Below are 72089 nucleotides of genomic sequence, written 5' to 3' on the forward strand. Positions count from 1 at the left end.
GGTAAGATTGATTTGCTTTATTATACTTGGCCTGATTATTTGTATAAAGTGCAGCAAGAATACTTCTTATTTTTACATAGGCTCTTTTTAAATTGGCTTTTAAAGGAACTCTGTTCCATAGAAGGAATTTCAAATAAGACTTTTTTTTAAAGCTGAGCCCAGCCAAGGTTTTGTACCCTCGAACACCTATGAGTTGGGTAAATTTCTTTCTTCTTGAGGTCCCAAGATAACTTGGGGCTCCTGGACCTGATAGAAAGTGACATTCATTACTTACCCCAGGTCAGAAACCCTTTACAGGGACTGTGTAGACAAGGTATGAGGCCAGTTTCCCAAGTGATTTTTATTGGCTTTAAAAGTTAAGTTTAATTCCTTAAAGAAAAACGCAGGATTCCTGTCAGAGCCTTGGTAAAATAACCAATTTCTTCAATTGTGTCCTGTTAAAAAAGAAAACAGATTCTTATTGCACTTATGCAAATAACTATATTGCCATAAGTTAAGAATAGTCACAACTAGCTTCCAAAACCTGGAGAAATCAAGTAGAGAGAAACAAATATGTTCCAAATTTTGTTCACAGCAGTATACTTTACTCAATTGCTACAAGCTGTAAATAGCTCAAAAGGAAAGTTTCCTTGACTCTGAAAAACAAAACAAAGAATCAGCAACATTTTAAGAAAAGCTAAAAAGATTACTTCAGTTTTCTTTTGGTTCAGCTAATACAGTTAAGTCCTGTTCTATTTGATATTCATGAACATTCCAGCTCTTCATGAGAGTTTTGAAAGTTGTTTTCTCTATTCTAATGTTACAATTTTCAAAGTTATTGGAAAAATCTGCATTTAAGAACACGTATTAGAGATCTACAGTTGATTATAAACCACCTTCTAAAGAGAATTAAAACAAAACAATTGTCTGTGGGTAATAAAAAGTTTTAGGACAGCCACTATTAAAGCCACAGTTGATAAGGAAATTTGGTTACTTCTGCAGTACACAAAATTTTACATAACAATTATAATTATTAATAAAATACATAAAGTCATGTAAGAATTATAGGAGTTTCCCATAACTTTAGATCATATACCAAGACACAATTATGCAAACATAGTCCAAAGAAAGCAAAACAGCATTTCACATTTGATAATGCTTCCCGTATGATTTTTATGCCAAATAAATCAAGTTTCACCTTTACATTAATGTACTATTAATGTCAAACCCAATTTTTAATAAAAGCTTATAGACATATTTACCCAATTTTAATGTTTAACCATAAGGTAAGATTCTCATAAATCTTTTATAGCCCTTTACATTTTTTTGTGAAAGAGCAGATCAGTGTTCTAAGGAAAACCTGTTGTGCTTGTATTCCAATGTTTAATTTATGGAAAAACTGAATAATACCCTTTCAACTTTAGGCAATATGTTCATGCACAAAATCTCTTACAATTAATTTTTATAAATCTTCCACACCTTGTTTAAACCTTTAGATTCTTTCATACTAAAAACAATTATTTAACACTTTAAGCAAAAAAAAAAAAAAAAAAAAAATCCGCATTCCCATGCTTTCTTATAATCTTTTACCAAAAGTACTTTCTACTTTCCATACACAGCCTACATATAAAACTGTTGTTTTAATAGTCTTAATTACATGTTACAATGTTAACTTTTAGCGACTTTTACTTTTGGTAAAAACCCTGGTTAGTAAGCAATTTTAATTGTGTCCTAGGTGTGGAGCCTAGCCTAGGACACACCAGGCAGAAGTGCAGATAATGGCTGACTCAAGCATAGCTAGGGGGCGTGGTTAACTCCACATGTCCCCAGGCCTTATCTAGAATCCAGTGTCTCCAAGGTAGGTAAATTAACAATTTTCAAAAGTCAAAGAAACAGTTTGACCTTAAGGCATTTAGAAAATCTGATGTCTGACCTTAATTTAGACTAGATGTTTACATTTTCAAAACATTTTATTTTGCCAGTGATCTTTAAAACTGTCTTTATTTCCAAAAGAGTACTAAAGTCATGTGAACAAAAAGGCATTAAAGTTTCTATTTATCTGACAAAATATTTGATTTAAGCATTTATTTTTCTAAGTCAATTAATTAAAGCTCTTTTGTATATAAACATACAAAATATATAAATACACAGACAGGCAGAAGATTCAGCACTTATAAGATTTTTCATTTGCCAGTTTCTTAATTGGATTACTGGCTTCAGGGTGGAGCATTCAGAGGAACAGGGCCAGGAAAGCCTGTGTTTCTAGGGTGAAATAAGCAGCTGAAGGCAAAGACAGATCCCCATTTATACTAGATCCTGGATCTCCAAAAGGAAGGAAATACTTCGGGAGAAGACAGTGCAGTGCTTTTACCAGCTGTGCATTTCACCGCAAGGCAACCCAAAGCCAATCAGTCCATTTTGTAATCAGGCCATCCCTCATGTAAGTCTCATCTCCCAGTGAGGGGTAAGGATGTTCCCTTATCTTTCAGGTGGCCAAGAGCATGCTTCTCTGATCCAAGTGTGCGAAGAGTCAAGTACCCCTCCCTAACTACTATTAGTCATCCCTTAAAGTATATTTCCTACCTACTTATTACACCCCAAAGCTCTCTCATACTGCAAAGTAATTTCTGATACCCCTCAAACTCAAAACCATCAGATAACACAATGCAAAACAGAACAGAGCCTTTGATTTTGAAAGGGATCTGTCTGCCTTTAATTCCTGGGGTTTTATGAGGAAAACAGAGATTTGTTTTTCTTTTTTTCCCAAAACGTGATCTATGGCACCTCCTCTGTTTTTCCCAAGGAGTCCCATGCTACCAGAAGTTATCTTAAGGCCTCTCATGTGTGCACTAAGAGTGGCAAGACAAAAAAAAAAAAAAAAAAAAAGAATAATTCAGTTAACTGAGAAGAAAAAACCTTTCTCCAGAAAAACATGTTCCAAGAAGAGAAAAGCATAAAGGACTTTTAAATATATCTATAGCTTGCTTATCCAGTTTTAATTAAGCTGACTTCTAACCATAGTGCTCTTTAAAAAGCAAATCCTAGGAGATCTCTTATTACCCAACTTTAGCCATGCCAAGCAGCCAACATTTCTAGCTTCTGAACTTTACCAAAGGTAACCTCCTAGGTGCGTAGAGAAAGGAAAATTTAAGACAGTCCATGGAGAAAAGAATAGACAAGGTCACGTAGATATTAAACCAGAAATGACTTACTTCCTAGGTGGGGAATAGAATCCAGACTGCCACTACAAAAGCACAAAATGTTAGCTACTGAGCTACATCACAGGGCAGCCTCTGTTTTTTTTTCCCCCAGAAGAAGTTTAGAGTAGTTAATTTTGAGCTTGCAAAGGCTTTTAACTATTTAATATGATTTTTAGAGCTAACTATGACATGAACCCTAAAATTCCTGTTCCCTGGAAGGCAGAGACCAAAAGTACTGCCACGTGGTTACAAGGTCAAGCTCCCAAGGGCATCAAACAAGGTGAAGAGTTCATGCAGATTTTTTGCTTGTTTCAGGGACCTGCAGCCAAGTTTGTTGCTGACCAGCTTGCTGGGTCATCTTGAAAATCAGGCTTACAGGTGTTCTAAGCCCATGTTTTATCCTAAAGTACCCCTCGACATAGAAAAACAAATTAATAGCACAAAATACACCAGCTTAAGACTAGACTTAGAATTCTTCTTCACATTAATCAAAACTTTACAGAGGAAATAAACAATGTTTTTGTTTGTTTGTTTGCTGGTTTTTTCCCATTCATTCAACTGTTTACACAGAGAGAGAGAAAAGCCAGAAATCTGACTGGTAAGAAATTGTTACACTTTGGCTGGCATGCCTGGCTTCCGGGTTCCCTTTCCCTGGGTGGCCCTGGTGATCTGACTCGCAGCACCATCACCCTGGGGACCAAGCCATATCAAAAAGGAAAATTGTTGTTGTTGTTTCATTCTGGCCAGAGTAAAATGCATGTGATAAAACATAGACATTGGTCACTTTGCTTAGCACCTAATATCAAATTGGCAAAGCTTAAATTTGCCCCCAGATGGGCTCTGTCATCTTTAATCCAACCTCTGACTTGGAGTGTCAACACGTGGTCTCTGGGCAAGATGGTCACCCTGAGTAATAGAAAAGATAAGAAAGGGAAAGGAGAGACAAAAAAGCATTGCCTGTGGCAGGGTAGGGGAAGGCAAAATGATTAGGGAAGCCAGAGAAAGATCCTCCCATTGAAGCGACACTGAAAAGTTCAGGCAGCTGCTTCTTGGTAACAAAGGGATCTCTTCCAGCAATCCTATTAGCTCTCAAGTTTCCCCTTTTGGGGAGGAAAAAGCTCCCCATGTCCCACGATCCTGTACATGCCTAACCCTGTCACCCACAGTCATCAACAAAGAGTACAAGGCAGATGAATCCAAAGAGAATAGCAGTTAACATCCCATAGTGTCAAACCTGTGCTTAGTCCAGAGGGACTTTACTGAGAGGGGCCTCTGACCCCCTAAATCTAAGAAGGGACTCTTAACTGTCCTAAGTTGGGCCTCCAACCCAAGGTCAGTCAAGCGTCCTTGCCTTTTATTAAGAGAGGCTTCTAACCCACCCTGTCTTAGGAGAGACTCTAATCCCCCTAAGTTGAGCTTCTAACCCAATCCCATTCTTTACCCAGGTACCCGTCAGTTACCCAAAGTGATGCAATCAGTGCTGCACTCTATTTCCTTTGGGTAGGGAGGTCTCCTCAGTATTGTCCCTTTTATGGTTTGCAAGAAAGATGTTGCAGGACCCCAACACTTACCCAAAGGTAGCCATTGGGTCAGGGTTTCTGCTACAGGAAAGGGATCCCAATCCAGATTCCAAGAGAGTGTTCTTGGATCTTGCACAAGAAAGAATTCAGGGCGAGTCCGCAGTGCAAAGTGAAAGCAAGTTTATTAAGACAGTAAAAGAATAAAAGAATGGCTAATCCATAGACAAAGCAGCCCTAAGTGCTGCTGGTTGCCCATTTTTATGGTTATTTCTTGAGGATATACTAAACAAGGGGTAGATTACACACATCTCCTGTTTTTAGACCATATAGGGTGACTTCCCGACGTTGCCATGGCATTTGTAAACTGTCATGGTGCTGATGGGATTGTAGCAGTGAGGATGACCAGAGGTCACTCTCGTGGCCATTTTGGTTTTGGTAGGATTTAGTTGACTTCTTTACTGCAACCCATTTTATCATCAAGGTCTTTATGACCTGTATCTTGTGCCAGCCTCCTATCTCATCCTGTGTCTTAGAATGCCTTAACTCTCTGGGAATCCAGCGCAGTAGGTTTCAGCCTCTTTTTACCCAGCTCCTATTCAAGAAGGAGTTGTTCTGGTTTACATGCCTCTGACAAGAAGGCATGGCCTTTGCAAAGGTCTTGAGGCACAGACTGGCAAGGCAACTGGTTCAGTGTGTCCTGGGTCACTCTCCCCGATATTCCCTGCCAAACCACATCCCTGCCCTGGAGATGACTGGTAGAAAGGAGTAAGGAAGGAAATGGCAGTATTTATTTACAGAGAAGCCTAACCTTCTCAGGGAAGAAAGGGCCAGGGTATGGGGGCAGGAAACTGGTGCTCAGAGAGATTGAGTTTCCTCTTTCACATCACTTTGGCCAACATTTATGAATTTGAAATTAAATAGAATATTTGGCAGTTCTGACATTTCACAACATTCTAGCTGAACTCCAGTTATAGCTCAAAAGAATAGAAAATCTTATTGTCAAAGTTACATACATACACACACACTCAAAGACACACATGTACATACATACACACATACACATACATATATATACATATATATATATAGAGAGAGAGAGAGAGAAAGTTCCATTTTCTTAATATTGAATGATTTGAAACTCACTGTATATTTACTCAGCTGTGCACAGCAATTACCAAACAGCTAAATGGTCAAGAATTTCCATAAAGTAAAACACAAATACCTGATATTTGTGCTTTAAAGTCTCCCCTTTCAAACCACGATAATTTAACCCTCAGCATGGGGATTCCCTGCTGACACTAGGGTTTGAATGACAGAAGGGATCAAACACTGTATTTTGTTTCCATCAGGATCACATTATCAACCCGTAATTTCTCCATATTGGAAAATAGCACTTAATTTCCAAATAACAAGCAGTTGTAGGATGACTTTGCCCTCTGCCACCTAATGCTACCGTCATTTATACCCCTCTTCTGTGCAAAGGCTGAGACAGGGAGCTGCTCCCTCTAGCCACTCAGAGACAGGACCCTGGGGCCTCTGTGACCTACGGCCAAGCCACCTCTCAGGAATGGTACTTCCCAGAAGACCTGCTTCCCTCTTTCTCTCATCCCTGAGAGCCTAGGGCCTTTGGCCCCTCTCTGAAGGGAAGCATTTGCAGAAATCCTCTGCATTCTGGCATCTTTCCTGAGTGGCAGGTTATTGTCTTCTAGAGGCTTCAGGACACATGGATTACATACAGACATACATTTATAGGAACATGGCTCAAACAAACTGTTTTCAGAGAAGTCCTGTCTCAATATTATAATTTATTTTGAGAGTTTTCAACTGTATTAGTTCTGAGGTATCATGTCTAGAGAAAAGATAGTGACTATTTGTGGTTTCAGAATCCCCAAAAGCAGCTGCATTCCGGAGAGGGTTGCAAAACAGCTACACAAACTGTGGAAAAGGAGAAACACAAAGCCAGAAAGAGGAGTGAGAACTTTCAGGCCTTCAAGTCCAGGAAGCCCGAACTCACAACAAAAGAAAACTGATGGTTATGAAAAAGTTTAAGTCCGTTTCTTGGCACACACCATTTTCTGTCGAGATGGTGTGAGGGATGTAATTCTAAGGGAGCAAGGTATGATTTTAACATTTAAGGGTGCAGATGTGCAGAGCTAGGTTTGTGTCTAAGGATGCACACTTGAGATGCAGTACAGATTGTGAGAGTCAGAAACTTGGCTGGAAAGTTGGGCAGGTTTCCCAGGAAAAGGGAACGACAGGACACAACTTTTCCTGTTTCAAAAAATCAGCCTGGGTCCCCCACTTCCAGATGTAAAGGCCCTAGACTTTGTTGGAGTTGCTTCTTCTGGCTTCAGAAAGGGGTATCTCTGCCACCTGACTAATCCTTGTACCCAGCTAGGAAAGGGCCTTGCTGGGACTGGACACATTGGAAAGAATTTCCAATGACATTTCTTTAGTCTAATGATACCTCTCTGTTCAACAAAGACAACGGTTCTTACCAAATGCTCTGGCTCTGTACTAGGTAGTGAAAGAGAATGAGTTTTATGCCTGGCCTTAGGATGTTGATCTTGCAAAGACTTGAAGGTGGGGAACATCATCAGCTGCATACTGCCCATAAGTGTCCAGGTTTTATTCTGATGACCATAGTCTTTATTGGAAAGCTTTATTTTTAAATCTCAAAATATCCTTCCATAGAACTTACTCCTCCTTTCTTGTGTAATGAACACAATCATACAGAAAACTGCCAGTATGGGAATAAAACTTACTTGAGATAAAATTCAAGTTCTGACATAACTGACTGTGTGACCTTGAGTAAGTCATTGACTTCATCTCCCACTACAGAGAAAGAGAGATATGTTGACCTAAAATTTGAAGTGTTGGGATAAGGAATAAATGATATGTCATATACGAAAAGTCTAGCAAAGTTCTTAATCCAGCATGTCCCAAACTTCTATTTGGCTACAAAACACACACTCTCTCTCCTCTAACTCCTACTAGTATCCCCAGAATACTTAGGAAAACCTCCACTTTCTGCATCTACTGATTCCCATTTTCCAGTTTTCCTTCTCCTGTGAGAGTGAGAAGCAGAACATTTAGGCTGGGACATTGTGGTTCCTTTGCCTCAGGCTAACTGACCTCTTCAGATGTAAAAGTATTGTGGACTCATACTGGGAATCCCCTTTTCTGAAGTGGCCTAACAGGGCTGTGATATTCTGAGAATCTTTGGCATAGTGCCTGTGTTCCACTGTGACCTTCCTGAATTTATCATTTAATCGGACATGTTTAGTTTTTACAATGGATACTTTTCTTCCCAGAACAATGTTGGGATAAATATGTCGTTTAAGAACCTTTCTTTATGTTTTGCTGATATCTCATCAAATTTTATCATGGTCACATAAAGATTGGATTGTCCTTTCTCTATGAGTGTGCAATGACTGGGGAGGTTGAGAGAAGGGGGCTAACAATAACTGAGCTTTTGCTGTGTGCTCCCAGAGGAGGATTTGGCAAGGACACAAGACACAGGACTAGAACTCCGCGGATGCAGCCTTGTCCATTGCAAGAAGGGGCAACCAGCCCTTTTACAGATGGGCAGAGGCCCACATGTTACTCATCTGGTTCATGTTCGCATGATGCTGGATACATGTAGAGCAGATTGTTTGTTTTTTCTGTTGCAGAATGAGGTATTACCATGCTTCCTCTTTAGCTACCCTGAGGGTTTAGCACTGGCCTCTCATGGTTTGCTCTTCCCAGTTCTGTCTATGGATTGTACACAAAGACTTGGCTGGCTTGTCAAGTTGACAATTGATGTTACAGAGGTCCTGAGGACAAAGAATCCCAGAGGATGAACTTCTGCCACTTGACCTGGTGGCCTGGAACATGCCTGAGTGATTGATCTTCCCTCTGGGTCCTGGGAGGACCCAGTTCAGAGGTCAAAGTTAGAGGTCCCTGAGGAGTCATTAGGCTGAGAGAGTGTCCTTCACAGAAAACATGGAGAAAACACCCCTGAATAAAAGGAACAGAATAATTAAATATAACTAGAGGATTAAATTTAAATTGGCACGCAACCCAAATGTTAAATTTGGGTTTTATCCTAATGTCTACCAGGGTTTTAAAATCTTTTTGTTTCATAATATTCACCAGTAAAAATAGAGGTATAGTTTATGTTAGTTCTGTAGCTTAAAATTATCTTTTAAAAAAATTCTCACACTAGATACAATATTAGGTTGTTCTTATTAGTTTTTCTATAAAAACACATTTGCAAGAATAGTCTGGTTTAAAATCTAATGGAATCGTAGTTTGTAAATGCTCAGTTAAAGACTTAGGTGAATATGATTGTCCCATCAATGAGAGCTGCGGAAATTTGTTCATGGAAATTAGATTTTTGATGCTGTTTCATTTCCCAGGTGGCATGTTATCATCTCTTTAGCTACATTTTCCATTGGGTTATTGCTGCAGATGTAGCCTCAATGTCAAAACATTTGGGAAAAACAGTATCATGTTGCAAACAGCCTCAGTGATACCTTGGGGCCTTTTGGGGAACGGGACAGACTAGCCAAGCTTCAACCTCATCATGTCCACACTGACCTTACAGAAGCAAGATTCACAAACCTGTGGGCTGGCTGTCCCCTGCCTGGGCTATGATTGATTTAGAAATCATGTGGGGCTGAGGCTTGAAAGCTGTGAGTTGCTGGGGAGGATGGGGCTGGCAGAGACAGCTCTAAAATTGTCAATGCATAATTGCGTGTCTGCCAGGTTATCATTATTCACTTGGGGCTGCAACAAGGATCACATTAATACACTGACAGCTGACTCCTTAGGAGAACAGCTGAGTAGAATCTCATCTTCACCCAGGAAAGATTCAATACGCAATCAAGGTAGGGGACAAAGCAAATCTCCTCAAAATTTCTCTCCATCCCTCTTCCTCTGTTTGATGCCCCTTTGGAAAGCTCATTTATAATGTAGCCATGGTTGCAGGATGATTGCTATTCTGTACATCTATCCAAGAAGAGACTCTGATATGTTGAACTATGTAAGGCTCTGATATGTTGAGCCACTGAGGATTCTATTTGTGAAAGGGTTTAATAGGCATTTTGGGGAAAGGCCATGGCCCCTGTCACTATGGCGTTAAAACTCATGGTTGGTAAGACTCTGATGTAAACCTTCCACCCTAACAGGGAAGACGTGGGAACCTGGGGCCCCTAGAAGGGTTGACGTTTGATGTGATGCTCTAGGCACAGGTGTTTTCCTCAGATCAGTTCTATAGACAATATCCCTTGAATTTATTGAGAGAGGAGGTAGGATGAACAAGCAGATCAGCAACCCCAACAGGATTGCTTCTATCATAGGACAAAGTGAAGACAGAAGGGCTACAGGTTGGGATATTCATAAAAACTAGGATAAAGTTGTTTATCCTGTTTTTTACCTGGAAAAATCTAGACTGAAAAACGGGGCCATGAGGACCCAGAAGGGAAGGGAGGAGAGCTGCCAGCAAACAGGCTACTTTTAGAGGGAGCACAGGGCCCATCCTGTGCTGGTACAATGGTAAGTGGTGAGAGGGCCACACCAGGGCTTTATAGCAGCAGACACCAGCAGAGCGGTCCTGGTCACCCAGAGAGTCCTAAGTCCTGTTCAGGCAGTGGGTGGGCCACAGAGAGCTCTGTAGAAAAAGGAGGTGGATGTACCTGTAATTTCTCCCTGACAACTCCATGCTAGACACAACTGCAGTAAGCAGTGGATAAGAACGCTGGAGCTGGAATCATACCACCTGGGTTCAAATCCTGTTCCTGCACTTGCTACTATTCATGACAGTGGAAAACTTTACCACCTGTGGCAGACATAGAGATAGGTCACTCAAGTTCCCTTTCAAGAACGGACTTGCTGCTCAGTTGAGAAGAGTGCAGATAGCTGACGGCCTCTAGCTATTAGGCATAGGGTTCATCCACCCTTATAAGCTGAAGTCATATTGCTCTTAGGGCAGCCTTTCCAATGACTAAGCATGGTAGTGAAACAAGAGTCCAGGCATTTCCTTCAAAAGGGGGACTCCTCTAGTGGGCAGTCTTTGCTTTGTTTCTTCTTGGACTGTGCAGAGACCTTGTCAAGTCTGCACGGTGGTCTGATGGCCCCTGATGTTCTGTCACCCAGGCTGGAGTGCAGTGGCATGATCATGGCTCACTGCAGCCTTGACCTCCCAGGCTCAAGAGATCCTTCTTCTCAGCCTCCCAAGTAGCTGGGACTACAGGTGTGCGCTATCACAACCAGCTAAATTTTTATATATTTTGTAGAGATAGGGTCTCCCAGTGTTGCCCAGGCTGTTCTCAAACTGCCAGGATCAAGCAAACCCCCAGCCCCAAGCAAACCCCCAGTCCCAGCCTCCCAAAGTGCTGGGACTACAAGTATGAGCCACTGCATCCCAGGAATTACTCCACAATAAGCTTTTCTATTTCTAACTCCATCTTAGCCACTGCTTTCCAGAGCACCTAACAGTGCCATGGCCCTATGGCTCAGTTTCTTCACCTGCAAGTTGAAGATGGAGATAATCATTTCAGGCAGACAGGAATCAGGCAATGGTGGTGCTAAGCATAAGGAAGTAATTTCACTTCAAAGCAAAGTAAACGGCACATATAGAATCAGAGACTTGTGGGCCGGGCGCAGTGGCTCACGCCTGTAATCCCAGCACTTTGGGAGGCCAAGGCGGGCGGATCACGAGGTCAGGAGATAGAGACCACGGTGAAACCCCGTCTTTACCAAAAATGCAAAAAATTAGCCGGGCAGGGTGGTGGGCGCCTGTAGTCCCAGCCACTCGGGAGGCTGAGACAGGAGAATGGCGTGAACCTGGGAGGCGGAGCTTGCTGTGAGCCTGCTATGAGCTGAGATCGCGCCACTGCACTCCAGCCTGGGTGACAGAGCGAGATTCCATCTCAAAAAAAAAAAAAAAAAAAGAACCAGAGACTTGTGAAACATCATGGCTTTGAAACAGTCTCACCCAATGCAAAACAAGCACTCAGTGACCCAGCAGCGCCTGTGATACTTGCGATACCTACACCATTTCTTGAGGACAGTTGAACAGTTGCCCAGTGGCATGGAATCCATGTCACATCCGGAATTTTGAGAAGAACAAACTATTCACAAACAATACTCTTCATTATTTCAAACAGGGCAGGACTAGAGCCTAGAAACTGCTGGAGTCTTTCCTGGACTCATGAAGCCTGTATTTGCATGTCATGCAAGCCGATTTACATTGGACTTATGAGAGTAATCTCTCTAGAGAGAATGAGGTCCTTCAGACTCAAGTATATTCTCTGTCCTTCTTTCTTATCTGGATATACACATTTGAACCCATGAACAACCAATGATTTGTGTGTATCTCAAGAAAATAACGGAAATGTGACCAAATATGTCAATAATTAGGGGAAACTAGAAAAGAAAAAAGGAAATCTCCAGGAACTGAATTGGTGTAGTCTTTTCCCTTCAAGAATGTACAACTACTGTCATTCATGACATTTCCGGGAACTTGTTTGCTGAACCACGTCTTTGGCAGTGGCGTGTGCTGCCCATGGCTAAATCATTTTCTCACCTTGATTTGCCATGTGCATTGGCCCCAATAAATCACACCCCACTTATCCGTATGCCCCGACCTTATGTTTCACTCCCTCAATTTCTATGTTTTTCAGCCCTTTCAGGTTGAACAAATTTCTAAATTGATATAAAATTTTAAATGATTAGACCACGTTTAGTGGTCTGATGTTTACAGCAAAGTGTTATATTCTTAATTCATGGCTCCTTCCACTGTATTACCACACACACACACACGTACACACAAACACACACACAGGCACAGATCTTTTTCCTTCTGCCTTGACACCATCATGTATCTGCTTTCTGCTGGAGCTTTCATCACTATGCATGCCACTTTACCTGTTTCCAATCTACCAAAGTTACTATGGTGCTGGGTCCTTCTAGCAGAATGGAGAAGTTTCCCATCTCTAATATTCTCACAGAATATTACTCTGTCCCTCCCTTGGTTCAAAGTTTCTGCCCCACCTAGACCCATTGGTAACCACTCAATGAGGTGATCTTTTCAGGGTGGAAATATTTGCTTGAATATTGCTGCTGTAAATGTCAGCATTTGTTGCATTGAGTGACTTCTGGACTCTTCCCCGGACTACTGAAGAAAAAGGAAAGCATCTCTCACCCATATGTAGGCATGTGTTAATACAGGCCTCTTCTCATGTCTTCTATGCATCTCTCTCTCTGTGTCTTTCTTTCTCATACATCCTCACTTTTTTTTCTCTACACATACACACAGAAACACACACCGCTTCCCCCTCCCTCTACATTCACCGTTATGCCTCCCCACTTACAGAGGAAAAAAATCAGGAGTATTTTCCCCCATCAAGCCTCTCTTCTGGACAGAAGAATATATCTGTCTCATTAGATGAGAAGCAAGGATATCTAAGTTTTCTAGGTTTGCTGGAGAGTGAGTCTTGCATTCCCCATTAGATGAGAAGTTCACATGCTTAGCAAACAGACAGGTAGAGTCATTGGGTTTTGTAAAGAAAGTCCACTAAAAGAGGCTGCTGATCAATCCCACCTGGAAGCAGGAAATAGGAAATACTAGACCAGCATCCCTAATGGCCACCACACTAGTAATGTGGTCTTGGGCAAGCTACCTAAATTGTCCCTGAATTTACAAATGGAGATGATAATCATATTTTCTACACAATAGGACCACTATAGAATGAAAAGAAAAAAGACAACCATCCAGCTGTTGCACAGTGCTTGGAATATAGCAAATGTTCCCTAAATGCTAGATATTATTACTTTTGTTTCCTAGCTTGATAAAAAATTGTAAAGTTTACAGTCGCAGGAAAAATAGAATTCTAACATATGTTTCACAATTTATACTGCAGATCTGCTGTTCTTTTGACATTTCTAGAATATTTCCAAGTGTAGCTATGTTTGCCCCTCTGGGCCACTGAGGTATGAGGTTGGCATGGTAAGCGGGACCCATTATTTCGGATTCCCATTTTCCTAACACTCCTCGAATGGCCCAGAGATCATGTTTGGTTTAATGTTTCATGCAACCTGCTTTGTGTTTTACTTTTTCACAAAATGAAATGTTAATGCATGAAAGATCATTTATATATGGCCTACTAGTTATTTAAGAAAACAGCAATTAAACATGTTGAGATAATTAACAGTGTGCATACGACTAACAATGCTTTTTACATGCTAGACATTAATGGAGTAGATGCCAAATAAATGTAATCCCACACTTCAGTTAGGATTTCTTTGTTAATTACACTAATTTACAAATTGAAAACAACAATCAAACAATCACATTCATTCAAACACAATGAATATTTTAAAAGTTGAAATAATCAAGGGGAGTTTCTGCTCTGAGGACAGAATGTAATGGATTAACTATTTTCTGTTCCTACCAGAGGACAGAGTAATTAAAGACAAGAAATATCCTGCTACACTGAAGGCCGTCCAGAATGGACTCATCCAACCCTTTCGTAAGCATAATTTTTTTCAAGCTAATTTGCCTACCAGTATCCAACAAAATGGAATTGTTCTGCAGCTGTGATTCATGTGCCCTTCAGTGGATCTCAGTCCTGTGTGACCTCACAATACAGTACAGATTTTAACTGAGACACATGGAAACATCAGGTGAGCCCCCCTCTCAGAGAAGCCTCTCAGCTCCCTGGGCCTGTGGTCACAGACCTTATAAGTTGGGATGATTCATATCCATCATGTTCATAGCAACATTCACAATCCCAGGACTGCTCCCAGATCATCATAGTCTATTTCTGCAGGTGATGACCCCAATGCCATTGCTATGGGGCAACCGGGAACGTATGTTCCTCCAGCCACTGGCACAAGCAACAGTCCCATTGTAAGGCAGCGGAATCCAGGGTAAATAAATGTTAGACACACCAGCTCCACCACTGACTGGCTGAGCCATCTTGGGTAAGATTACTTGCCTCAATATTTCTAAAAGTGTAAAATGTGGATAGGATATTATTATCTAATTTATGGAGTTATTTCAAGGATTGAAATGAGATAATCCCTTGAATGTTAATTTCTTCCACTTGTTCTGAATGTGTTTAAGCCCTTAGTATTCAGGCAGTTGCAGCAGGGTTCATTTAATTTGGAATAGAGGGAAGGAGAAAGAAGGGAAGAAATAAATCAGGAAAGAAGAAAGACTAAAGGGAGGAAGAAGGAAGGAAGGAGGGAGGGAGAGAGGAAGAAAAGAAGGAAGAAACTGAGAGAGGGAGGGAGGAAGGATAAAGGAAAGGAGGAAGACAGAGGGAGGGAGGCAGAGGAGAAATTCAAATTCTTTAGTTGGCTGTCTCATGGATCTACAGTCAGAAGGAGTGGCTCTGGCTGTACAGATAAAGACTGTAAATATAACTGGCAATAAAAGGGAGGTAAATAGTATAAGTGATAATTGGAATCTGGGTTTGATTCCCAGATTATGGCAGGGAAGGTAATTGGCATTGATTGATCATCTATATCAAATTTGACCCTGTGTTTGACATTTTACTCACACTCTTTTCATACAGTTGGTGAGTTTTTAGGCTCTAATTTGAACCCACATTTCTATCTACATCTCTGATTTCTCAGAGGTCAAGACCTAAGTTCCTTTCCTAGTCTCATTTGGCCTGTTGGGTCTGTTTGTGTCCTGGAGAGATGGACTCTCCACTTGTCTGGTTGTCAGCTTCCTCCCCAGCAAGTTCTTGGGTACCCCCATTTCACAAGGCTCCAGAGAGAAGCTGTCAGATTTTCCACCCTGGGTGAGAAGATGGAGAAAGGCCCTAAACTTTATCTTCATGTGCCAGGACCCACAGGCTCAAGAAGAGCAGTCATTTCTTTGTTAAAAACATAGCTGAGTTTGGGGTCTCTGTCTGCATTGAAAGTATTTCTGGCTTCATGCTCAAAACTAATCATATATCCCTCTCCTGACCTTCCACAAAAGATTACAATTTGAGCTTCTACAGGCAAAGCAATTTTTGTTTACAAACCCTGGTTCTAAAAAAGCATCAAGATATCAAGTATTTTAATGTTTATGGGCCTTTGTCCTACTTATTCCCTCTGCCTGCTTAGTTTTCCCTGGTACTTTCACATCCCATCCCCCTAGCCTGGTAAATTAGTATGGATTTTTCAACATTATCCCAATAATCACCTTCTCCAGGGAGGCTTCCCTGATTATACTCTTCCCTCCAAATTGGATTTGGGTCTGTCTTTCTGGGACTTCCATTATCATCATCATCACTCTGAGGGTTAAGTGCCTCTTTGAGCTTCTGTACTCCTTAGTATACCAAGTTCCTCCAGACATACTCTATGGCTTGATTTCTATTCCCTAATACCTACCTATTCGTGCTGAGATCTAAGGAGGTTCACCCCCCAAAAAAATGGTCACACTCAACTGGATTAATTAATCTGATCAAGATGTTGAGGTCCCATGGAATCCAAACAGCTTTAGCAATTCAAGCAATTGTTGTTAGAAGAATCCCAGCATGTTTGCATTACGATGAGCACAGTTAAAACTCATTAGTATGTCTCATCCGTACTCCCTGGAAAGGGAGTGAGATTTATTTAGAGCAGGCCGTTTAATCCAGCTTCCTTCACTACATTCGTCTATAGCCACAGGGACAAAGAAGAAGGTCAGAAATTATCCCATGATTTAATCAATGCAAGAGCTAATCTCGGCAGTTCAAATGAAAGGAACCACCTGTCCATCAGCAGCCCTTTCTTTGGTTATCATTACAGTTCAGTCTGAAAGTGAAATTTTCCTTTTGTTCCTGTTTTCTTCTCCCTGGCATTATACAGTGCTGTGGGACAACCCTTCTCAAATCCACATGCATCTGAGAATCAACTGAGGATTAATCAACCAGATTCAGTTAAAATACTGAACCTGATTCAGGAAGTTTGGGGACAGGTCTGAGATTCAGAGATAACCACAAGCTCCCAGGCTAAGCACTGCTGCTGCTGGTCCATAGAGAGGGTAGCAAGAGTATAGAGACACAGTTCTCAACCTCAGCTGTAAATTTCAGTCACCTGTGGAATTTGATAAAACGTCCATTCCTGAGCCCTGTCTCAGACCATTTAAATCAAACTGTGGATGAGGCCCAGGCACGGTATTTTGTAAAATCTCTTCTGGAAATTCCAACACATAGCCAAAGTTGAGAACTGTTGGCCTAGACTACAAAGTGTTCCCAAAATGTAATCACCAGAATAGCAGCTTCAGCATCAACTGGAAACTTGTCAGAAATACAAATTCTCAGTAAATAGATACACAAAATGGTGGTCTACACAATAAATGAAATATTATTCAGCAATAAAAAGGAGTGAAATACTGATGTATACTACGACATGAACAGACCTCAAAAATACTATGCTACGTAAAAAGAAGGTCAACGCAAAGGACCATATGTTGTGTAATTCCAGAATAGGCAAATCTATAGACACAGATAGTAAATTAATGGTTTCTGGGTACTAGGAGTGAGAACTGGGAGTGATTTCCTAGGTACAAAGGATCTTCCTGGTGTGATGGAAATGTTACAAAAGTAGGCTGCATTGATGGTTGTACAAATAGGTAAAATTTTTAAAAATTACTGAATCGTACACTTAAAATGGTTGAACTTTTTAATATGTAAAGTCTATCTCAATAAAAACAATGTAAATTTTCTTGCCACACTCAGACATGGTAAATTGGGAGTGAGGCCTATCAATATGTGTTTATCAAGCCCTCCAGGTGACTCTAAGGCACACTCATCTTTAGGAACTTCTGGTCTGGGGTGGGAAGGTCTTCAGAGGTCCCTGCTGCTAGGGTAGGGACATTGGTAGGAGTTTTAGAGTAGAACCACCAGAAAACTGCTCCAGGTCATCGCAAAGTGAAGGCAAAATAGCATTCCAGAAACAGTTAAGAGTGTAGAATACAAGCTTTCTCCTATTACTAAGAGATTTTTACTCCACTGTTTCTGGAATGTTATTTTGTAGTAGTAATTTTCCCAGGCTGCCTTCTCTTAGCCTCGGTAGCCTAATCTGTAATGCGAATAAAAACAAATGCCTTTCAGGCTTATTGTGCAGATAAAAATTAGAGGACAAACATGAAAGCTCCTAACAGTAATAGACTCATATTGGGCACTTACACAGCATACAGTGAGGAGAATAACAGATATGGGTCTATTTTCCTTCACATAAACTGCCATGATTTAGCCTCTTCTGAAAAGCTCATTCTGGAGCTTTCTGTGGTACTGGGGAAGTTTTCTGCTGCTTCATTTAGAATACTTCCCTTTCCCCCGCCCCCAGCAAATCCATATTATTCTAGATCTTTTCTCGCCTTTCAGATCTTGCTTAAGGCTGCTTATTTTCTAAGACATGCATACGTATTTGCTAAGTTAAAGAAAGCTTTAGGAGAATGCCCCTGATTCAGTTCTATCCTCCTCTTTGTTACTGCCAGAGAAGAAACAGCATTTTTACCACAGAAATTGCCACCCCTGAAAGACTCCTGCTCTTATCTTGGGGAGGAGAAATTGCTGTTTGCACTCCTTAATCTAATGGGTAGACTAAACATCACAGGAGAAGAATAAGTTCATGTTCCCAAAGCCATCCACAATATGTACTAAGACAGGCTGAGTTCAGCTCCAATGCAGCAACAAGAAGTAGATAGAATTTGCTTCCAGTAGAATATATTTTAGGGTGACATATAGCACTTTATAGCAATTGAAGCTTACGTCAAGATGTAATCAACTAATCATTGGTAATCATTGGTAATTCAGATGTGAATCAAGCTAATTTTCAGACAAACAGCCCTTCAGAAGGCCGCACTGAATTTCAGGCACAGGTGTTTATGATGAGCAGCAACATTTGGACCAGGGAGAAAGCCCTAGAGCTGTACGGTGGGGCAGTGAGACAACGAAGCCATGGCTAAATTGCTAAGCTCTCAGTCATCTTTTTATGCCTCTGCCCACCCTTAGCAAGCCCATGAAGAGACAGAGCCATTTTCTTCTTCCCTGAAGCTCTCTTATGCCCTTGAAAGGCATTCATTTCAATTGGCTTGGTCTTCCAGTTGCTCAGTTAATGTACCATGATTCAAATGGAAAAAGCTTCATCCCAGCCAGTATAATTTGTCTGCCGTCTATGTCCCATTATAAACTTCTCTAAGGAAGTGTCTGTGTCTTGTCCACTGATGTGTCCTACACCGAGAACCCCGCACATTGCAGCAGAGCACTATGCACTTAACATGCTCTATTAACAGTTAATATTCACACTGCTCCTGTGAGGACAGCATTATTATCTATAATTTATCAAGAAGTACACAGTAGACCTGGGGCATGAATCCATGCATCTCAGACATCAAAGTCCATATTCTTCATTTGTTCCCCCTTTATTTCATTCCCTATTTGTATATAGAAATAAGCAGCAAGTTTGCTGTCCTGGAACTTGATCCTCCAGTTTATCCCCTAGTTTCTGAGTTACCTGGGACAATAGAGGTTTATAAGCCTTACGTGTCCATGCAGTGACAAGAGAGCAAGTCTATGCTTCCTGCTTGCTGTTTTCTAAGGCAGCCCCAATTGTTTGAGCCAAATCCATCTCTGCTGAGACCTCTGAGTCTAGTTCTGCCCATAAGCTCTTTAAACAGCTTGTTCATCCAGTCTATAACAGTAAAAATCCCTGGAACGACAAGCCAGGAATTGCTTGAAATTCCAATTAAGCCAAGTGTTACCAAAGCCTTTTCCATTATCTCAGTAAGCCGCTTTCTACATTAAAAGGCTCCTCTTAATTAATTCTTTGTGCAGGTCTGTGGACATGCAATGCTTTATTATGACCTGTGAATTCAAAAGCAAGGAAATAAAGTGTAGATAAGCAGTACATTGAGCTCTTGCTATCAAGTCAAAGCAGCATCATGGTGCCCTGTCTCTGGTCGTGGCTAATTGCTTTTCACATCAAAAAAGAAAGCACCCCTCAACAGACGGCTGCAGAAGACAGTAAAGGGCTCTTTCTGGTCTTTGGTATGAATAATGGCCTTTCCTAGGGGTTTGCTTATATAACTGTGTCACATCCTCCTCTAGACAGAAAACAGAGGCAGCAGAAAGATGACCCTCTATTTCCATATTTCTAGCCCAGTAGTGAATGCCTGTGAGGGGATTGTTGCATGAATAAATGCATGTGATGAGAATTTTTGCATGATGCTAACGGATTGCTGGCTTCTGACATCTTATCACCAGATGACTTCCTGTTGAGAGTTCCATCATAGAGCACCCATCCTACTGAGACTGACTGCTATTCTTGTGTCTACTGTGCTCTGCCAGTCTCCCAGGTATTAAAAGGCACTGGTTTCAGAGGCCTGATCTCCCTCCAATGCAATCCTATGTAGAGACATTGAAGTAGTAGACCCCCTGTTTAGCTTAACCCAGACTTTTTTTTTTTTTTTTGAGACGGACTCTCACTCTGCTGCCCAGGCTGAAGTGCAGTGGCGTGATCTCGGCTCACTGCAAGCTCCACTTCCTGGGTTCACACCATTCTCCTACCTCAGCCTCTCCAGTAGCTGGGACTACAGGCGCCCACTACCACATCTGGCTAATTTTTTTGTATTTTTTAATAGAGACAGGGTTTCAGCGTGTTAGTCAAGATGATCTCGATCTCCTGACCTCGTGATCCACCCAACTCCACCTCCCAAAGTGCTGGGATTACAGGCGTAAGCCACCGTGCCCAGCCAGCTTAACCTAGTCTTGTTCAATGCCAAGTTAGAGGCTAAAAAAGTGGAATTGCTTCTACTGGGTATATAGGCCTGACCTGGTCCTCTGTGGACTTTGTGTTTCTCTGATCTGTGATATTTGTTTATTTTCCCTTTTCACTCCTGAGTTCACCTTAACACAGACTTTTTTTTGTTTTGTTTTGTGTTAAATCACATTCCCCAGGATCTACTACCACCCAGCCCCCTGCAAAAAAAAAAAAAAACAATAAAACAAAAATCCCTCTTACACTTTGCAATATTTCTCTTTCGTGTAGTTGTTGCTCCAATGTTAGATTTGCCCAGACTTGAATTCTCTATGTAAAAGTCAAGGTCTCGCTGACTTAGACAGTTTCTCTGGGCAGATAAGTCAAGGCAGGAAGTCCTGAATTTGGAGTTAAACAGGATCCTTGGGAACCAGGGATCTGGCTGCATGTGGTACTAGCAGGGTGAAAAAATGATGATGAGGGGGAGAAAGGGGAGTTTCAATTCAGTCTGACAGCAGGTTTAGATTTTAACAATGCTGGGATAAAGCTTTAACAAAATTGATACCATGCCCACAAATGAGTGCTATGATGAAATATGTTCAAAGTATCTATTTCTTTCTCTGTGGCTCAGGGTACTGAGCTATAAGAGGCTGGGTCTTTACTTGTAGTTTTGTTACTCATTGTGCAGTATGAGCTGGCAACTGAATAAAGGGTTGAGAGTTGTCAGAGTCACATCTATTCTCCGGAATGTGCAGAATGACAACCTTGGTTTTCATGAAGAAGACATTCTTAAAGTATTTCTAATTGCTTTCATTGGAAACTGTAAAAAGAAATGACTGTAGCAGATAAAGTGAGATGGCTTCTGGGAATCATATCTGCCTCTCAAGATTATGCTTGATTTATGGTTTTGCATTACTGAATTCTAGGGTTCTTCCTTCTACCTCTCTCTAAAAGCCATTTCTTTATCTCCATCCACACTGATAGATGGTTTAAGTTCAAGCAAGAGCCTTTTCTCACAGGGAATATTACAGCAGCCTCCTATTTCACCCATTGCCCTACCAACTCCATGAAATGCTTGGAGCTATCCTTATAAAATACAAAACTGACCATGTGGAACCCCTAAAGAAACCCTACCATAGTCCCCCATATCCCCCTCTGGGGTGAAGACCACATGCCCCCATCATAGAGCTGAGAAAGTTGATGAGACACCACTCAGCACAAGGCAAGGCAGGCATTCATGGGAGGCAACACCAGGCCCCGCTGCTCCCCCGCCTTCCCTCTCACTTGTCTGTCTCCTCCTCTGGTCTACGACTTTTTCCTTAATGTGTGTTGGCTTCCTTAGCATCTCTGTGGTTTGTTACCCCTAAAATGCTTTCAATGAGCTCATTTATGTCACCACCATTTATAAACAATTGCTTTATGTCAGGTAATGCTGGAGGCACTGAAGATACAGCCATGAACCAGTGCAGCCACTGCCCTCATGGGGCTCACCTAGACAAGGAAGTTGGGTGTTTTCATGGAAGGCAGCCAAGAAGGCTTTCCTGTTAAGCAGAGATCTGAAAAAGGGGAGGGCATGGGTCTTAAGGGAACAGCGTGGCTGGAGGAGGGAGTTTTGGGGAGAGAGGAATATGGTAAACTCAGAGAGAGAGGTATAGGAGACATGTGACCAAATATAAGGAGTTTTAATTTTACTCTCAGTAAAACAAACAATTACTGGAGGACTGTAAACAAAGAGGTAACATTGCTTGGGTTTTCCAAGGATTGTGTAGGCTGCTACATGGAGAGCAAGTAGACTGAAGGGGATAAGGTAGAAAAAGGAAGGACAATGGGGAGACTATGAGATGACAGTGGTTATGATATAGGTGGTAAGCAGTTGAATTCTGCATACATTTAACTGGGTTTGTCTGTAGATTGGATGAGTGGTATAGAGAAAGAGAAGAATTAGGAAAAAAGGAAGAATTGTTCTAACATTCTTGGCCTGGATAATTCCAATAACCTAAATGGTAAATACTCAGGGAATAGCAAGGGGGAGGAAATATGCATCTTTTCACACTGCTATCAAATGGCCAATTCCCTTCCTTACCTGCCTGCCATCTCCGCCACTTTCACCCCTCTGAGCTACTCTAACTAGAAGTTGTTCATTATCTACAGCTCAAATCTGGGTTCCTGAAGCTTCCACCCACTCATCCCAATTCCATTCCAGGCACAGAATTCATCTAAGTCACAGTCCATTGTCAGTGGTGATGTCCCTTGTGGAACTTCCCTAAAGGCCATGCCTGACATCCTCAGCCTAGTCATCCCTTCATACTTTGTCCATCTCAGACATTTCCCTCTGAGTACTTCTAGTTTTTCTATATTCCCATTAAAACTGGTATTCAGGAGGAACAAAAATTGCCAGGTGGAGTTGAAAAAACAATTCTAGAAAGACACCTCTCATTCTAGAATAATTACTTTTTTTCTAGAATATTTACTTTTTTTTTTTTCTTAAAGAAGGATCACACCTTGTCTCCATTGCTGCCTAACCCTGTTCACGGTCTTGAGCAATCATACCACGTCCTCACTTCCATACCCTTCCAGCCAACACAGGCCCTCTTATATACTCCAGGGCAAATCAGGTCCTGTATGACTCCCAGAGGCTTCCCATCAATTCTGTCCTGGCCTAAGTCTCTACTACACTGTGAACTCCCTGGCCATTCTTGCCTCCTTTCTGTTCTCATCACACACCTAACCATTGCTTTCCCAAGACCTGACACCTATCATTTCCGTGGCCTCAAAGCTTTTCCACCAACACCATCCATGATTGGTTTAGTCTCATCTTCCGAGTTTCATCTCTGCTATTGCCTCTTCAGAGAAGCACATCTATACTGACTACTTTATCTTAAGCAGTACCCGGTTACTTCCCACCTGTACCTTCATAGAACCTATACCTATTTGTAATTGCCTTACTGACTTATTAAGTTATTTGTTCATTGGCTACCACTCCACCATAATGTAAGCCCACTAGGACAAAGGAGCGTGTTTGTCTTGCTAAGTGCTGTATCATCAGCGTCCCTAGGGCCTAGTGCCTAGTAGGGTTGCCATGCTCTACAGGATGAATGGAGGATTCTGAGGCATGTTAAAGTGTAATTGTAAAGGCCAAAGGCACAGAAAGAAGCTGAAAATTCACTTATTTCCAAATAAATTGCTGATAAAATTTTGTGCAAATCCATCTGAAACTTTTTTTTACAAAGCTGCTTTTCTTAAAAGATGAAAATGTACCAAATATGATTGTGAGTATTACTCCTTAAGAACAATATACTAGTAACCATATAATGGTAATCATATTTTCCTATTAATATATGAATCATTTGTTTATAATATATGATATTTAACATGTGATGATATGCTTAATGGTTGCCTTTTATTATATCATATTCATGTATCATAATTTAAATACAGTTTATTTTCAGATGCTTAATCTCCCCTCTCCCAATTTGGGAGTCCATAAATAATATTTCATGGAATAAATTTTAACAAATTTATCTAAGCACCTATTTCTAATTATTTACCTATCATATATACATAAAAGTAGATTCGCTTGGTTATTTTTTATTCTTTTACTTATTAATTTATGAATTTTTAAAATTTTAAGATTAATGACTGCATTAGTCCATTCTCATACTGCTATAAAGAACTACCAGAGACTGGGTAATTAGTAAAGAAAAGAGATTTAAATGGCTCAGTGTTCAACAGGTTGTACAGGAAGCATGGCTGGGGAGGTCTCAGGAAGTTTTCAATCATGGCAGAAGGAGGAAGGAGTCACGTCTTACATGTCCAGGCAGGAGGAATAGAGAGCAGGGGGAGGCGCTACACACTTTTAAACAACCAGACTTCCTGAGAACTCACTATCACAAGAACAGCAAGGGTGATTGTCCCCATGATGCAATCACCTCCCACCAGGCCCCAACTCAACACTGGGGATTACAATTCAACATGAGATATGGGCAGAGACACAAACCCAAGCCATATCAAAGACAGATTCTGTATATCTCATGTGTTGTCCTCAGTTTTCTGCTTCTATGATAAATTTTGAGTGAATTTTTTCCTGTATAACTTTTCAATTTGGTTTTGTAAAATCTATTAGTTTTTTTTCTTAATGGATACTGCTTTTGATGCCATTCTTAGAAGGTTTTCAGAAGCTACTAATTAACATATATTTGCCATTATTTAATTTTGTTAATGCTTTCATCACTTAACTTTGTAATTCCAAAATTATTGTGTATATAGTAGAGTGAGCACTTAAATTGTGTTTTCCTCTAGTGGCTTAACAATTGCTTAACTTTAAAAATAGGCAATCTTTTCATCCTGGGCTTAAAAAAATTTCTATCATATATATTACCTAGAGTCTTTGTTGAATATCTGGGTTTCCCTTTATTACTTATTATTATAGTTTTCTATATTGATTATTATATGTTTTAAAGCATAATAGTGCCAAAGTTTTGCATTTGTTTTATGCTAGCTTCATATAGTTCATTGAAGTTTGCATTAGTCTCTTATTCTTTGATACCTCAAATAGCATTGGATAAAATTCTTTCAAAGAACAGTCCAGCTTAAACACTTATTTCTGAGGTAGTTCTTTGACAATTTTTATCATTTCCCATCACAGCTAATAATCTTTTTTCCTCTCCTAAGTTTTTTAAAAATAGATCTTGGTAATTTGTATTTTTTAAGAAAATTTTTCATGCACCAAGAATTGTATGTTATCAAGCTTGAAATGACATATTCAGTTCCCTAGTTCTGTTGGAATTATTTCACTTATTCTTACATCTATGGATATATTCTATTTTATATATATAATGTTATATATTTTGGGGTTTTTATTTTTGTTGTTTTTTAGTACTACTAGAGACATATCCATATTATTGTTCTTTTCTAAGAATCAGGTCTCGGAATTCTCAATTTCCATCTTATTCTAATTTATTAAGTCTTGTCTTTATTTTCATTATGTTTCCTATGTTTTTCTAGGAAGTTTTTGTTGTTACTTTCTTGTTTCTAGAGTTAAACATTTGTTTCATTAGTTTCTTATTTAGTAATACTAAATAATTAAGCATGTGAATTTTTTGAATATAGCTTTGTGTGAGGTAATGTTTTAGCTACAGTGCTAGCTTGATACTAACTTTGAAAAAAATATTTAAAGATAATTTTGTTCTCTGCTTTAATCAAGAGTAAAAAATGTTTGGAGCTTTTTGGTTAATTTTCTGTTATTTAGTTTTAAATATGTTAATTATCTTTATACTTATAATTATTAAGTGGTTATTTTATCAAAATATGTTAGTGTTAAGTATTTGGTTTATTTGCATTATAATTTGTCAATTGTGACAGAATTTCTACTTCTGAGTTAGTGAGATTCTTTTTTAGTATTAGTTATGATTTACCTGTGTAAATATACTGTTGGCATCAAAAATGTCTTTTCTATAAGTGTATATTTGATATATATGTATTAATGAAACATTAATTAATGAAGTCCTCCATATAATATAAAGAAATTGTTCTCTTCTCAATGTGTCAAAGACAGAAATTTGTTTTGGACTCTCACTATAACTATGTTATTATCAATTTCCCTTTCATCTTCTAACAGTTTTTAAAATATTATTCAGTGATTTATTATTCAGTTCATAAATGTTGTATCTCTGTTGTGAATTATTCGTGTTAAAATATGAAGTACACTCAGTATATGTGTAGACCTTTGCCCGTACATTCTCATTTGTCTGATGTTAATCTTGCTACATCTGCTTTCTGCATTCCATTTGCCTCATCTACTTCTGTTCTTCTCTTCTGAAGTTTCTGTTTCAAGTCTGTCTGCAAATAGATTTATTCTGGTTTACGTTCGTGTTTTGAACATGTGCGAGACATCACCTTTAATAATTTGCATTATTTCTATAGCTTAAATGCTTTGGTTTGCTTCAATTCTCTAGTAATCCCTTGCTGTATTTTTCTTCTTCTTTTAGTTCTTGATTTTTTTTTTTTTTTTTCTCAACTGCTTTGGAAGTAGTAGCTTTCATAGGTAAATTAATAACTTTGTTGAGGTATTTCTGAGAGATGAAATCAGCTGGGATTCTGGGTTGGGTGGGGACTGGGAGAACTTTTCTGTCTAGCTAAAGGTTTGTAAAAGCACCAATCAGCACTCTGTAAAAACACACCAATCAGTGCTCTGTGTCTAGCTAAAGGTTTGTAAACACACCAATCAGCACTCAATAAAAATGCACAAATCAGTGCTCTGTGTCTAGCTAAACGTTTGTAAACACACCAATCAGCACTCTGTAAAAGCGGACCAATCAGCACTCTGTAAAATGGACCAATCAGCAGGGCATGGGCGGGGCCAAATAAGGGAATAAAAACTGGCCACCTGAGCCAGCCTCCAACTTTCTGGAATCACTTTCCACACTGTGGAGGTGTTGTTCTTTCACTCTTCTCAAAAAATTATGCTGCTGCTTGCTCTTTGGGTCCACACTACCTTTATGAGCTGTAACACTCACGACCAAGGTTTGCAACCTCACTCCTGAAGACAGCGAGACCACGAACCCACCAGGAGGAACAAACAACTCCGGACACACCACCTTTAAGAGCTGTAACACTCACTGAGAAGGCCTGCAGCTTTGCTCCTGAAGCCAGCGAGACCACGGACCCAGCGGGAGGAACAAACAACTCTGGACCAGCCACCTTTAAGAGCTGTAATACTCACTGCAAAGGTCTGCAGCTTCACTCCTGAAGTCAGCAAGACCACAAACCCACCAGAAGGAAGAAATTCTGGACACATCTGAACATCTGAAGGAACAAACTCTGGACACACCATCTTCAGGAACTCTGACACTCACCGCGAGGGTCCATGGCTTCATTCTTGAAGTCAGTGAGACCAAGAACCCACCAGAAGGAGCCAATTCTGGACACGTTTCATCCAATTAAATAAAAATCAGTTTGATCTAGTAGGTGGGTAAATGTCATGGTCTGGGAATGTGAAAATGGCCTGGGTCTTTCCCTTAGGAACTGCCTGGTTATATAATACAGTCACTACAAATACCCCTTGCAGTATCAAGGGAATAATGGCCACGCTCAACTTCACTTACTTTACCTTACTTCTGCCCACTCTGTTTTCTCTTGTGTACCAGATGATACAATATTGAAGCAGCTATGTCTATGGTATATCCCTGGGGTTTGTTGTTGTGCACCAGAAAAATTTAGGACAGGGACACATACGAGGAGTTTAGGAGCTGAGGTTTAAAGAAGAGAAGAGAAGAGAAGGAGAAATAGCTTCCTCTATAGAGGAAGGGGTCTCCCAGTGGAAAATACCAGCTGGCAGCCAGTGTGCCGAAATGTATAGTTCACTTTGAGGAGGCAGTCTAATTCACATAGGGCTCATAGATTGGTTGGATCAGTTACTGATGTTTACATAATGGAGCCACCATTTTGAAAATGTCTAGTCCTTAATTCCTGTCTGCATTCAAGGTGCAAACTCCCAGCTTGCTTGTCTGTGTTTGCAGCTCGCCTTTACAGGCTGCTCTTTCTTAGAAAATGATGTGGGGCTGCTTTTCATTAAAAAGAAAAACCTTACTGAGGACTCCCATCCCTTGCTAGCTGCCTAAGTGATTTCTTCTTGACTCCTATATCAATATCATTATTATTTTAATCTGATATTTAAAAAATTAAATCTATACAAAAGTTTTAAGCATAGTAAAATGGACATACAGATACTCATTTCTTCGATTGGCCAAACTGTATTTTTACATTTGCTTTCTCTGTGTGTGTGTGTGTGTGTGTGTGTGTGAATAATCATTTGATAATAGATAATTATAATGACCTTTCATTCCTAAATTCTTTGCACAAGTTTCTCAAGAATAAAGATATTTTATATAACCACAGTGCAATGATCAAATAGTGGAAATATAATATTGATAAATTATTCTTACCTAATATACAGCCAATATCTGAATGTTGCTAATTTTTCCAATAATGTCTTTTAGCAGAAAATAAATTTTTTTCTAATAGGCACCACCGTACCCAACTGATTGAAGCTAACATTATCACTATTGGGATAAAACCATATCAAATCCCTCTTGATAGGATATACTATGAAAGATGCAACATCACTTTGATGATATCCTGCCAAAAATGCATAACCTGAACCTAATCATGAGGAAACATCAGAAAAACCAAGTTGAGTGAAATTCTACAAAATAATTGGTCTATACTCTTCAAATATGTCAAGGATAAGAAACACGAAGAAAATATGAGGAACTAATCCAGATTAAAAGAGATTTAAAGGACCAGACAATTAAGTACATAGCATAATTCTGAATGGGGTTGGAATAAAAGAACTCTAAAGCAGAGGTTGGCAAATTAGTTCTGTAAAGAGCCAGATAGTAAATATTTTAGGCTGTATGGACCATATGGTCCATGTTGCAACTTTTCAACTCTGTAATTACAGTGTGAAAGCAGCCATAGACAATACGTAAACAAATGGGTTTGGTTTTGTTCCAATAAAACCTTATTTGAAAACAGATGGTGGGTGGGCCACAGTTTGTAGACCCTTGCTTTAAAGAGCATTATTGGGACAAGTGACAAAATTCAAAATGGACAGAGGATTAGATAATGGTTTTTGCTTTGTCAGTGTTACACTTCCTAGTATTGGAGCGAGGGGATGACATGACCAATTAGATGCAGCCAGGAAGTGTCACTTCCACTAAGAGAGACCAAGTTATCAAGTAACCTATCATAATTTGGGCAGGTGTTTGGAGATAAAACACTGAGAGTGGATAGAGACGCAAAGCTGAAGCCCAGGCTGAAGAGAGAGGAAGCTGAGAATCCTGTGCAGGGTGCCTGAATGCCAGGGCTAGTTCGTGGCCCCTACGGGCTCCCAGGGAAGGGGAGAGTGAGGAAATTGAGAGGTGGCACATTCTCTCTGCATACATAAGAGACCCTAGCCACAGAGGACCATGAATCTCCCATAGATGTGTGACCTGGTAAAAGTATCTCCCCAGGGAGCAGGCAGAGACAGGCCTTTGGATGGCGTGGAATCCGGGATCTTTTGTGTGCTGGACAGATCCAGAGGAAAGAGGCCATATACGCCCAATCCTCAGGGCTCCCCATTCCCCTCCAGGGAATGTGGACCTCAGCTGACCTCTGATCCAGGAAAGAGCAAGGCCAACTTCCCATAAGACTGAAGAGCATCTGTTCTGCAAGCCCTGCTGCCCACTGGCTCCTCCCAGGGTCCATGCCAAGCCGCCCTGTCGAAATGGGTGAACAGCACAGCCCCTGCAGTCAAGCCTGAGTGTATTGCTGCGCCTAGGTACCTTCCCAGTGACCCAGGAGCACATTAAGTCCCCCAGCATAGCCAGAACCTAAACTTGAGCAATGGAATGTCCAGGAGCCCCTGAGGGCAGCAGTGTACAGCTTGGAAGTGTAGAGTTGAGATCTGCGGCTGGCAATCAAGTAGGGGAGGAGCTCCCATCTTCAGAGCACTTAGAGGGATTAAATGCATGGGTCCCTGGGCCAGGGCAGGAGCAGGGTGTGCCTCCTTCCACAGGACCTGTCCAGAGAAGGTGTGGTATATCTCCCTGCCACGGCTTCTGCCCCAAGGCAGCCCTGCAGCCCAAAGCACCTAACAAAAAAAATGTGAGTGCAGCGTCAGTGATAGGACGAACAGACCTGGATGAAGAGGCCATCTCCCTTTTCCCGTCCACTGCAGAGCATGCCTGTGAACACAAGGAAGTACAAAAGAGCCCCGTAACTGTGTATTAACCTAGCTACAGGTTAATATACCAGTAAATGTTACCCTTAATTACCATTTACTCTATCAGAGCCAAAACTATAATACCAAAAATTTATCCCACTAATAACATACACCTATGAAACCAAGTGCAAGAATTCACCTACACATAAAGATTCTATACAGAGTCATAGCCTTCTGAAAGCATCCAGAAGTGAAGCCAACTGACTATACTCAAATTACACCATAATTAAAGGAATATCAACCCTTCCAGATGAGAAAGAATCAGCACAAGAACTCTGGCAGTCCAAAAAGCCAGAGTGTCCCCTTACCTCTAAATGATCACACAAGCTCCAAAGCAATGGTTCTTTACTAGTCTGAAATGACTGAAATAACAGACATACAAGTCAAAATGTGATTGCAAGAAAAGTCATTGAGATTCAGGAGAAAGTTGAAACCCAATCCAAGGAATCAAAAAGATCCAGTGAAATGATCCAGGAACTAAAAGATAAAATAGCTGAAAAATGAAATTTTAAGAAAGAACCAAATTGGACTTGTAGAGATGAAAAAAATCCCTACAAGATATTCATAATACAATCAGAAGTATTAGTAACAGAATAAACCAAGCAGAGGAAATAATCTCAGAGCTCAAGTACTGGTTCTTTGCATCAACTCAGTCAGACAAAAATAAAGAAAAAGAATTAAGAAAAATGAAAGAAAACTCCAAGAAATGCAGAATTATGTAAAGAGACCAAATCTATGACTCATTGGCATTCCTGTGAGAGATAGAGAAGTAATGAGCAACTTGGAAAAGATATTTGAGGATATAGTACCCCAAAATTTTTACTCTCGCTAGAGATGTTAGCATGCAATCCAACAAATACAGAAAACCCTAGCTAGATACTATACAAGATGATCATCCCTGAGGCACATAGTCATCAGATTCACCAAGATCAATGCAAAAGAAAAAAATCATAAAGACAACTGGAGAAAAGGATTAAGTCACGTACAGAGAGAACACAATCAGACTAGCAGCAGATCTCTCAGCAGCTCTCTCTGCAGAAATCTTACAAGCCAGAAGAGACTGGGAGCCTATTTTCAGTGTCCTTAAAGAAAAGAAATTCCAACCAAGAATTTTATATTTTGCCAAACTAAGCTTCATAAGTGAAGGAGAAATAAAACCTTGTTTTGAGAAGCAAATGTTGCGGGAGTACATTTCAACTAGACCAGCCTTACAAGAGGTCCTTAAGGAAGTGGCTAAACATGAAATCAAAAGAGTGACACCTGCTACCATAAAGTCACACCTAAGCTCATAGCCCACAGGGACTATAAAGCAACTATGCAATCAAGTCTATATAACAACCAGCTAACAACATGATGACAAAATCAAAAACATACTTATCCATACTAACTTTGAATGTAAATGAACTAAATGCACCACTTAAAAGACAGAGTGGCAGCCTGAATATAAAAACAAGACCCCATCTAGAGAATACTCCGCTCAACAATCACAGAATATACACTCTTCTAATCTACACACTGAACATATTCTAGATTCAATTACATGTTCAGTCATAAAGCAAGTATCAATAAATTAAAAAAATTATACCAAGCACTCTCTTGGACCACAGTGCAATAAAAATAGAAATCAATGTCAAGACAATGCCTCAAAACTACAGAAATACATGGAAATTAACAAGTTTCTCCTGAATAACTCCAAAGTGAACATTAAATTAAGCAAAAATAAAATATTTGAAATTAATAAAAATAGGGACACTACTTGCCAAAATCTCTAAAATGCAGTCAAAATAGTGTTAAGTGGAACGTTTATAGCCCTAAATGCTTTCATCAAGAAGTTAGGAAGATATCAAATGAACAATCTAACTTTTTACCTCATGTATCTAGGAAAAACAAAAGAACAAGCCAACTCTAAAACCAGCAGAAGAGAAATAACTAAAATTAGAGAAGAACTTAATGAAATTGAGGTGCAAAATCTATATAAAAAAATCAATGAAACCAAGAGTTGATTCCTCAAAAAAAAAAAAAAAATTGAGACCCCCCCCAGCTAAATTAGCAAAGCCAAAAAAGAGAAGACCCAAATAAATACAATTAGAAATGACAAAGATGAGACATTACAACGGACCTGACAGAAATAAAAAAGGTCCTCCAAGAATTCTGTGAACAACCCTATGCACACAAGTTGGTAAATCTAGAGGAAATGGAAATACACACTCTCCTAAGACTGAATCAGGAAGAGACTGAAACTCTGAATAAACCAATATCAAGCTCTGAAACTGAATCAGTAATTTAAAAATTCTACCAACCAAATGAAGCATTAGACCAGGTGGATTCATAGCCAAATTTTACCAGTCATACAAAGAAGAATTGATACCAATCCTGATGAAGCCATTCCAAAAAACAAAGAAGCAAATCAAAAAAAAAAAAAAAAATCTCCTCCCTAACTCAATCTATTAACCAGCATTAGTCTAATACCAAAATCAGGCAGAGAGACATAACAAAGAAAGAAAACTTCAGGCTAATATCCCCAGTGAACATACACACAAAAATCCTCAACAAACTGCTAACAAATCAAACCCAGCAGCACATCAAAAAGTTAATTCACCATGATCAAGCAGGCTTTATTCTTGGGTGCAAGATTGGTTCAACATACACAAATTAATAAATGTGATTCACTACATAAACAGAATTAAAAACAAAAACAGTATGATCACCTCAGTAGATTCAGGAAAAGCTCTTGATAAAATCCAACATACCTCAAAATAATAAGAGCCATCTATGACAAGTCCACAGCCAACATCACATTGAATGGGCAAAAGCTGAAACCATTCCCCTTGAGAATGGGAATAATGCATGGATGCCTACTCCCACCACTCCTTTTCAACATAGTACTAGAAGTCCCAACCAGAGAAATCATAGAAGAGAAAGAAATAAAAGGCATCTGATTTAGTTTGGCTGTGTCCCACCCAAATCTCAACTTGATTTGTATCTCCCAGAATTCCCACATGTTGTGGGAGGGACCCAGTGAGAGTTAAATGAATCATGGAGTCAGGTCTTTCCTATGCTATTCTTGTGATAGTGACTAAGTCTCATAACCCATAACTCTGATGGATTTTCCAGGGGTTTCTGCTTTTGCTTCTTCCTCATTTTTCTTTTGCCACCACCATGTAAGAAGTACCTTTTGCCTCCCACCATGATTCTGAGGCCTCCTCTGCCATGTGGAACTGTAAGGCCAATTAAATCTCTTTTTCTTCCCAGTCTTGGTATTAGTCAGCATGAAAACTCACTAATATAGTCCATTGGTACCAGTAGAGTGGGGCATTGCTGAAAAGATATCTGAAAATGTGGAAGTTACTTTGGAACTGGGTAACAGGCAGAGGCTGGAACAGTTTGGAGGGCTCAGAAGAAGACAGGAAAATGTGGGAAAGTTTGGAACCTCCTAGATACTTGTTGAATGGCTTTGACAAAAATGCTGATAGTGATATGAACAATAAGGTCCAGACTGAGGTGGTCTCAGATGGAGATGAGAAACTTGTTGAGAACTGGAGCAAACATAACTCTTGTTGTGTTTTAGCAAAGAGACTAGTGGCATTTTGCCCCGACCTAGAGATTTGTGGAACTTTGAACTTGAGAGAGATGGTTTAAGGTATCTGGCGGAAGACATTTCTAAGCAGAAAAGCATTCAAAATATGACTTGGGTGCAGTCAAAAGCATTCCATTTTAAAAGGGAAACAGAGCATAAAAGCTCAGAAAAATTGCAACCTGATGATGCAGTAGAAAAGAAAAACCCATTTTTTTGAGGAGAAATTCAAGCCAGCTGCAGAAATTTGAATAAGTAGCAAGGAAACTAATGTTAGTCCCCAAGATCATGGGAAAAATGTCTCCAGACCATGTCAGAGACCTTCACAGCAGCCCCTCCCATCACAGGCCCAAAGATCCAGGAGGAAAATGTGGTTTCGTGGGCTAGGCCTAGGGTCCCTGTGCTGTGTGCAACCTAGGGACTTGGTGCCCTGTGTCCCAGCTGCTCCAGCTGTGGCTGAAAGGGGCCAATATAGGGCTCAGTTTGTGGCTTCAGGAGGTGTAATCCCCAAGCCATGGCAGCTGCCACGTGGTGTTGAGCCTGTGGGTGCACAGAAGTCAAGAATTGAGGTTTGGGAACCTCTCCCTAGATTTTAGAAGATGTATGGAAACACTTGGATGCCCAGGCAGAAGTTTGCTGCAGGGGCAAGTCTGTCATGAAGAACCTCTTCTAGGGCAGTGTGGAAGGAAAATGTGGAGTCGGAGCCCCCACACAGAGTCCCTACTGGAGCACTGCCTAATGGAGCTGTGAAAAAAGGGCCACCATCCTCCAGACTCCAGCTTGCACCTGCATCTGCACCTGGAAAAGCCTCAGATACTCAATGCCAGCCTGTGAAAGCAGCCAGGAGGGAGGCTGTACCCTGCAAGGCCATGAAGCGGAGCTGCCCAAGACCATGGGAACCCACCTCTTGCATCAGCATGACCTGAATGTAAGACCTGGAGTCAAAGGAGATCATTTTGGAGCTTTAAAATTTGACGGCCTTGCTGGATTGTGGACTTGCATGGGCCCTGTAACCCCTTTGTTTTGGCCAATTTCTCCCATTTGGAATGGCTGTATTTACCCAATACCTGTACCTCCTTGTATCTAGAAAGTAACTATCTTGCTTTTGATTTTACAGGCTCATAAGTGGAAGACACTTGCCTTGTCTCAGATGAGAATTTGGTCTGTGGACCTTGGGTTAATGCTGAAATAAGACTTTGGGGGACTGTTGGAAAGGCATGATTGGTTTTGAAATGTGAGGACATGAGACTTGGAGGGGGTGGGGTGGAATGATATGGTTTGGCTGTGTCCCCACCCAAATCTCAACTTGAATTGTGTCTCCCAGAATTCTCTCATGGTGTGGGAGGGACCCAGGGGGAGGTAGTTGAATCATGGGGGGCCAGTCTTTTCTGTCCTTTTCTCTTGATAGTGAATAAGTCTCATGAAATCTGATGGGTTTATCAGGTTTCTGCTTTGGCTTCTTCCTAATTTTTCACTTGCTCCCACCATGTAAGAAGTGCCTTTCATCTTCCACTATGATTCTGAGGCCTCCTCAGCTATGTGGAACTGTAAGCCCAATTGAACCTCTTTTTCCTCCCAGTCTTTGGTGTGTCTTTATCAGCAGCATGAAAACGGACTAATACAGCATCCAACTAGGAAAAAAAGGAGTCAAACTATCTCTCTTTGGTGATAATGTGATTCTACACTTATAAAATTCTTAAGATTCTGTCAAAAGGCTATGGGAACTGTTAAACAATTTTATAACAGTAAGGTTGCAGAACAAAAAAAATCAATGTACAAAAATCAGTAACATTTCTATACACCAATAACATCCAGGCTGAGAGTAAAATCAAGAACACAATCCCATTTACAGTAGCCACAAATAAAATGAAATACCTAGGAGTGCAACTAACCAAGGAGGTAAAAGATCTCTACAACGAGAACTACAAAGCACTGTTGGAAGAAATCTGAGAGGACACAAATAAATAAAATAACATTCCATGCTCATTAATTGGAAGAATCAATATCATTAAAATGACCCTACTGCCCAAAGCAATTTGCAAATTCAAAGCTATCACTATCTAACTACCAACAACATTCTTCACATAATTAGAAAAAAAACTATTTTAAAATTCATGTGGAACCAAAAAAGAGGACAAATAGCCAAATAAATCCAAAGTGAAAAAAAACAAAGCCAGAGTCATCACACTACCTGATTTCAAACTATACAATAAGGCCATAGTAACCAAAACAGCATAGTACTGGTACAAAAACAGTCAAATAGACCAATAGAACGGCATACAATATTCAGAAATAAAGCCGTACACCAACAACAATCTGATCTTCGACAAAGCCAATAAAAACAAGAGATGGAGAAAGTACTTCCTATTCAATAAATGGAGCTAAGATAACTGGCTAGCCATTATGCAGAAGAATAAAACAAGATGCTTACCTTTCACCATATACAAAAATTAACTCAAGATGGATAAAAGATTTAAATATGAGACCTCAAACTGTAAAAATCCTAGAAGAAAATTCAGGAAATTCACTTCTCAACATTGGCCTTAGCAAAGAATGTATGACCAAGCTCCCAAAAGCAATTGAAACAAACAAACAAAAAATTGACAAGTGAGACCTAATTAAACTAAGAGCTTTTGCACAGCAAAAGAAACCATCAACAGAATAAATAGACAACCTACACAGTAGGGGAATATATTCACAAACTATACATCTGATAAACGTCTAATATCCAGAATCTAAGAGAAATTGAAGTAAATCAACAAGTAAAAAATGACCTCATTAAAAAGTGGGCAAAAGACGTGAATAGACACTTTTCAAAAGAAGACATACAAGTTGCTAACAAATATATGAAAAAAATGCTCGTCATCACTAATCATCAGAGAAATGCAAATGAGATACCATCTCACACCAGTCAGAATGGCTATTACTAAAGAGTCAAAACAATAGATGCTAGCAAGGTTGCAGAGAAAAGGGAACTCTTATACACTGTAGGAATGTAAATTAGTTCAACCTCTGTGGAAAGCAGTTTGGAGATTTCTCAAAGAGCTTAAACAGTGCTATCATTGGACCCAGCAATCCCATTACTGGGTATATATCCAAAAGAAAGTAAATCATTACACTGAAAAGACACATACACTCATATGTTCATCACAGCTCTATTCACAATAGCAAAGACATGGAATCAATCTAGGTGCCTATCAATGGTGGAGTAGATAAAGAAAATGTGGTACATATATACCATAGAATACTATGCGGCCATAAACAAGAATAAAATCATGTTTTTTATAGCAACATGGATGGAGCTGGAGGCCATAATCCTAAATAAATTAATGAAGGAGCAGAAAAACAATTACCACATGTTTCACTTATAAGTGGGAGCTAAACATTGAGCACTCAAGGACATAAACATGGGAACAACAGACACTGCTGACTAGTGGGCAAGGAGTGTGTGTTGAAAGACTACCTACTGGGTACTAGGCACAATACCTAGGTCCAATATACCCATGAAAAAATCCTAAACATGTACCTCATGTATCTAAAATAAATGCTGATATTAAATAAATCAGCAAATTTCATAATATTGATAACAGCATGATAATAATAATGCAGAGAATGTCCTTCTTAAGAGATTACACACACACACACACACACACACACACACACAGATCTAGAGGGAAAATTATAGATAAATAGATGGATAAGTAGATTGATATGATTTGGCCATGTCCCCATCCAAAGCTCATCTTGAATTGTAGTTCCCATAATCTCCACATGTCATGGTAAGGACCTGGTGAAAGGTAATTGAATCATGGGGGCAGTTACCCCCATGCTGCTATTCTTGTGATAGTGAGTGAATTCTCAAGATTCGATGGTTTTATAAATGGGTTTTCCCCCTTTGTTTGGCACTTTTCCTTCCTGCATCATGTTAAGAATGACATGTATGCTTCCCCTTCTGCCCTGATTGTAAGTTTCCTGAGGTTTCCCCCAGCCATGTGGAACTGTGAGTCAATTACACCTCTTTTCTTTATAAATTACTCAGTCTCAGGCAGTTTAAATATGTGTCAGAACAAAGTAATACATGTATGACAGCTTGGTAGATAGATAATCTTACATATATCTTTATCTAATCTGTATCTTTTCTTTTGCTAATCAAGGCTGTAACTCAGGGCCATGGCTTTCATGCAGTCTCCTTTAATTGGGAACAGTTTCTCCTCTTTTCTTTGTCTTTCATGATTTTGACACTTTTGAAGAGTCGAGCTATGTGTTTTTGTTTTTATAGACTATTCATCAATTTGTGTTTGTCTCATGATTACACCCAGGCGATGCATTTCTGGTAGCACTACTGTAAAATTGATTACCTGCCCTACTCAGAAAATTCCATCAGGAGGCACATGGTGCCTATTTATTTTATTGTTGGTGAGGTTTACATCCATCGCCTGGCAAACGTGGATTTTCCAGGCTTCTCCACTGTAAAGAAAATTTGGTTCATCATTCTTAATTTACTATTTCCAAATTTCTTCAAACCACCTTCATAGTGATATCCGACACGTTCCTCTGTTCGTAGAAGCCATCATCTTTTGCATTTTATACACTTACACAAAAGAACCATTTGCATTGTATTGGTGACCTTAAAACTCAACCAGTCCTGGTGAAATCTTCTTTTGAGAGTCTGTATTTGTTTCTGCCACATTAAAAATAATTTTCATTATATCTGCATATAACAGTGCAACACAGAGTCTGGGCATCTTAATCATGAGGGTGAGCTCCTTGCAGAGATTCAGTATGTTTAAGAACATACTCTTCTATTTAAGGTTGTTGGGCAAATACCAAGTAACTATCACAGCTGTGGGGTGGCAATCTTGATTCATGGGTCTTTCAAAGCTTCTGTGATTTGCATTACTATAGGTGGAAGGTTTTATTAAAAGTTATACATTATCATAATCCAGATTTAAGACAAATAAATATGGGTTTTAATATATTAATGTTCTAGCTACACAGCTAATTAAACATTCAGAAAATAAAAAATACTAAGCTTAAGATTTGAATGTTTCAAATGATTTTTAGGACTGAAGAATAACAGGTTTGGTTATTAATGTGGCTACCAAACTGATTTCCTTTGCTATAGCTGCACACCTCAGAGAGCACTGATGAGGAAGCCAGGATCCAGGGACTTTCATTTGGGGAGATATCTTCAGGCATGTAGATCATCAGATCTACTTTAACAATGGGATATGATGGGCATATGACAGATTACACATGAAATAAATAAATGAGTAAGTGAAGAAAAGAGGAGAAAGAGTGGATGTCCTAAATCTAAACAGAGTTATAGGATTAGCAGTGTGGACACAGCCTTTGGGAGGAATGAGGCAATATGACAGGCCTATCTGTGATCAAAATGCCAGGCACCTTGCAAACTCGTGAATTAAGAGAATTCTCAAGCTTGACACATTAGAGCTGAAATAGGAAATCATTCAGGCTTCCTTCCTCTTAATGGATGGAGCCTTGTAGTACATTTTGGCTTTGAAAACAAATGTACCCAGAAGAATGAAAGGGAGGTAACTGCTGGAAGAGAGTAAATTCAGAATCCACTGTTCTCCCAATTATCTTTGGAAAAGACAAAGATTTATTGAAAGATGTTTATTCAGGATGACCAGTGGTTTCCTGTACAGTTCTGAGTACCCAGCAGAAAATTTTCATTTTATACGGTGAGTGGAAAACATCAATTTATCTTTCTTTCCAGAGGCTACAGTTGACTGGGGGTGCAGAGAGTGAGCACACCTAACTTGGCCTCCTCCATCACTATCTTCCTGGAAATGGTTCAATAAATTTACCTTAGGAAAATATCCAGCAGTGCATTTGCTTCCTATAAGAAGTTTTGATGGTCCTCCTGTAGGACTCGGCTGGCAGAACAGATTTGGACAGAAAGGATGGTGAGGGGGATGGAAAGCTCCTGAGTAACAGCCACAGCCCACATTTGCTCCTCAGGCTGAGATCTGTGGAGCAAAGTCACTGTGCAGCAAAAGGTAATGTGAGTGCCCAGAGCACTCAGCAACAGCCAGGGGACCAAAGCTTCAAACCAGAGCTGAGTTGTCAGACAGAGGGAGGATGAAGTGTGGTTCTTCCTTTTGCTTTCATTGGCCAGGCATATATTGAGTGGCATTTATCACAAGAGCTCTGCTCATTCCCAAAACACCCACTCCATTCCCTACAGCCCACAGCGGCCCAACACAAGTTTAGGTAGCAGTTCTTACTGTGGGTCCAGCGGGAGGCAGAGACTTTTGGCAAGAAAAGATGGTAGCAAATGGAAGAGATTTTTCAGCAAAATGCTTTCTGATGTTTGTAGAGATTCCATCTCCCCAGGGAGCCTGCCCCTCTTCTCCATTCCTGTCTATCCATCTGCCTTAACAATCTGTTCCTCAGAGACCCCACGGCTCTGTGAAAGCTGACCTGGGTAACCGTAGCCATCGCCATGTAAGTGATCTGCTTCTAACCCAATTTTCCATCTGAGTTAACAAGATGAAGTGAGTTGAAGCAATTGTACTTTGATTCCCATTGAGCCTGTAACAGAGTCTACCTTTAGAAAAGAAGTCATCTTTCTCCTCCCCAAGTTGTTCATGACAGCCACTATGTCCCTGAGCCTTTGAGTTGCACTTAGATATGGTCTCAATTAATATTTACTTAAGCACCAGATGGACATTTTCCAACCCATACCAGCAGGCAGATCATGTGGAAGAGTTCCTAACCCCTCCAAAATCAGGCATCATTAATCCTTCGGTAATCAGTCAATCGAGCAATCGATCTACTTTTGCCTATTAATAAAATAAAATTTCTAAAGGGCATGTATGCTTTCCCCCCATCACTCATTTTAGCATTCCTGTCACTGTGAACCATCTGACAGCTTTTGATTATTTTTTTTTAAGAAAAGCTTGAAGAGGAAGGTGTTAGAACCTTCTGAGAAACTTTCTTACTCATTGCCTGAGATAGGTTATGTTCTCGCCTCTTATCCTGTTCTTTCTTTTAAAAAATTCATTTCCTTTTTTAAAAGCAGCAAAACTATCTATAATCTGATGCATTAAAATAGCTTTCCCATTACTAATGAAACCAATTTTTAGAACTAGCATTCAATTTGGCAGTTTTAATTATGGACATATTTCCAAATCTGATGAGAGTACCCAAGATATATTGGACTGTGGCTTTATGTTTTATTCCAGGAAGAAAAAAAATTCTACTCTCAGTTGCCCAAATTGCTTACTTAGCATTATGACAATCACAAGCATTGGATTGGTGAAGGACGTGGATAATTCAGACAGATGGAGACCCTGCCTTAAAGGACTTAGAGGCAGAGAATGACAAAGACATGGCTTCAGATAAGCAGTGGCTGAGGACAGCAGGGTCGGGGTGCTGAGGATTCTGTAGGGAGGAAAGAATGGGAAATAAGCCTGAGCCTCAGGGAGGCTGGGAACCACAGGTTGGGGTGACTCTGTGGAGGATTTGTTTTAAACCATTCCTCCCAATCCAACTCTGAGTGTGTGACATTAGCAGAAATGGAGATCATGTGGCATTTGAGGAACATTTCAGTTTCTTCTGCCTGCTTAGACCACGCTATGCAACAGAGAATTTATTAGCTCACAAAACAGAATTTATTGGGGCATAATATACTGTATTAGGCCATTCTTGCATTGCTATAAAGCAATACCTCAGACTGGGTAATTTATAAGTTAAAAAGTTTAATTAGCTCACCATTCTGCAGGCGATACAGGAAGCAAAATGGCATCTGCTTGTGAGGAAGCCTCAGGGTGCTTCCAATCATGATGGAAGGTAAAGGGAGAGCAAGTACACCACATGGAAAAAGCAGGAGCAGAGAGAGCATGGAGGCGGAGGTGCCACACACTTTCAAATGACGAGACCTCGTGAGAGCTCACTCACTACAGTGAAGACAGCACCAAGCCATGAGGGATCCATGTCCATGACTCAAACACCTTCCATCAGGCCCCACCTCCAGCATCGGGGATTACATTTCAACATGAAATGTGGGTAGGAACAAATATCCAAACCATATTATATTTGAATCCAGTTTTCCATGTATGAGTAGATCAGCTTTTGGGAAATGCCCAACCTGAGGAGCTGTGTACAGGAAACAAGAAATGCAAAGCACTGAACCCAATGCCCTGCATGGAGCAGAGGCTTAATATATATTTCTTAAATGAATAAAATAATAAATGGATGAATGGGTATAAGTTTATTCCCCTTCCACCTTCTGATTTCTGCAAGGTCTATGATTTGGAGACCAGTTGGGGATCCTAAGTGATCTTATTTATCTGGGTAATCACTCCAGGGCCGAAAGTAGGTCTGAAATATCAGCCTCACCCAGCCAAGTACTAACTTACAGCAAACTACTGGGGAATAAAAAGCAGGGATAATAACTAACATTGGTTCAGAGTGCACTGTCTGCCTGATGCATTTCCAAATGCATACATGTACTAACCTGTAATCATCACAATGATCCTACTAACATAATAGAGACACAATTATTAATTCCACTTATAGATGAGAAAAATGAAGCTCAGAAAAATTAAATAACTTGCTCAAAGACACTCTGCTTGTAAGGGGCAGAGCCAGGAGTTGAACTCAGGCAATTGGCTCAGAGCCTAAATTCCTAACTTCTGTGAAGCTCTGCCTCTCCAGGCAGGATGAGCTCCTGAAAATCCTTCAACTGGAGGATGTGGGACTGACCCCAGTGATAAAAACTGCAGTCCAAATACTATAATCAAATGAAAGCTGGTCTTGAGGAAGAACATGAAAATGATCATCCCCAGGCAATGGTTGACTCTAGTGAAAGGAGGTGGTTTGTGGTAAAGGTGATCCATTCAATTTAGCAGAAAATCCCCGCCTGAGACTGTATTTGAGGAGACAAGGACTTCCCCTAGTAAGAGCAATGTGGTAGTGACTAGGAAGGATGTTAGGACATGAGAAAACTGAGGAGAGCCAGAGAACAAAGCAGTAAGTGAGATAAGAGGACAAATATATTGCACTGTGGACATGTGGTGGGGATTAGTGAAAGTCTACAATCTATCAATAATAAATTATGATTCAGGGTTAGGGTAGCAAGGCTAATCTAGTCTCTTTCTGCAAATGGTCTGGCTTGCTGAAAAGTAGCCAGGTTTTCTCAGGGTCTGGATGGCCTGATCGAGAAAGTTTCAGGCCTCAAGAACTCGGAGATGTGATTGCTGAGGTCAGAAGCCAACACAAGTATGCAAAGGTAGGCACAAAGGCTAACAATCTAGGTCAGGCACGGTGGCTAACGCCTGTAATCCCAGCACTTTGGGAGGCTGAGGCAGGCAGATCACTAGGTCAGGAGATTAGGACCATGCTGGCTAACACGGTGAAATGCCATCTCTACTAAAATACAAAAACAAACAAACAAACAAAAAATTAGCCGGGTGTGGTGGCGGGTGCCTGTAGTCCCAGCTACTCTGGAGGCTGAGTCAGGAGAATGGCGTGAACTCAGGAGGTGGAGCTTGCAGTGAGCCAAGATCATGACACTGCATGTCAGCCTGGGTGACAGAGCAGGGCTGCATCTCAAAAAAAAAAAAAAAAAAAAACAACCTAACCATCTGTTCCAGGGAGGAGCAAACAGGTGGCAGGCAAGTAGTCCTTGCAAGAGGCTGAGATGGAATCCAGTATCCAGAATAGCCATTCAAATAGAGGATAAGCAGAAAATTAACAGATGGGTGATATCGGGTGTCCAGAGTACTGCAGGTGGGCCGTTGGATAGTATCTGTTGATTACCACAGGTATAGATGGAAACACAGCTGACAAATGGTGACTATAGTTCACCTGAGATCTAGACAACTCACTGATGAGGTCAGACATCAGCAGAGGCACAGGTGACTAGAAGAACAACATCATATCACGGGATGACTGGCATTCAGATAGTACTGTGGGATCCCAACATGTACAGGTATTCTTTGCTGTCCAAATTATCCACTATCCAAACTTGACTATTGGAAAGGATTGGAAAGGTAGTGATTTTTGTATCAGGAAGCCAGTCTAATGGAGATGGGACTCCATGGAGTAGTTTATCCTGAAGCTGGAAGGACTGGAGAAAACCTTGGTGCCAGGTCAGTACAAATAGTGGCATGAATTAAGTGCTATATGGCCTTTGCATGTAGGATCTGTCCTAAGGGCAGGTCAAACAGGCTGTAGTGTCCTGATCCACTGGATGGAGTCGATATTTCAGCTCCTAGTTCCCTGCACACTTGCTCTCCATACCACAAGAGGCCCCACACAGCTAGGGATGAGCCCAACCTGCTGAAAAGTAATTATACACCTGGCCCAACAGCTTCCTATAGAGGCCCCACCCAGTGGTTTCAGGCCACAAGGCACTCTGCCCAACACAGGGCTCTGAGAAATCCTGGTATGTGAATATGGCCAATCCAAGCCTTCAGGCCCCTAAAGGAATTTTCTGGACTTCTGATTTTGCCATACTTAACAATAAATGGAATCAAACCAGGAACCTACACCACCACTGTACCCTGTGTACATACACATTTATGCTCTTGGAAATATGACTTCTGTTCACAATTGGCATGTATTTCCCTTCCAGGAACACTTCCTTCTCTTGTTCTACCTACCCTCAGCTAATGTTTCCTTCCAGATATGGTTAGGCCAACCTTGTTCCCTTCTTCCATTAAGCCAGCCTCTTCCTGTACTGTGCTCACTTCTCAGCTTTCCTTTAACCTCTAGAGTAGATTGTAGACAACTTTGCAGAATCCTGCAGCCCTGTGAAAAATGACAGAGCAAACAAAACAAGCAAAACAAGGGCTGGGCACAGTGAGCCAACAGCCTTTTGCTGACTGTGGTTTCACATGGCTCAGCCAAGTCTTAGTCCTGCTCAGGCTCTTTGGCTCCTCTTGGTCCCGTGGTCACAGGGTACCCTTTCACTCTCTCTAATTTCTTCTGGCTCTTCAAATGGGTCACACACCCTCTTCCTACAGGGTTTTGGCACTTTCTGCCTGAAATAATCTCACAGAGGAGAGCCTCTTTGCTAGATACCACTTACGCATCCTTTAGATAAAAAGTCTATTATCAATTCCTTAGGAAGCCTTCTCTGACCCCCTGATTAGACAAATGCTCATTCTGAGAGTACCATGGCCTGCATTTTGGATGGCTATATTCATATAACAATTTGTGTAGCTGTTAGATTAGTATCTAACTCCTTCCCTGGGCTATAACTTCACTAATTTCATTTACTTTGGCACTCAGCACTGAACATGACACCTCCTAGATGTCCAATGAATATATGGTAAATATATGAATAAATGAATGCCTTTGGTGGAAACACTAACAGCCCTGAGCTGAGCCTATATTTCCATATATGCAGAATAAGAATAATGAAAGTAAACCGCCAGGGTTTTTGTGGTCGATTGGATCACAGAGCATCTATAAATGGCCTTGCATGTTGTCTGGTACACATTGTGTCACCCTATAACTTCAATTTATTTTGTTCTCTATTTCCCAGTGCCCAAGTGTGGTGAGGCCTCTCTCTCTCCCTGCCTAGGACTTTAATCTGCAGTTAGCCCTGCAGGAGAGAGATGCATAATGCTAAGAATATCAACCTTATATCAAATCTACATGCAGAGTGGCCATGGAGCACCTTATCTCTCTTAAGTCTCTCTTTTCTCACGAGTAAAGTGGGGATTTTAATAACACATAGCTCATAAGGTTGTTACTGGTAATATACTGAAAAGTACTTAGCACAGTATCTGATGTGATATTCAGGAATTGATAGTTGTTCTTATTGTGGTTTCTGTGTCACAGGGACCCAGTTAGATGTTCCTCAAAAAAAAAGAATGTATGAAGACTGGTCCAGAGTTTGCCACATCCTAAATATTCTATTAGAATCCTGTGTAGTTGAACCAGCTAGAGGGCCATCCTACTGACCAGGAGAGAGGTCCTGCAAAGCCTGGCAAGCAGCACTACACTATTTTGGTTAGAGGGTTTCTTTTTGTAAGTTGGCTTCTCAGCCTTGTCAATTCAGCAAAATGCATGTTACTGAAACTTGAAAATGCTCACTTGATCATATTTCCACTTATTCTTTCTGAATGCAGCTTTTGTTGAATCCTGCTAAGATTGGCAGTTCCATTTTTCAATTCTCAAAGGACATCTTAAAGGATAAAGGAAAATTCTATCCACTGTAGCTGGCTGTGTATTACCCCCAAAAGAGCTTGTATGAGACCAGCTTGAGCTCCAGGTAGACAAGAAAAGAAATTGCAGAGGATGAGCCAAATAGATGAACCAAAAAAGCCAAGAAAGAGAGAAACAGAAAAAGAAAGAAGGAAGAAAGAAAGGAGGGAAAGATTGAAGGAAGGAAGGAAGAAAGAAAGAAAGAAGGAAGAGAAGAAAAGAAAGAAAGAAAGAAAGAAAGAAAGAAAGAAAGAAAGAAAGAAAGAAAGAAAGAAAGAAGGAAAGAAAGAGAAAGAAAGAGAGAGAGAGAAAGAAAGAAAGAAAGAAAGAAAGAAAGAAAGAAAGAAAGAAAGAAAGAAAGAACGAACGAACGGACGGACATGAAGACATTTTGTCATCAGACACAGACTATGTCTGATATCTTGAATAGAGACAGGTTGACCTTAACAGGGCCAGGGGGAATTAGGGAAGACCCCATGTGAAAATCAACACGCTCCCAAGAGGTTTCTTCAAACAGGATATTGCAAAGATGAGACTAAGATTCCATTCAGGAAGTAACTTCTTATCCTTGAGCAGAGGGTCTGCTGAGTCAGCCTGCAAGTAAGTCTTATCCTTATACATCCTGCCAGAGCAAGGAGAAATGCTTAAAGAAACTCCAACAGAAATATAGGATAGAGCAGGGAGAGGCCTTGTAGGTCACGGGAAATACCTTGGGAAGACTCATATCAATAGCTCTACTCTCCACCTGGATTTAACTTCAAGAAATCACTACAGGTCTAGAATTAGAATTAAGACAATTAATGACTCTCATTATAGCAGTACATGTGTAAGTTCTGGCTTATCCCACTGGAAATGGAAATTGTTTAGTTTCTGTCTTATGTGGGGGAATGGTAACCTGCTCTGCAAGCAGCTGGTACATGTTACTCCAGCTCAGACACAGAGGCTTACAAAGATTTCAATGGTTTTTCAGTATTACCTGGGTCAAAGAGGAATATTTTAGAGCAACTGAACCATACATTATAGAATGAATGCTAGGCAATTCTATGTGGTTATTTTTCATGCATACCTACATACTCTCATCAAGTTGTAATTAATATACTTCAGGATTTGTATTATCTCTAATAATTCCCTCAACACCAAATTAAAGAGCTGCTTGATCTCTTTGGTCATGTATCTTCCTTGTTCACTCAATTTTCAATTTTTATTTTTGTAGATTGGAAAGACAATGTAGCCTTTGAGGGCACAGAGAGCAGAGCTCAGATCCTGGGTATGCCATTTACTAAGTATATAGCCTCAGGCAAATTGTTAAAATTTCTAAGTTCATTTCCTCCACCAGAGATCCAGAAAAGTAATACTCACCCCCATAGGATTAGTACAATGATCAAATAAATTCATGGAGGTAAAACATTTTACACCATGACTGGCAAGAGTGAGACTAAGTCAATGTTAATTCTCCTTCTTTTCTCTTTCCATATTCTAGTGCACATTGGACTAATTTCATGTTTACTTCAAAGTTTTATGCAAACTACAGAGAACTTTTCAACTTGCCCTTTCAGAAAGTTTGGACTTTAATCCAGAATCTTCATCAACCATGTACAAAACTCTAGCTACTGCTGTTTCTAATCTGCTACTCTCTAGACCGGTGTATTGCTTGAACTTTAGGGAGTCTCTTCTTCCCTAATTCTAAATTGATCATTGGGAATAAGTTTGGCTTCTCTTTTTCTATCTGGTTCATGTGAGGAGGAGGAATTCTGAGATTATCACGACTTTTCATGGCAGGAAAATCACTTCCAAATTAAGTGTCCATTTGAAATATGCCCTAGTTGACTAAGTCATTGATTTTGTTATCATTCCAAACATGGTTCCAGGTAATATAGTCATTTTTTGCACTGTCATAGTGGCATGGACAAAGCGAGAAGTAGCTTCCATTCACACTGTTTTTGGATCCGAACCCTCCCGTGCTTGGAGCTGAGAAGAGTCCATATGTTTGGACTGCAGTGGCAAGGGCTTTGGAAATCATGTCTTGCAGTTGGCAGGGGAGTGGGTCCCTGGGCTGGTCAGGGCAGAGTGTTAGTATAATTGAAAGTAATTATGTTGACAAAAGGGGGAATTGTAAGGGCACCTCATAATTACAAACAGATGCATTTGGATAATAGCAACCAGTCTTTCAGGGGTCCAACAGACTGATGATTCGGCAGGGACTCATATCCCCATTGGGGCAGAGAGGCTTTGACACCTCTGATAACCCAAATATGGCAAGTCAAAGTGATGGAGCTATTTGCAGAGAAAATGGCACACAAAGAAATCAGATGAAGAGGTCAGTTTTGTAAGAAAAGCTTAGATTTTAGAGTCAAATAGACTGATTTAATTCCAGATATACCAGTTAATAGCTGTATGCCTTCATATTAACTATCTGAGCAAACTGTGTCTCTTTCTTTATCTCTAAATTCCTGAGATAATATCTATTATATCTCTTGAAGTTATTAGTCAAACTTAGGAAGTATATGTAAACTGTCCAGTGTATAAAATACACACAATAGATGCTAGTGCAACCCGAAGTCATTGTTTGCACAGCCTCTTAACTGATCTCCTTGATACCATTTTGACCCCAGGATTAGCTGTTCTCCTACGAATTCTTTTATAACATAAGTCAGAACACACAGTTGCTAACAGTGTCCCACCACACTTTGACTAAAATCCAGGATCCTTAGCTATAAGATCTGGCATCAGGTCTTACAGCTCTCAGACCTCCTCTTCTCACACTTCCCTCCTTTCTAGTGCCCTTTATCCAAGATGATATCTTGGTTATTTCAGCATGTCAGACTTTTTCCACCAGAGGTTTGTGTGCCTGGTTACTTGTCATCACTCATGTCCCAGCTTATATATCACAACTTGGAAGAGGCCTTCCTTGACTGCAGTATCTTGGATTGCACTTCCTAGAAACAGAGCCTGAGGGATGGGTTTGGGAAGACATGATTTATTGAGAGTGTACACTTAGGAAAAATCTGTGAAGGGATGGGGGAAGCAGGGAAGGGAAGAGGAAAAAAGTGCAAGGATTTGGTCTTAGATGTGGTCTTAGGTAATGTCTAATCTTGGACTGACCTGTGGATGGGGGTGGTGAGTAGATCTGGAGCGTAAATCACACCTCACAGGTGGCCTGCCTTGAAGGAAGGGGCCAGGCTTTCATAAACAGCATCAGTCAGTCATTGGCTGCCCTGCAGGTGTCTTCTATCACCTGAGGATATTTCTCCTGAAAAGACTGTTGGTTTAAGCCACTGGCCGTAGACTTATCCTCCAGTAGCTGGAGGAGGAGGGCACCAACTTGTAATTGGGATTGCATGGGGCATCTGCTCACCTGCACAACCATCTGGCCCAATTTTGCCATCTATGGACTCTATTCCATAAACCCATTTCAACTCTTTGGTTGATATTTATTCTCGCTTAGTATTTTTCTTGCTAATTATTTGTTGATTTTCTGTGTCTGTGACTACAGTATACGATCTTAAAAGCGGGGCCCTTGTCTGTTTTGTTCATGGGTATATCTCCAGACTCTAGAACAAACACTGGTTCAAGGAATGAATGTGGATTGCCACGCACCTTCTCATTCTGAAATGGAAAAAAAAAACAAAAAACAAAAAACCAGTTTATGTTCAGACAAAGAATATTAAAACTAAAATGAAGACAAGGACCATTCAGATCTTGTCATGGTCACCTGCTCCCCCAAGTTCCTCTGTTTCCTTTGTTATTTTTATGTTTCATCAGTGAAAAATCAGCTGACTTTTTTAAAGCATTCCAAAGAATCTTGCTTATGAACTCTGTTTTCTAAAACAAAGATATCTGCCACCAGGGAGGCAAAGTCATCTTTCAGCATTTACCCTGAAATATTTACAGAACAGATTTGAAGAAATGGAAAGGAAAAGCTATTTCCAGAAGCTTATTTCCCTCACTTATTTAATATGACTTTCCCCCAAAGATATTTCCCAACCAGTTAATTGCTACAGGGACCAGATTTTAAGAAAAACATGTTTTCTACAGATGAAGTTATTCCCCTCCTTCCCCAGATCTTTCATGTGTATCAAAGCACAATATGTTTTTGTGGTACTATTGTCTCCCTCTCCATCCTTTTCTTTAGGAAAAGGAGATTATGGAAAAATAGCAATATGTTAGAAGATTAATATAACAATGAGATGCATGCCTCTGCTTCATACTGTGTCTACACAAACCATATATAAACATGCCGTGTTGAAAAATAAGGGAAGCCAACAATTTTTGTAGCAGCCTTTCTGAAAGTTCCAGCTTTCCATGAATCTTCTGGTCATCAAAAATTCCAAAGATTGAGGCATTCTGAATTATTTAAATAAGGAGCCAGAGGCATGAGCAAAATAAGTTGCATCTAGGAATGCATAAGAAGACAGTCCAGAGGCCTGTGCCATTATAATGTAAAATGATAATATGCTATTTGATGTATTTACAAGGCACCAAGCATTGGGCTATGTGATTTCAAACATTATCTCATGGGATCCTTCAAAAATGTTGTGAGATGCACAATAAGTTTTACCAATAAGGAAACTGGTACACACAGAGGATATGCACTAACCACAGATGGTTTAGTGGTCATTTGTTGTTTTTCCTCTCCAGCATCCATTTACCATTCTTCTGGTCATGACACCCTGACTTGTTTTGGGAATCCATTTCCGGGACTTTAAGTACATATATTTCCATGACGTAGGTCTGGTTAATCAGATTGTTTCATTGTCTTGGCCGTTTTATGCTTTTGGGGATAGTCACATGGCCTAAGCCAGGCAAGTGAGATTAAGCTCCTGGATTTTCCTGGAAATGTTGGGAATAAAGTATCTGTTTCTCTTGGGATTTTCCAGGCAAGATAAGTATAGCTAATTGTGATGAACTTGCCACCTCTAGGGGAGGAGGAAGTTGGGACCAAAAACTGACATTAAGGAAAATAAAGACATGAGATAGAGACATAGTCCTAAGGTCGTAGTTGAGCACCTATATTCCACTAGTGCTGAAGTTGTTTCGAACCATGGGATTTTGGAGGGAGCCAATACATTTCCTTTATTCTTTAAGACAGTTTAAAGTAGAATTCTCTCTCTAGTAATTGGGTGAGTCTTAACATAGAATTAAATAGGTAATGGTAACCTTGAATATTAACTGAAGCATGGCTGACCCTCCTCCCCACAATGCTTGTGTACATAGCTGGAGAGCAGCCACACTCCAAGCATCAAGCAAGGGAGAAGGAATTGAATGTTTAATCTGCTTTTTCTTCTGTGCTGTTAGCTATTTTAAAATTGCTCTTGTACAACTGGCCACAGAACTAACCTAGAAGAGGATGAATGAGAACTAGAATTACAGATTGAAACACTAAAGGAATATGGGCTTAGAATTCAATGGTACTTGGTTAAAATCTAAGCCCTGACACTACCTATCAAGTGACTTTGGAGAACTGCCGAACCTCTCCACTCGTTTCCTTGTCAGCAACATGTGTTAATAAAACCCACCTGGTAGGGCTATTCTGAGATACACATAGCAGCATGCATAGTGCATTTGATCCCAACCCCATGTAAGCCACTATCTGATCATGACTGTTGAAGTTCACAAATACTGGCATAGAGAAGTATTTAGGAGTTTTTCCTCCATGTCTGCCTTCAAATGTTACTTTCTGGTTTTAGGATAGGTAAATTAGGTAAGTTGGGCTCATTCTTTAAGTGCTTGAAGAACTAGTTATATGAATACCTTATAGAGTGTTAGAAGGAGGGCATGTGTCTAAACAAAACCAACCCAATTGTCAGGGAATTTCATTTCAAATAACTGATTGTGTCTTTGATATCTTGTCAAATAACTAATTTGACCGATTTTCCTCTTCCCTCTGAATAAAGGCTGCCTGGATTGATTAAGCCAATGCAGTTTCTTGACAATGTGTAATCATACCAGGGACATCATTCATCTCCAGGATAGCCACCTGTCAGCAAGTAGAGCATGTACCCTGTACAGGAACCAGGTGTGTACAAGGCCATTTGTATGCCATAGACTCCCTTAAAGCCAGTGGCTTACAGTAATAAAAAATCTAGTTAGAGTTAGGGCATAAATAATGACTTTAAAAGAAGTCTGGATAGATTTGTCTCCTGAAGAAAGAGGTCATGCCTTTATGATCTTCTTGCTATATGCAACCTATAGGGCCAGTCACAAGGCCATGTACACTGTAGTGAGGAATAAAACTGCAAGAAAATGGATGGAGACCCATTTTTGGCTGTGGTTATTAGAGTCCATTTATTCAATGTGCATTGATTGAGTGCCTGCTAGGTGCTAGGAAGTGTTCAAGGTGCTAGGATACCTATAAAAACCCTCATTCTTGTGGAGCTTAAAATCAACTGGGAAGACACAGATAAAAATAAGTAAATTTTCCAGTATAGTGTGTTGGAAAATGATAAGTGCTACAAAAATAAAAACAATAAAGCAAGGAAGGAGAATAAGAACGATTGATGCCAGAAGGCAGGAGGTATGGATTGTAATTGAAAAGCAGGTACTCCTGGCCAGGCATGGTGGCTCCCATCTATAATCTTAGCCCTTTGGGAGGCTGAAGCAGGAGGCCAGGAGTTCAAGAACAGAGTGGCCAATTTAGCCAGAGTCTGTCTCCACAAAAAATTTAAAAATTATCCAGGCGTGGTTGTATGAGCCTACAGTTCCAGTGACTTGGGAGGCTGATGTTGGAGGATTGCTTGACCCTGGGAGGTCAAGGTTGCCGTGAGCTATGGTTGCTCCACTACACTCCATCTTGATCACAGAATGAGACTTCGTCTCAAAAAGAAAAAATTTAAAAGCACTTCTGAAGGCCTCAACAAAAAAGATGATGTTTTGAGGCCAGGTGCAATGGCTTATACCTACAATTCCAGCACTTTGGGAGGTCAAGGCAGGCAGATCTCTTAAGGTCAGGAATTTGAGACCAGCCTGGCCAATATGGTGAAATCCCATCTCTACTGAAAATACAAAAATGAGCCCAGCGTGGTGGCATGTCCCTGCTACTCAGGAGGCTGAAGCAAGAGAATTGCTTAAACCTGGGAGGTGGAGGTTGCAGTGAGCCCACTGCAGTCCAGCACTCCATCCTGGGCAACAAAGCAGGATTTCTCATATATATGTATATATTTATATATATATATATATTTATATTTTTATATATATTTATATATATATATGAAGAAGAAGAAGGAAATGAAGAAAACCAAGTGGGCTTTTGGGAGAAGAGAGTTCCAGAGGTGCGCCTTCCCTTTGTGAGGACAGCAAGGAGTAGTGATGAGAACCGATAGAAGAAAAAGAGAATGGGCAGAGGCAAGACGGGACGGTGAGGACTGGGAGGCTGGAGTGCCAAAAATCTCTCCTTTCAGAGAGAGGAAACGCCACCAGAAGTTCCTGAGCACTTGTGTTTGGAGTGTCTCTCTGCTGCTGCTGCTCGGAGACAGACTCTGGAGGTACACAGGGAGAGGGCGGGATATGAGCATACAGACCAGGTGCCCTGTTAGGACAACGTAGGTGACCAAGGACAGTGAGAAATGGCTGGTTTATGGAATGATGTCACAGATTGTGCTCGGGCTTCACATATGGAGGACTTGCGTAAAGTAAGTAGCCATCTAAAGACCTGAGCAACATGGACAGCCTCTCAGGTCAAGGAACGTGAGGCAGTTTAGCAAGGTGCCACGCTGGGATCATAGACAGGGCTACAAATCTGCGGCTGGGAAGATAATTTCCTCAGCCTTAAAAGTGAGGCAAAGAGGGACTGGGGGAGTAGTGGCTATCACGGAGGTCCCGAGAGTGGCAGGACTCAGTAGCAGGGCCTTAGTGGTGCTGGCGGTGGTGGACGGGGACTTGTAGAGCCCCTTAGAGGTCAGATGAGGGGCAGGAGGCAGGCACGCGAAGCCGCAGGGTGCCAGACAGAAAACGAGCGCCTCTCAAACAAGTGGAAACGGGATTAGGGTTGGGGTTAGAGTTCGCTTCCCCCAGCCGCGGGGCTGCACCTTGTTCATATCCGGAGGAGGTAAGGGGCCCTGTGGATGGGGGCGGTGCGAATGGGAACAGTAAAGGCACAGGGACCGCCTCATCAAGGCTTTCCTTTTGTGCGAAATCAGAGCGAACACAGAAAGTGGCTTCTTCTCTTCCTGGGACTGACACTGATTGAAGATGATGCCCCTAAGTTGTATCGCAGAAAATGAAGCACGGCTCCTGGTGAGTGTGATTTTCTGCCTCCCTGCCCTCACCCTGAGCAGCGCTGAGGTGCAGCTGCCTCATCCTTCACGGGCTTCCTGTGCGCAGGAGCAACCTCGAGCGAGGAGCATCTCTCACCCGGACAGTCCTGGATCCAACAGCACTCAGGGCTCGCTTTGTTAATCTTCCAAATCCTTCAGGCCAGAGCACAATCCCTTGCAGAGACCTGAATCCGAGCATGAACAGGAAATGAAGGGGAAAAGAGAGCCCCACGCATTAACCTTTTCCGCTCAGTCAGACAAAATACTTCTCATCTGTAACTCTCAAAGCTCTCACCGAATCAGCGACTCAGAGATGAGTAAATGAAGGAGCTGAAAACGGTTGAGTGACTTGCCTGAAGTCACCCCACCCTAAGTTTCTGGCCCCAACACTGCAATTCCCCCATTTCATCCTCTGTCTTCAGTAAAGGCTCCAAGGAAGGAGATATTCAGCCTGCCCCCACTCTTTTGTTTTGAATAACAGGTCACAACTGCTTAGGCATCACTGTGGTTGCACCTTCTTCCCCCAAATAATAATGACAGGGACTTTTCTTTTCTGAAAGTGAAACTCCAAGTTTCTCTCCATGATGGCAGAAGGAGCGTGAATGCCCAGCAGTGACTACACAGAGCCAGGCCCTCCCAGGAAGGAAACCGCCCTGTGAGCCATGACTGGCCAAGCATCTCTGAGGGCCATGAGCCCCTCCTTCTGGCCATGCCACAGCAAAGCATTCCACCCCCCATAGAGGCTTGCAGGTTACTGAGAAAAAGGAATGAGGGAGAGACATGTTTTCTGGACACACCGTTTGTGACAAGTTTCTGCTCAGTCTTTTATATACATGATTTTATTTATTTAGGAAGATGTTATTTCCCTGAGGAAACTGAAGCTTGGAGTGTTTACCTAGCCTGTGAGTGGCTTTTCTGGGAGGCAGGCCCTGCCCTGGGTACATGTGAAAACATGTTCACTGCAGCGTGAGCCCTAGAAAATGCCCCTCTAGTTCTGGTTCTCGCAAGCTCTGGTGGCACCTCTCTCATTCTTTTCATCAAGAGTCACCAAAATTAAATCCAGAAAATCAGGCTTGTCATAATGACCGACGTCAAAGGATACCAGAGAGGCATTCTGGACATCATGTTCACTTGGGCATGTGATCCCTGCAAGGGGTGGTTCGTAACCTGCCCACTGTCAGGATTCAAGGGTGACGATGTACTGAGATGGCTTGGAGTCAGGACACCGGCTCCCAAACCTGGTTGTGCCACTCACCAGTGCCACAACCTTGGGCGTGTTATCTAGCCTTTCCATTCCCTCAACTACGAATTGATGATAACTTACTTCCTCCCAGGTTTCTTATGAGAATAAAACAAAGCACGGTATTAATGCATTTGGTGCCATACTGGTTATGTGTTGGATAAGTCCTAGCAGGAGTACTTGTTGAATAACTAATACTTGTACCCATGGACATGTCACTGCCTTGAGCAGTATGCTCTGCAGGGTCATATTTATTTGGAATTATTTAGAGTCATTATTGGAGGCAAAACATGAGAAGGAAAGAAAATGACAGGAGGCAAAAGATAGGGAAGCTGGTGAGTAAAACTCGAGGAAGCTGGTGGAACTGTGTTAGCACATGAGGATCACCTTCCAAGAAGGCTGCAGAGCCCTGTGGGTGAGGTGATGAGCCCCAGAGCATCTAGATGGTCATGATGGGTAAAGGAGGGGAAGAGGTAGCTGGGCAGGGTGGGTCACACCTGTAATCCCAGCACTTTGGGAGGCCGAGGTGGGCAGATCAAGAGGTCGGGAGTTCAAGACTGGCCTGGCCAATATGGTGAAATCCCATCTCTACTAAAAATACAAAAATTAGCCGGGCGTGGTGGTGCACACCTGTAGTCCCAGCTACTCAGGAGGCTGAGGCAGGAGAATCGCCTGAACCTGGGAGGCGGAGGTTGTAGTGAGCCGAGATCGTGCTACTACACTCCAGCCTGGGTGACAGAACGAGGCTCCATTACAAAAAAAAAAAAAAAAGAGGAAGAGGAGTCTTATTTGTGAGGTCATTTTCTTATGAAAAGTGTTACAAGCCCCATGTGGGGCAGGGCTCGGGCATGGGTGGGTGTGGCACAGATGAGGGACCTCATCTTCATGTCTACTTTCTCATGATTCCACACCATCCCTGTCTGAGCAGCCAGTCCTCCACTGCAGCACATGTGGTAGGGCCAGGCTGCCTGGGTGTGTTCATCATGCAGATGAATTGCAAATTTTCTGCTTGAAATTATCCCCACACTGCCATCCTTTCTGGACAATCCTTTCTTGCTCTGATGGCTTTAAGAATAATTATTTTTCTGGTTCTTTCTACTGGAAAAGACAAGGAAAGAAATCTATTCCTGGACTCAGGCTGTGGCTTCTAATTTAGTCATTAAAACTGTTTGGGGGTCCTTAAGCCTTTTATATTGATGGCCCTAGGACACCCTTTTCCCAATTTCTGAAGTCAATTTTCAGTAAAGTTATAATACCTCCTAATGAGCATGTGATGTGAGGAGAATCTTGCTTTAAAAAAATTATCAGAACATGATTCCAACAGATTCTAGTTTTAAGAGGCTTGCAAGGTGAAGGGACAGTGGTTAGCAGTGTTTACAGTCCACAATGGAAGCTTGCCTGAAATGTCACAGATTTAGAAAGCAGGAGGATTTGCTAAAGCTAAGCTCACTTCTGTAATAACATTTTTTAAACTGCCTTTGTTGTTAGGCTGAAGGCAGTTCACCTGCTCATTTGTCAAATTTGTGATTCTATTGCCAACAAAATGAGAGAAACAGGCAAAAAAGAGAAGAGGGAAAACGTTTGTTTCAAAAGGAAAAATAAAGATCTTTTTCTGACATGATTTGCCATGTTCCATCTCTTAGATGGCAGACAGCATACCAGTTGTTGTATGGTAGCCCCTTGGATGCATCATACTTGGATTACCTAAGATTACCTAAGTAGATGTGGGTTTTAAAGATGTGAAAATCATGCATTAGAAGTCTCCATGGTCCACAGAAGAGACCACCCCGAGAAGAAATGCAGTTCCCCCCAGGATGCTACTCACCCCTTAGTCTGCCCTGGAAGACCATCCCAATCCCTCATTTATTTCTGTAGCCTTGACTCCATCACTTTAACCTCTTTCCTTCAAAATCTGTGCTCAAAATTGACTTATTTCTTCAGCTTCCACAAACCATCTCATTCCTAACACTTCAGACCAGCTCTGCCAATGCTCTTCACTCTCACCTCCCGCCCCAAGCCTCTAACCACTTAGCAAATTCAGCACAAATAACAGCTCCTCTGCTAAACTTTTCCTGACCCCTCACAAGCTGCCTTATAGCCTCCCTGCTGTTTCTGCACAGCTCCATTGAGCCTCGATCATTACCAGTCAATGCCAACAAGTGGCAGAAAGGGCAGTGTCACAAAACATTCTGTCCTTTATACATCCCCACATACTCACCATTTTTAGGCTCATGGAATCCTGGGGATTAATTTGGGTACACATGGAGAAACTAAGGCACAGGGCTGTTTTTAGCTTTAAAAAGTCATGTACATCAGGAAACACAGGTTAAGATTTGGGAGTGCTGGGCAGTGTTTACCTGTGGATCAACGATACTGAGTGAGCTCAAAAAGAATTTTAGGAGAAACTGCCATGCTGGACACAAAGCAAGAGCAAAGCAGTGAACTCACTTACTCGTCCCTCACTAGGAGCCAGGCACTGTGCTGGATGCAGACAAGATGAGGTCTGGTCATTGAGGAGCTAGAAATTAGATAAGGAATTAGACAAAGCAGCAATATATTCCATTTGGGGAAAATGATAATATCTGCATGATTTTTTTTTCTAATAAAACCTAACTGGAATTTTTTAGTTTCCATCCACTATCCTTAGTTCTGCCTCCTGGTGGGTCCCACAAAAAGTTCAAAAGTATTCATCATACAATGGGATAACATTGCTTATGAGTACCCTTAGGCTACTCTCTCCTTGTTGCCCCACTCCACCTCATTCCTTGTGAAACAGCAGAGTCTTTCACTGTTTTCTGTTCTAAAATGATGGCTCCAGCATACTGGACACTCTTCCCTGGACTCTGTCTGTCTGTCAGTGTTGCTCTTGGAGTACACTGGCCTGGTCTAGACCTAGTGTCTAGCCATGATATGAACCATGCTGCCTAGACCTGAACCACCACCTTCCTCTGTGTTGTCAATCATCTCCATAATCCATTTATTGATGTCACTGGCAATTTTTTCAGAAAATTTGGGATCCTGATTCAGCATGTCAGACAACAATGTACTAGGCATCCTTCCTTATTCCTATCATTCAGAAACTTGATGGGAATGCCAATATTGCTTTTACAAGTCTACAGTAAACATCTGAACAAGATAAAACCATTTACAACCTTTTCTTTTCCAAAGTAGTGATTTCTACCTTAGTGTCATGGGCCAGGGAGGGAAGGAGGGCATTAGCATAAAGTTGCCAGTATTTTATTTTGTTAAGTAAGGGAATTTTTTATATAAAAAGAAAGAAAAAGTTAAAGAAAAAAAGAAGGAAGGAAGGAAGGAAGAAGGAAGGAAGGAAGGAAGGAAGGAGAAGGGAAGGGAAGGGAAAGGAAGAGAGGGAGGGAGGGAGGGAAATGAGGAAGAGGGAGAAAGAAAGGAAAAAAGAAAAAGAGAAAGAAAGAAAGAAGAAAGAGAAAGAAGAAAACAAAGAAAGAGAGAGAAAGAAAAAGAAAGAAGAAAGAGAGAAAGAAGAAAAGAAAGAAAGACAGAGACAGAATGAAAGAAAAGAAAAGAGAGACTACCGTCTATAGTCACTATCATTTTATTGGATAAAAGAAAAATTAACCAACAAGAGGAAAGATATCTTAAAATTTAAAACATCTTTACATGACTCATATATTTTGTTCTCTGAAAAGCTCACAAAATAGTCCTAATTTTTATTATTTTACCATGGACACATGGAGACTCAACCTGACATGTGGGCCCTCTGTACTACTAGGACCTACTCCCTAAAGGATTTCCTGGCATGGACACTGGTTTCTTTCCCAGCTCACCCTGACCTTCACCATCATCCATGTGCTGCATATTCTGGGGTAACAGCACACATTTTATCCAATATTTGTGAATAAATGGATGTAAAAATAAGCATGATTAATAGAAAATAGGCTCCACTGAGTTAAAAATTATCTCCAACAGTTCTTTAACTCAGTGACTACTGATCTGGTGGCAAGAAATGGCTTATTTGTCAGAGGGAACATGGGCAAGAGAAGAGTTTACTGCCTTTGTGTGACCAAGTACATTTGTCTTGTGTGACATTGTCTCCTAAGTCTTGCATAGTCCCTGCCTTCCAACAGGCCTTAAATCCCTGGCTCTACAGTCTTGAAGCCCTAACATCAATAAGATGGCACGACAGTCCCCAGGACCTCTCATGCCCACAGCTGTGGAAGCTCAGAGATATCTGCGGGCAGCCCTGGGTCATGCACACTAGAGCTCTAAGGTTTATTTAAGACATGATTCAGTGATGGCTCTCCCTTCCTCAGCCCCCAACTAGTAACCGATAAGCCTAGCTCCAGTCATCCCCATTTCCTAATGTTTCCACGGCATTGCCTTATAAATTTTCCTAAAGTTCAACTCTTACCTTAGCTTTCCCCAGCTCAAAAGTCTTTAATGACTTTAAATTAGGCCCCCAAGAGGCTCAAGACTTTAAACAAACATTAAAGGACTCCTATCATCTGACTTTAATGTATCCTTTCAACTACAGTTCCTTTTAAATGGCCTTTGAAATATCTACTTTGCTTGTTAGTAAGTGTTGTTGTCTTATGTACTTTGCAAGAAAGTGAGCTGGGAGCCTCCTCAGCACCAGCACAAAGTCCTGCAAATACTACCTCAAAATGTTAGATGGGTGATCAAGGGAGGCAGACACAGATAAGTGAAGACACAACTGTTACTTATATTGTGATCTGCCCCAGTACCTAGCACAGGGTTAGGTACATCATAGGTAGTCAATGTGTAGGCATTGGATAAAGAAAGGACAGAAGGCAGAAAGACAAGAAGAAAGGGAGGGATGAGGGAAAGGAAAGGGATGAATGAACTCAAGGGAGCTCAGAATTTAAATTATATTTGGTTCTATTAACTAAATGTTCTCTCCGGGACCACAGGCAAAAGTGCACGAGGATTCAACTAAGAGAGTAAGAGTGAGTGGCTTTGAATCAATTCTGTCCACAAAGAGGCAAGGAAAGAAGAAATAAAGTCTCATGTCACAGGTCTGGGAACCCCCAGTCTGCAGCAAAGCGGGGGAAATATGAACGTTTAAAGTAAAGACAAATGGGCCAAAGATTTGGTGAAAGTCTATCGCAGAGGTGCCTGGTGACTGACTTACAACTGCCCCTCTGCACTGTGTCCAGGTCTTCTTCCAGATGCTAGCTCTGCTAACCAAGAGTGGTCCCAGCCACCCATCAGGCACTTCCTTGCAGTTCCTCAAAGACAGAAGCCACACAAATTCAACAATTTTCCATAGACATCCCCTGTAGGTTCTCTGCACAGTCTACTTTGTTGCTTTCTCAACAAGCTGCATCCTGTCCACCTGCTGCATTTCTCCAGGAAACCCAGTTTGTGACTCTCCTCTAATCAACCAGCTTCCTCTTCTAGACCTTCACTTACCATCCAGACCTCCTACAGCTGTGGCAAGTCTAAATCCTATAATAAATTCCTTACTCCACAGTACTCATCATGAATTTCCTTCCCTGATTGAACCCTGACTAGTAGGAAATGAGGAGGCCTCTATATGCCTGAACTTTTATAGACAGGAAGCGGCCTGAGAAAGCTATTTCTACAGTAAAGATGAACTATTTCTTTCTTTCTTTTTTTTTTAAGATGGAGTGTCACCCTGTCGCACAGGCTGTAGTGCAGTGATATGATCTCAGCTCACTGCAACCTCTGCTGCCCGGGTTCAAACAAATCTCCTGCCTCAGCCTCCTGGGTAGCTGGGATTATAGGCACCTGCCATGGCGTCCTGCTAAATTTTGTATTTTTAGTAGGGACAAGTTTCAATATCTTGGCCAGGCTGGCCTTGAACTCCTGACCTTGTCATCCACCCGCTTCAGCCTCCTTAAGTGCTGGGATTACAGGCGTGAGCCACTGCACCCAGCCAACATGAACTATTTCTTAGGTAAAAGGAAATGTATTCAAATGTTCCCAGAATTTATTTTAATCAGGTATGGTAAGACAGGAGACACAGGAATGATCGTCATGAAGGAAGGAGTTTATACTCACAGATTCCTAGAGACTGGAGGCACGGCATGCCATGCAGGGCCACATGGAGAAGCATCAGGGACAGTCAGGAGGTTTGAGAAGGACAGGATGGGGAGCACGGCCCACAACCTTCATGGGGGTTTCTGCAGGAAGGAACAGAGGAGACAGGGTAGTTACATTAAATAAGCTCAAGATTTGATAGCGTGAATAAATTCGGGCAGACTCTGGGCTGCAGGGGTGGTTCCTTGTTGTCTGTGATGTAGTTCTGGGATGATTTGTGGCAGGGGGAATGTTGGCCTGGTGTGTAAGAGTTTGATAAAAAAGATGGTTGGTTGGTTCATATATCAAAGGCATGTTCCCAGGGAAGTTATTTGCAGTCACTAGAAATTACCTTGCTGTGGGAGGAGTAGTTTCTCCAGGACTGAGTCCCCAGATGCCAGAGCATCAAGAATACAGTAAATAATAAAATATAGTCAATACAGAAGAGATGATTCAGAGAAATGGAGGGCCAAGTCAACAAAGTTAAGATCTAAGGAGAACCATCACCAGGGAGCAAGACTGAATTCTAATCAGTACATATCCCCTGCCCCCAGAGCCTGAGGACTTAAGACACATGCCCAGCAGCTGGGTGCAGTGGCTCACACCTGTAATCCCAGCATTTTGGGAGGCCAAGGCAGGTGGATCACTTGAGCCCAGGAGTTCAAGACCAGCCTGGGAAACATGGTGAAACCCTCTCTCTACAAAATATACACAAATTAGCTGGGAATGGTGGTGTATGACTGTAGTTCCAGCTACTCGGGAGGTTGAGGTGAGAGGATCACCTGAGCCCAGGAGGTGGTGGTTGTAGTGAGTTGAGATTACACTTCTGCACTCCACCCTGGGTGACAGAGGGAGGCCCTGTTGAAAGAAAGAAAGAGAGAATGAGAGAAAGAGAAAAAGAGAGAAAGAGAGAGAGAGGGAGAGAGGGAGAGAGGGAGGGAGGGAGGGAAGAAGAAAGGAAGAAAGAAGGAAAAGAGGGAGGAGGGAGGGAGGAAGGGAAAGACACATGCCCAGTTGCAGCCGCAGTCTAGAATTGCTGTGGAGCAGTGATGTTTGTGTGCCTCCCTTTGAACATGAGTTTCTGTTGCAGTTGTCCTATACTTGCCCCATCATTGTATGTTTGGTTATGTCTTTTTATTTCAAAGGTCAACAAATAAAGAAAAAACATACTAAAGGACCTACCCCCACAGAAAGACACCTCAGGGTCAGTTTCTCATAAACTCTTGGACCTGAATGAATGAAAAGATCCTGGCCTTCAAGCCTTAATCTCATGTCATAATTGGATACAATTTTTGTGTTTTTTAGGGTGTGGGGGAATACGTTTTCCTTTGGAAGAAGCATAAATAATTTGTGGCCACAGTGTGAACTGTGAAGAATTAAAGCTGGTCTTAACTTCTTTGTTTTCTCCACTCTTCTCATCTAAAGGTCAGTCATATTCCCCTCCTTTTGAATGTGGGGTGGCCTTTTGATCTACTTTGACTAATAGAATACGGTGGAAGAGACCCTGCATAACTTAGAAATATAGGCCTTCAGGAATATGCAGTTTTTGTGCACTAAAAACACTGTCTCAGAGCCCAGTTGCTACACAGAGAGAAACTCAAGCAATATGGATAGTTCAGGTCAATGATAACCATGCTCCCTAGTTGACAGCCCAGCTGAGCTCCCAGCAAGCAATGCTACCAAAATCAACCATTTGAGTGATTCAAGTCTGCAGATGATTGCAGTCACAGCCAACCAAAATGAAGAACAGAAGCACCCTGCACATTAAACCCAAGTGAGCTTTAGAATTGTGAGAGATAATAAATGGTGATTATCATTTTTAAGCCATTTGGGGAGGCACAGAGGGAGGGTTGTCACACCACAGTAGATCTGAAACAACAAGGGAAGAGCAAATTTGGAGATGCTTAAAATAATCTAGAGTGTGGCATCCAGACTATGTTCTCAGATTTTCCCATTAGATATCCTTCTAAATGTCTATTTGCTTTTCTCTCTCTCCAAAGAATCACCTTCCTCTAAAAGGAGAATAGCCACAAATCAGACATTTGGGACACATTTGATTTTCTATTTGGAAAACTCTTATCTGTCCTTCAGGAAGTTTTCTTCTCCACTCTCTTATGTTAACAGAAACAAAGACTCTTAAAACAAACCAAAAAATTAAAATTTCCTTCAGAGATTGACGCTCTTGTATATAGAAGTAGAAGCCTTCTATGGGTTCTAGCCACTCTGTATTCATTTTGCTTTTATATTGCTGCTGGCAAATCTACATAACATAAAAATATATCTCTGTACTCTTATAACAAAAATTTTAAATTTCCTTTATAGATTGATGTCTCTGAATGAAGAGGTAGCATAGTTTATTTATGTGGTTCTAGCTGCTCTGTTTTTGTTTTGCTATTGCATTGCTTTTGGCAAATCTATGTATCATAAAAGGATATTTGCACCTGCTTGCCTGAAGCTTGTTAATATGTTTCCAAAGTTGCCTAAAACATGATTAAGATTACGCAGGACAGTCATCAGGCCTTGGGATCCGAAGTAGGTCAACCTAATTTGGATGATGCCCTTGAGCTCTTCTATTTCTCAACCTGGCAAAGAAACTTGGAGCACTGAGATATATGCACACATAGGTTGCCTGACTTAGTAAATAAAAATATAAACTATTTAGTTAAATTTGAAGTTCAGATAAACAACACATTTTTTTAATAATGTAAGTACATTCTATTCAATATTTGGAAACACTTAACTAAAAACATATTCAACTGGATGTCCTGTGTTTTACCTGACAACCCTATCATAAGGTCACAGCAAGGTGTAAGGAGACCAGGTGTGTTTCCTATAGTCATACATCCTTTAACAAAATGTGTTTTTCTACTTCTAGGGGATTCATAGGAATGTGGTATGAAAAAGATAATATAGACTTCCCAGAACCCAGCGAGGTAGAGCAAGAGCCTTCACATCTATTGGGCACCAATAATACACCCCAAATTTCACATAGATTATTTCATGCACTTTTCACAACAATCTGGACAGGTGTGAGGGTTGTCACTTTGCTAATGAAGAAACAGACACTTAGAAAAAGGTTTGCCCAGGTTCCGTAGCTCATAAGTTGAGACTCAGTTCTCTGACCCAAATCTCTCTCGTTCCTAAGCCTATGTTCTTATAGCTCCACAACATGCTGACCTCCAGGGAGCAGGAGGGGACGGTGGGGACTGTAAGAGGGGCATGAAGTTCTTTCTATTTTTCTGTCACTCTTGTGCCTTTTGTGTGCTCCCTTGTTGCATGACATTTGTGAGGTTTGTTGATAACTGTGTACTTTATTGAGGACAAATAAAAGTAAGAGAGAAATAGGGAAGATGTAGAAAAGACATGAAATGTGCCCTTTTTTAATCTCTGAAGGCAGAATAAATTCTTATATAGTGACTTAAACAGTCCCTTAGCCACTTTTTCTTGTCACCATACAGATGGCAGCAGGTTCTTCTTGCATGGAAAGGGAGCCGAGCAGGGGGATTGCTCTGCGGTAAACTTATCGCTAAGTGGTCCCTCTTTGATCACTCAGAGTCCTAGCGGGACAAAGTCTATTGTTACATGGCACAAAGTAAAAATAAGAGGGCTACTCTTCTGAAGGTACAGAGGAGGTCTCTGTGTCTTAGAATATTGCAGGAGGGAATAAAGGGAGAAGAAAAATGAGGACACAAGGCAATGTCAAGTAAGTTATGAGTCCCAGCACTATGTAGTTATTACCTATGCTGATTGGTGGAGAAGATGAGTCCCTGCAAGAAACACATAGGACTTTAATGTAAAAAGGTAGTGAATATTATAATCACCCCTATGTGGAGGTTTATTTTCCACAAAGGAACAAGCCAAGACTTAGATTCAAGATGTTAGCAGATAGGTTTCTTTTTCATGGAAGACTGACACCTCTTAGCCAGGTTAAGTGTCTTAGTCCTTCTGGGCTGCTGTTACAAAATACTAGACTAGACTGGTATCTTATAAACAACAGGCATTCATTGTTGGAATGATTGGACACTTCTTAGCCAGGTTAAGTGTCTTAGTCATGGAAGACTGACACCTCTTAGCCAGGTTAAGTGTCCTAGCCCATTTGGGCTGCTGTAACAAAACACAATAGACTGGTAACTTATATACAATATACATTCATTCCTCAAAGTTCTAGAGCCTGGGGAGTCTGAGATAAGGCAGATTTGGTGTCTGGAGATGGCCCACTTTTTGGCTTATAGAAAGCACCTTCTTCCTCACACAGTGGAAGGGGTGAGAGGTCTTTCTCAGGAATATTTTATAAAGGCACTCATCACATTCATGAAGATTCTTCCCCATCACCTAATCACTGTGAGTCTGTTTAATTTATAAAGAGACTGGGTAATTTATAAATAACAGAAATTTATTTATTATAGTTCTGGAGGCTTGGAAGTCCAATATCAAGGTGTGGGAAGATTTGATGTCTGATAAGGTCCTTCTCATGGTAGAAGCCTCATGTGGCAAAAAAGCAGAAAGCAAAAAGGAGTGAACACAGTGTCCTCACATGGTGGAAGAGCAGAAGCAAACTTGCCCCCTTGAACCATGTTTATAAGACACTTATCCATTAATGAGGGCATAGCCCTCATGGCCTAATCACCTCTTATAGACTCCACCTCTTAATACCACCACAATGAGGATTAAGTTTCAACATATGAGTTTTGGAAGGGACACATTCAAATCATAGCACAACCCAAGGGCCACACTTCCTAATACCATCACCTTGGAGATGAAGATCTCAACATCTAAATTTGAGGAGTATACAAACATTCAGACCATAGTATTAAGAAATTCCAACCTTGTCTTCTATTTTCCATCACTTCTTTTCTTATACCAGAGAGCTGAAAATAAACTAGTCAGCATTTATCCTTGAGCATGACCTAAATCATTTTCTGGAAGGACACTGACATGAAGGGAAACCAATGGCCCAAAGCTGAACTGGGCAGATAATTTACAAATACTTTTGTCCCATTGAAGCATGTGGCCCGGATGCTCCCGGGAACCATGATACAGGAAATGGGTCCTAACTGGACCTCAGCCATTCTCATACACCATTCAGAATGGTTATTTTCCAAGGTCCACACAGGCTTACATCACTGTTAGCATTATAACTTTGGAGAATCCTCACAGCAGGCAAGATAGAGCAAATTCACTAAATGTACTTCTAATTACACATTGATTCCCCAGATAATCGTGGAAGTACCTCTTCTGTTTCTGCAAGAAATACCTTATGTGTGTATTTCTGGAATGGGAGCTAGTAGATTTCAATTGATTTTCAAAGGAATCCATGAACCCCCAAATAATATTTACTGGTTTAGAGTCTACAAATGAAGAATTACTTGAGGCTTTGACTAGAACAGAAACCACCTCTTATTGTTGGTTTAAGGCAGTTTTCAAGGGGCAGGTGAATTAATATATCTTGAGCAGCAACTGTAGGACAGGTAAGTGCAGTGTTGAGATCTGACAGATGTTATCCCCTGGAGTCTTCTAATGCCCCCTGTGACGTATGATGTCCCCCTGACATCCCCCTGTGATATGTGATGTCAGTTTCCCTGGCTCACCAGTGTGTTCACCTACACTTAAAAAAGGTTAGCAAGTTAGCCCAAGTCCATCAGAGCCAGCAAATGGCCCAGCAAGCATGCCTAGCCAGGTCCGTCTGATTCCAAAGCTGTGCTTTCTGTTGCCTCCTCTTTACTTCTTGGCTTCTAGAAGGTCAGTTTGATTCTTTGCATGTTGACTGGTACTCCACCCCATCTTTACCACTTCTCAGTGCCTGAATTCTTTAGCTGAGGGCCTTTGTTTGCTCTGGAACTCATTTTGCTCTCCTTGTCACAAGCACAGGAGAATTGACTCGCCCACCTCCAGGACTCCTCAATTATGACTGATGAAGTTGGTAGATGAATACCCACACTGTTGTCCTTCTGTGAGGTAATGCTGATGACCGTTCCTACTTTTTTTAGTTTTCCTGAGGCCCCAGTCCCCTGACTCTGACATTAGTAGCTGGTTTGCTAACTTATCCTTTGTTGATTGACATCCTTGTGTCATTTCTCCATTCACATGGTGGTGCTTTTAAGACCGTCTCTCATATCTTTGTCTAATGGCCTGATTTTGAGAGAGCACAAAGACATGTGGCCTCCACTACTGGAAAATGTATTCAGGAATGGAAGAAGTGTGTGCATACGTACATATACATGTGCATGATAAGAAAGGTGAAAGAAGATGATAGTCTAACATGAGAACCATCACTTCTATCCTAATTCTACTTTTTCACTCGTAAATGTGATTTTAAAAAATACCTACCTTACAACTACCTTACATAGCCATTGAAAGTATTGAGTAAGGCTGGGCATGGTGGCTCACACATGCAATCCCAGTGATTTGGGAGGCCGAGGCAGGAGGATTGTTTGAGCCCAGGCGTGTGAGATCAACCTGGGAGACATAGCGAGACCCTATGTCTACAAAATATTTAAAAATTAGCTAGGCATGGTGGGGCACATCTATAGTTCCAGCTGTTTGGAAGGCTCAGGAAAGAGGATCTCTTGAGCCCAGAGTTTGAGGCTGTAGTGAGCCATGATCATGCCACTGCACTCCAGCTTAGGCAATGGAATGAGACCCTGTCTCTAAAAGGAAATTTTTAAAAAAGGAAAGTATTAAATAGCATGATATATGAAAAGCTTTTGTCCAATAGTAGCTGTCCAACAAACATTGAATGATTATAGTAGATTTGAAAGGTCATGCACTTTGGAGGTTAAAATACCTGGATTTAAATTCGGGATCTGTAACTTCCTAGCTTTATGGGTTTGGGTAAATTACTCAGTTTTAGTGTTTTTGCCTGTGCTATCAGCATAAAGATATGCTCCACACAAGGCCATTCTGAGGATCAAAATAGGCAATGTACCTAAAGCGGCTACAGACAGGACACTGCATTCTCAGATCATAGGAGCAACTGTGCTTCTGCTTCTCCCCCTTCTTCAAGGACACAGACAGAACCTTCTGGGCAGGGTGAGGTTTCCCAGCCTTCTCAGTCCTCCTTTAGCAGGAATTAAAAATCACACTTGCAGTTTCTCCTAGTGATTGACAAGCATTTCATGAGGATTTTATCACTTGGTGAAGGATGAAAGCCACTCAATGATTAGCTGGATTCCTCCATTAAAACTCACCGCACAAGACGTACTCTAATTACCCACAAATTCCTTTTAGGCTTTATAGTATAATTGCTATTCATGGTCCAATTAAGGGCCAATTGCAAGCTGAGGGAAAAAATGTGCTTTATTGCTTCAATTTTGAAATCTGTGTATCTTGGAACCTTAATCTACTGCTGGTCTACAGGGTTCCACACAGAGCAATGCCCATGCTGCTGCAATGAGGCTTATAGGACAGCCTTCTCCTTGCCAGGCTTCTACAGGAGAGCTCCCTGGCTGATAGTTGAGGTTCCAATAAGCTCCAATGTTCCACATTCTAAAAGACAGTAAGACAGGCAAGGGGATCTGCTCTTTCTGGTATGTTTAAGATGTTGAAAGAAAATCAGGCTCTTTTAGAAATGAGCTTCTAGGGTAGGTATGGCTCTGTGAGGTTAGAAGATAGCCACCTCCAGAGGGAAGGCAACCTGCAAATGCTTAGAAGAAATGCCGACCCCGTCCAGAGGGCTGAAAATCCAGGCAAGATTGTGTCCAAATCCTTGTTCTATCATTTTCTAGTGGTGTGATCTTGGACAGGATGGTTCTCAATGCCCAGTGTCCTCATTTACTCAATAGGGATAATGACAGAGCTCACTCTTCAGGATAATTGTAAGGATCAAATGAGATAATGCATGGAAAGCAGCCAGCAAATAATAGTTTCATAATCGGCATCATTTTCATCACCACCATCAGCACCAACACCAATGCTACTAATCCCACTGCACATATTATTACATTCTGAGCAAGTGGGTCAGGAAGAGATAAACCTTCTGATTGTGGCAATGTTACATGACAGAGGTTAATAAAGGGTTAAACAACATTAAATAGGTTTCTTTACTGAGTACTGTTCTGTGCCTTTCGCTCTCTAATTTGCCTTGTAAGTCTCAAACAAAAGTGGCTATGAAGTAGCAAGGAGCAAAGTGTCCAAGAAAGTAGACTTTGAAGTCAGAGACAGCTGGATGCAAATATCTGGTTCTGCACTAACTGGCCTCTTGACTCTCAGCCTCTGCATGTATAAAATGTGTATAATTGTGATTCCTTCATAGATTTATTTATGAGGATTATATGAGATAATAAATAAGAAGTACTTCCCACAGTATGTGCACTTACACATTCAATAAAGTTTCTCTCACTTATTATTCTCTTTTTTTTTAAAAAAAAGAAATAGTATACTATTTCATGGAAGCTGTCCAGAGCTTCTCTTCCAAAATTTATGGAATTCCATGAAGAGGACAAACATCTCTTCTGAAGCTTTCTCTCAGAACATCACAGTGCTATTGTACAAAGTGAGGGTGGATGCTGGATGCAGAAAACCAGATTTGACTGGTTTTCTGTACAACTCACACCTCCCAGTGGATGCATAATGGAGAGGTGGTTGTATTGCCACCAAGGGATCAATCAAATCTGCATGAGAGAGATGTTTTTCTGAGGAGAAGCAGAGCAAGTTTCCAAGAAAGCTGGGGTTTGGAGTAAATTCAGAGTATGTCCAACTAAGCACAGAATGGAATCACTGACATGATGATGAAATATACCCCAGTGATCAAATCATTCCTTGATCTACTAGGAACTGTCTGTTTGTCAGAAAGTGTGGGGGCTTCTCCAACAGTCCTTGCTCTAAGAGGCATCGTGGAGGATGCCATGTCTGAGGTTCTCAGGGTGCCCTTGTTTCCCAGTTCCCACCTTTAGCAAGACCCTTGGAGTGTGGAACAAGGTCTGCTTTCCAAGCACTACCGAGCTGGCGGGGACATTGCCAAGGTGCTTTCACCCACCTGCAGAAGATTCCACCAAATCTTTGTCTGTATGCCCAGAGGAATAGACTTAAGGATTCCTTCATCTTCCAGAAGTTAAAACCCAGATACATAGATCTTATAGTCAAGGAGCAGGTGGTTAAGCTCCCTTTTACTATTTCACCAGAGACTTAACATCATGCTAAACAGAATGGGTCATTTTTCCTCTGAGTTTGGCCCCATGGTTCCCAGGTTCCCATTGTTTCCTCTGAGTTTGGCCCCATGGTTCCCAGGTTCCCAAGGTTAGGCAATAACCTAAACCTTCTCACACTCTGGTCTGGTCCATTTGTTTCTGCTTCAAATTTCCCAGAGCCTTATGGAGGTGACGTTCATAGATTTTCCCATTTATATCATTTCCTCATGCTTAACAACGATCTGTTGGCTTTCATTTCCTTTAATGACCTTCTGAATGGGGACATGTTCCCTTGGCATGTCACATATCTCATGCTGGCCTGATGTCAAAAGGTGAAATAGTTTTGCATGTCAATAACCTAAAAATGGCTGCTGTGCACCCTTTTGCATGTAGGAGGCAAGTCCCAACCCAAAAGGGGAGAGTATCAGAGACAGGCAGACTGGGAAAAGGTAAAGAATGAAACTTTTAGAGCCAGATAGACAAAAGTTTGATGTATAGTTCTGACACTTTCTAAATATCTAGCCTTGGGCAAGTCACTTAAAGGCTTTCTGCCTCAGCTTCCTCAGCTGTAAAATTGAACTTGTGCCTATAGACGTTGTGAGATAGTGGTAAGGGTTGTGATATTACTGCCAGTATCAGTAAGAATATGAGATCCCAGGAATTAATTATCAGGTTGTCTGTTCCACACTGGCTTCTCCAGAGATGAGTGGGTATCAGTAAATGCAAACATCCCCAAAGTTTAAAGGATGATTAAAACAATCTACCATACTTATTTGTTTGTATATCTCTCTCTCCATTAGATTGTGGGTTTCTTATGGGCAGGAACTGTGTCTTATCTTCATTTGTACACCCAGTAATCAGTAATCAGTAAACATTCATTGAATGAATGCAAATGCCAGCTGCATATGGAGGCCGAATCAAGGACAGTAGCCCCTACTGCAGGAAACAGGCCAGCCTAGAATGAATACCCTTTTAGTCAGGAAAAGGCATGAACCCTGGAGAAAGGCAATAAGCTAAACTAACTGAGGACTGGGAGAAGGGCAAAGCAGTTCTGAGAATAGAGGAGCCAGTCCTGGGTAGATGTCCAGAGATGTGCAACTTCCTCAAGGGTTCAAGGATTCAGTCTAAGAGAAGGTGACAGCTGAGCTCCAAGGGGCTGGGCAGGGACAGCCTCATCAGTAGGGGGATGAAAGGCAGACACTTCACAGGACCCGTCATGGTTTACGCAATTTGAGACTGAGCTATTTTGCTGTGGCCCTTGTAGGAGTCTTGATATAAATTCCTTCACGGCAAATGAGTTTCCCAGGGTTTGCAGACTCCTCAGGAACCTCAGGGGACTCACAGTACAGTGAGTTGTTGGAGCTGGAACAAGTTCTACAGAAGCTTTGCTGGGGTAAAATCTCAGCAGACCTTGCAAGGCCACAGTGCACACACATGCACACACATATAAATGCACCATTATTCCAAGGGCAGGAG

At 41.2% G+C, this 72089-nt stretch overlaps 2 long non-coding RNA genes across 2 annotated transcripts; both read left to right on the plus strand.

Moving 5' to 3' along the window:
- Positions 1 to 14382: 14382 nt before the first annotated feature.
- LOC117082316 lies at positions 14383 to 46137 on the plus strand. Its single transcript, XR_004436548.1, has 3 exons — positions 14383 to 14671; positions 45589 to 45777; positions 45879 to 46137. It is a non-coding gene; the product is annotated as an uncharacterized LOC117082316 (long non-coding RNA).
- A 149-nt stretch (positions 46138 to 46286) lies between these two features.
- Positions 46287 to 54166, plus strand: LOC117082467. Its single transcript, XR_004436621.1, has 4 exons — positions 46287 to 46554; positions 51849 to 51970; positions 53352 to 53435; positions 54090 to 54166. It is a non-coding gene; the product is annotated as an uncharacterized LOC117082467 (long non-coding RNA).
- The last annotated feature ends 17923 nt before the right edge of the window (positions 54167 to 72089 follow it).

Source organism: Trachypithecus francoisi, unplaced genomic scaffold, assembly GCF_009764315.1.
Source record: "Trachypithecus francoisi isolate TF-2019V2 unplaced genomic scaffold, Tfra_2.0 Lachesis_group9, whole genome shotgun sequence".
In the NCBI taxonomy this organism is placed as follows: Eukaryota; Metazoa; Chordata; class Mammalia; order Primates; family Cercopithecidae; genus Trachypithecus; species Trachypithecus francoisi.